We start from the raw sequence: 72,089 nt of genomic DNA on the forward strand, positions 1-72,089 counted from the left end.
GAAGTACAAGAGGCAGGGCCTGCAAGCTGGGTGTTTCTGATTGGTGGAGCACCCACTGTTTTATTTCACCTTTTTTCCACAAAGAAATCACACACCACTGTTATTGACTTGGTTAACAACTCTTAAACAATCATCTTCTAGCTCCTGGTGTTGCAGTTTAAAGAGTGACCCTGTAAACTAGCAACCTTCAGATGTACGGTTCAGTAGTTATTGAGTTTACAACACCTGTTGAAACATGTATTAAGTCCTCAGGAATGCATCCTAGTTCACCTTTGAACATATATGTAAAACTATGCTTGGCATAAAAGTGTTTAATGATGGTTGCGATTTAAGCCAGAACACCAGTTGATGCCTCTCATCTTCATGCTCCAGATCTGAAAACTGTTACACTGTTATACTCAATGCTAATAGACTAACTGGGTTTTTGTACATAGTCCCTATTAAACATGCCAGTTTATCTTTGCCTTTTATAGTGTCATCTTTACCAAATGGCCTTTGTCATTGTTTTGCTGCCCTTTACTGGTATAGAGGTGTGATGCAACTACTTTTATTTTTTTCCCTGTAAGTCACTGGTATGAGTTGCAGTCCCCTTGCAGGATTTCAGGCCTTAGTTTTGAATACAGACACTAGGCCGCACAGTTCCTGGAACTTCTTAGAAGCACCTTGTGACTCCTCACCACACATGGTGACAGCCCAAACTTTAACTCCAGGCTCTGTGGACTTCTCCTTTATCATCTGTCCCTTCTAGACGTCTGCTGATCATCCTTCTACCTCCTGTACCTTCATCAGATCAGGTAACATCACAGTTCTTTAAGCTGAGGTAGATCTCTGAGTTGCTGAAAGCTGATTGGTCCCCTCTGTCTCTGTCAGCTGTCCTTCCTGTCTCAGAGCTCTGGGCTGAACATCATGTGATAGAGATCTGACAGCGGTTATCACAGCCAGTCCTCACTTATCATAATTAACTATCTCTCATGGGCACTCTGCAGCCTCACAGGCCCACGGACACACCTGAGATACCTGAGGATCCAGCACAGATTAAAGGACAATCACCTCTAGAAATTAATCACTGGTGTATGAATGCATCAGGGACAATATCTGGATACTCAAGGACAAATCCTTATGTTTGTAGTTTCATGTTATTTTTACAGGTCATGAGCTACGAATGCAGTTGTATTAAGTATTTTATATGTTAACACATCAGTTGTCGTGAATTTTTAGTCCAAACACATAAGCAGATAAATAAAGTAATACAAACATACATTAGAAAGCCACTAATAAGCATACTTGGGGTCTGGATCATCCATTTATATACCTCTACAGACTTATCTACTGCCAAAAACATCCAGCCTGTTCAAAAAGTGAACTTGAAATTGAGTGTGTGTTTCCATGTGAATGTATCAGTGCTGTCTGGCTTATTGAAAGTCCAGAATGCCTCCAGAGCTGTGTGTCCAGCAGCAGATCGTGGTCAGAGCAGAGGAGGAGGTGTGTGTGTGTGTGTGTGTGTGTGTGTCTGTGTGTGTGTGCGTGTGTGTGTGTGTGTGTGTGTGTGTGTGTGTGTCTGTGTTTGTGTGTGTGTCTGTGTGTGTGTCTGTGGCATGAAAAGCAGCCCAGTGTGATCCCAGTACAGTCCAATCAATACATCGTTATAGATCGTAATCACGTGAAGCGTATAATCGCCTAAAACCTATCAATTATAGAGAGCCAGATAGCCGGGGCCTCCAAATCCTGGCCCGCAGCCCTCTTCCTCCTTGGATTAGGATCTGAGATTGGGTCAGGATCATAGGGGCTGCGCCCGGCCGGCCAGATATCAGATTAATGACCACTCCAGGGGCTCAGAGCTCAGCCAGCAGTTAGAGTTACTGCACAATAAATAATACATCATTTGGTCTGGGAGCTGACATAATTATCACCTAAGACACAGGCGGCTCTTTGGACACAGCTTCAAATCTCTCAGACTCACAGAGATATCAGAACGTCTGCAGAACTCACAGAAAAGAGACAGAAAAACATTCGTTCTTACACAGATACAACACTGGACTGTCAGGAGTCCGAATACAGCCATAACAATACATAGCACTGACCCATACAATATATATAACACTTCTCAGTTCAGGCTGTTTTTAATGAGACTCTTATTGACCGTTGCTTTTATTATTTTGTCCTTTTTTGGCTTCAGATATTTTGAAATTTCTGATATCATCTGTGCGTCTATCTCAGGGACTGCCATCAAACTATTAGAGGAGAATCCACAAAGACTGGATCCTTTAATGGGACCAAAACCTGCGCATTATTTGCCACCTTTATCTGCTCTGTTCAAGGTCTGATTCATAAGTCAGATATCTGCACCTCTGTCTGGCTTGGTTAAGTTTTGCTCCTGATTTGGACTGAGATTAGTTGCTGCATCTCCCATTTGTGCAGCCCAGAGCTGCACTGTGTCCTCTCATCCTGATGGTGCTTAATTCTATCCATTGATTCGGTTAGCTGGACAGAGAATGGTAGTCCTTCTCAAGGTGGTTCATGACGTGCAAAATTTAGATCATCCAGGGGTGGAATTATAGTTTTGATCACTGAAAGGTATAACGCTTAAAACACAGCTGTGCAGTTACCACCAGCTCTCAGCAAATTATGATTATTCCTCATTAACTGCGCAGGTCTGTTCACATCAGTGTTAAATAATATGGAGATTTCTTTTTTTCAATGAGGATAATTTAAATTAAAAAGGGCATGTTTTCTCCAAATACATTCATGATGGTTTCATCCAGAATTGTGCAAACAACACTGGTGCATTGTGATGCTGGTTGCAGCGTAGTGTGTGGAGCATTTATCAGTTTATTTGTGTTTTATGAATGAAACAATGTCCCTTGCCCCTTTTCATCTTTAGGGCCTGGATACACGTCCAGTCATTAGTTTGTGTTTTAGGCCAGCTATAACACAGTTTCCCTGTAAACGTGAGGCTGAAATGCAACAATACTTTTGTGTTTCATCCCAAAACTGCTGTCGTATAAAAGGCCCCTAAATGTGTAAGGTATAAATTTATACAAACAAAGATTCTGAATAGATCCTACATTACTTCACATAAACTCAAGAAAATGAACTGTAATGTTTCCAATAAGTGTTGGCATGGGTGTGGGATGACAGGTACTCTTATGCTTTTACTGTGGGACTTCCCAGAGATACAGGCATTTTTGTTAAGTGTGAAAGATTTTCTGTGCACATTATTTAAACTAGAGTAAGACTTCATCTGAGCAGCGCCTCAGTATGAGTGCAGATAAGTTGTGGAAACATATAGAAATATAAAGATTTGTTAATGATGCTATGAGGATAATCTGTTTTAATTGCACTCCTGGAGTGGCCTGGAGTCTCTGCGCTCTGTCGTAAATGACTTTTAGTGAGGCATGTGTTTGATTTGGAATTTAATGGAGATCAAATCAAAACAAATTTTCTTTGTTCAAGGCAACTTTTTACTGGATACAATGCGTCGAGGTAAAGGATTTTACAGCACAGTTATGTAGCGCTACGGTTTGAAACATGACATCAAGTAATCATTGTAGCAGCCTGATATATGTTGGTGACATCTGGAGCCCGGTGCTCTGACCTATCTGAAGGCTAATGTGACACCAAGTAAACACTGTCAGTTTGTACAGTAGTTTAGTATCTGTTTATATTTAGCGCAGCTGGCAGCCCAGTGCTCTATGACATGTCTCTAATGTGTCACGTTAGTAAATCCTGGTTAGCTATGTCCTGCCAGTCATCTACCAAGCAGAGCTAACGTAATTTCACTCTTCATTTTATTGATAGATTCTCAAGTTTGAACAAACCACTGCAGAATAACTGCTGACTGTGGGTTGGAATGAACATTATCACAAACAGATTAGCCCCTGTGTTATGTAGTGATAAAGCCCGAGCTAAAGGCTAATTAGCCTTTAGCTCGGGCTATTTCCCCTTAAGCTTTCTTCTGCTCTTCTGTCCTTTTTCTGTTTGAAAGTTAGGCTCCTGTGTCCTCCATCACTACAAAATTAGTCATAGTTTGTAGCAGTGTAAAATAAAACCAGAACTGTCCAAATTAAGAAACACCAGACACACAGAAAGCAGGATAAACTAAACTACAAAAAAATACCAGGACCACAAGAAATGGACTCATTGATCTCACAACCCAAGAGAAGAAACAGAGAACAAATACACACCAGTTATCAAGCAACAGGTGTGGGACACAGGTGACACTAACAAGGGTAATGAAAGTCAAGGGAAACCGAAACAAAGCCTCTTGGTTTGAAGGTTTGTTCCTATTTTTAAACATGTTGGGAATAAATAGTTTCAGTTCAATTCATTTCTTTTGCCTCGTTTGTAAGGTCACATAACAGATGTTGGAGTGAGAGCTCACACTGCTTGAAATGAGGAATCTCTTAAAGCAGGAAGTGAAGACACATGTGAAAAGGGTTTTAGCAAAGAAGACCCAGTGTCAGAGAAACCGTGTGTCCCAGTCAGTGAGCCCAGTTAGAGTAGCCTGTGCTGGTTAGCATCCTCAAAAACAAAACACTCACACACACACACACACACACACACACACACACACACACACACACACACACACACACACACACACACACACACACACACACACACACACACACACACACACTTCCATGGCTAAGCTGGTAGGAAGTTGGCACTCCCCACAGGAACACCTTGTTGCCAACAGTAAGGCAATTAAAGTCACAGGAAGTCATTTTGCGTGTGTGTGTGTGTGTGTGTGTGTGTGTGTGTGTGTGTGTGTGCCTCCCGTTTCCTCTAAAAATATGAAAAACAGTCTGATGGCTCTGGGAAATCCGACTACAAAAACAAATATGTATATTTTCAATTTATCTCACCTTCCATACCTGTGTGCTCGCTCAGCCTGCCATCTCTCCAGCTGCCCTCACACTCGCTATTTAAATTCTGAATTCCTAAGCGGATTTTCTCAATTTAGCCATACTTTTAATCTTTGGCGAAATGAGTGATGACTTCTTTCAATAAAAAAAAAAAAAAACCTGACAGGCTTACAGCGCACACCGGAGGATTAGTTTCCCGTGGAGATGAGGTTTTCCTTTGTGCCGCTGTGTGTCTGTTTGATGGGGTTTAACAGGAAGCGTCGGGGCTGAAATTGGATGCAGCGGGGATCGTGGGTAGATGGCCCGGGTTCGATACAGACCCCCACGCTGCAGCTCTGCCCCGTGCCTTCCCTTCATTTTCCTTCCCTCGGGTCCAATAACCGAGCCTTTAAACACTCGTGGACCGACTGACACACAGATACACAAATACAAACAGAAAAACCTGCCTGTGAACACGCAAACACAGGCAGCACACACACCTGCATGTGTGCTGTCAGGAATATGCACACACTGCTCTAAAACATTCACTTTGAACAAGCCAGGTGAGGCTAACCTGCTGTCTCACCTGTGGCAGAGTCCAAACTGTGTGGACCTGAGGCCCCTTAGTCATGTTGTTCAAAGTGTGAGCTTTATAAACTGCAAACATTCACTGAAAGATGAAGCTCATTACTTTTAGGTCCGACTTATGGACTGGCTACATTAGCATCCTGGGCTCTGTATCCTCCTGCATATCAGGCTGTATGGACCACTAATAAAATTTAGGGACCGTTTACATGACAAAGGTTTTAGGGTGAAACACATAAGTATTGTAAAGTTTGTGCCTCACGGGATCTCCTAGTGGTCAAAGTGCAGAAATACAGGCATCTGTACGACTCGTCACACAGAGATCACCGTGATAACCGAGTGGTAAATAATTTGTGGCGTCAAATTGCAGCCACTCTTGGCAGAATCAGTTAAAGGACTTGGGAAAGTCATGTACACAAAGCTAAACTTTCTCGACTCGCATTTAGTACTCTGGTTTCGGAATGGACACCAATGGACGCTGCAGGGGATGTCAAAAAGCATAAAAATCTCATGTGTGTTCATGACACAGATCTTGTGCGTCTATTTTCTGCGTGTCACATTCACGCGGAAAGCACAACACAGCCTTAAACAGTAAGCCAGCGTTTTCAGTGGAAACGCTGATGTCACGCTCCGCTTTGAACAAGCACATACAGCAGTTCAACCAGGGGCAGACTGGCCATCTGGACGTTCTGGAGAAGTCCAGAACGGCCGGTGCTGCCGGTCTGTCGACGGCCAGTTTTGCCCGACGACAGCCGGTGCTGCGAGGGGGTCCAGGACTATTTTTAAGTCCCAGTCCGCTTCTGAGTTCAACAGTACCATTGTTACGATCGTCACGGACTGCCATGTTGAGCTTGTGCTGCTAAATCTACTGACTGTCTTTCAACAAAATGTGCATCTTTTGCACCATTTCTGCACTTAGAATTTGCCAATACAATACACCAGATGACTTAAGACTTGGTTCATTTCTCTCATAAAGCTGGAAACAAAGGAAACAAGTCAGTGATGCTCGATTCAGTAACAACAGCTTTCTGCGTCTCAATATAACATCAAGGGTCCCAGTTCTTTGAGTTTTTTTAAACATGAATATAAAATTTTAGGATGTTTGTACTAAACATGCCGTTTCAAATGTTCATGTGTTGTACAAATCCCTGAAAACTGCTCAAAACAGACAAGTCTTAAAATGGCGCAAAACTTGCTGAAATGATGAGGTCATCCCATGAGGCTCTCGTAACTGTTTCATGACACGTTGGAGGGTCAGGCCCTTTGACTGTATATAGAGTGGACAGCATGGCTCCGCCATTTATCATTGTACAGTTTTGAAGCCAGAATCCCCTCGTCATAGGCGCAGCCATTGCTAGCAGTCATGCAGCCTGAGTCTGGGGAGTAGAGACTGTGAGGGATTCTGGGAGAATCTGAGTGGAGCCGGGTATTTCTTTCCAAAATGTAATCTCTTCTTGTCACTCCTTTCAGACATATTTTACAATCCCCCCCAAAAATACACAAGAACGGCAGCTGTCAATCATTGTTAAACGTAAGATAAAACCTTGTTTTTAACCTCTTATAACTAATGAAAACAAACTTTTCAGAAAAAAGAGGACTTGAATATAAGGTAGCCAAATGATATCTTCAAATCACCACTACAATGGGACGTGAGAAACATTTCTATGAGGTGTATTAATTTTTTGTTTTTATTTTTACCATAGCCTATCTGAAGTGACTGGAGAGACTGCTTTTTTGACCTATACTACAGCCAACCACCAGGGGGAGTATTATTTGTGGTGACCTCACTTTGAGCCAAGCAAGATGACGTCCCTTTTTTTTTACAGTCTATAGTCAGGCCATAAACACAGGTTTGCCCACAGCTGTACTCCTACAGGCCTCCAGAGAGCTAGCCAATCAGAGGGAGAGGGTTTGTGAAGCAGACAACATTAAAGAGACAGCAACTAAAACAACATGTTCCTGACAGAGTGCATGATAATGGGTTTTCTAAAACACCATTGTGAGAAATAATGGGATTTATTTTTCTCTCCTCTTTCAGCTAACCATGAAAACAAGCTGCCTCATGAATATTAACCTTACATATTAATAATTCTTACACAGACTGGTACATACAGTATTAATTTAACGTTTAGTGCTAACGAAGGCTTGCACAGATTGGCTCAATATTTCATGTTTCATGTCTGTATATTGACAGCAGTGTCATGTGTGTGCATACATAGCTGGCTAGTTATACCAACTCTAAGACTAAGGTTTTTACTACAAATTAATTTAAAAAAGCACACACGTCAACCATGCAGGGGAATGTCTGTCTCAGTGCAGCGCTCCCTTCATAGAGTAAATTGGTCAGCAGAGGTTCATTATGGGTAGTTGAGTCTTCCTGTCTGATGTGATGGTCAGAGGAAGGTCCAGGACCAGGGTCATGACAGATGGGACCAGCTAGTCTGGGCTCAGACAGTCTGAGACACTTGGCTTGGTGTGACTGGGGGGCCTGGAGGGAGAGGGTGGGGGTACTGAGGGGGGTATCTATGGCCTTCCAGTATTCCTATACCTCCTTAATCCAGTATGGAGGATTTAAGCTGCTTTGTTTGCTCATTTGACTGTGTGGGTGCCATATCCCAAAGCTGGGCGCATGGATTAGTCAGCCATTGTGTCAGTGGCTTGTGATGGTGCTGGGGGGGGGTCGGGGGTCGGGTTGGTTGATTAAACGGAAGCAGCATGAACAACAAAACTGGTTGGTACTGGAGGAAAGAGAGGCGCTTCTATGCGACAGGGCTCTACCTTGGCTCCAGAACTGTTTCTCTGCAGCATGAGACATGTTTAGCTAATCGAACAACGCGAAGCGCGCTTATGAAATAGCTGCTTCCATCACTTCCTTTGATGTTACATACATTGACGTGAGCCAGAGCCGGCTGAGGAGCGTGACGGATGGCTGGAGAGAGTTCCCTCTCTGCTTGGTTCTCCACGGGTCGGGCGGGAGGTTTTTGGCATTCCTTCTGGAGCTCTGCACTTGACCTACTTTCCCTAAACGGGTGGAAAAGAGAGCTGTTTAGCCGCGATGAAAAGCATAATGACATCTGGTTAAAGGAAGTGGACGGAGACCATGCAGGCCGGTCCACTGCCCCCCCACCTCTGTGTCCTGCCTTTTGTGATCGTCGGAAGCTGAACGGAGAGCGTGATGAGCTTGCGACACAAACACCTTTTGAAAAATGTTTGGTGAAAGCTCTGCTGGGAGGCTTTCTATGCTCACACTCATGAATCCACAAAAAGGCAATTTCCTCCACACTCAGAACTTAAAGTCTGAAGGGGATTCAGTGTATGAAGAGCGTTCACATCCATCACAGTGAGAGGAGATGAGCCGGCTGCAGGTGGGAGATCTGTGCAGTCTAACTCAGGGACAGCAGGTGAGGGAGAGACAGGTGAAGACAGTCCACAGAGGAGAGAATCCAGTGTAATTACAGTCCTTCTCCAGAGCTGGGCCTGATATCAAAGAGAATAATTCAGGTCCACCTTCAGTCCTTTATTTTATTACATACCAGAGTCTGGTTGAATACTTGCTTTTGATTGGCTGTACAGGGACACTTTAGAAGTTCTGGTGAACTGTCACTTTTCTGAATGTATGAGCTTGCTGTGAATAAGCTGAGTCTCTTTGCAGCAGGTTAACAAAACATGGCCAACAACACACAATAATCATCCCAAAAGTTAACATGATGGGAACAAAATACAGAATTCCCTTCACTAAAGTAAAAAATATTGAAAAGCCAGCAGGTTAGTGTTTTGTTTTGTTATTTAAACAAAATTGAATCCTAAATGTTCAACTAGACCCTTACATCTTTATGTCTTTCAACATCTCATGCTAGTTTATCTGTCAGTTTCCACCTCTCTTTTTCTTTCCTCTGCTATTGACTGCTTGTACAGATAAATGAGGGCATTTGTTTTGTTTAGCGCACGAATAAAATGCCTGTAAAAACATGTTTTGTTGTTTCGATCCAGAGTGCTTTTGCCGCAGTGTCAACAGGCAGAGGTGTAATGTGCTGGATGCATTTTAAGGATTGAGGTGCTGGATAGAGCAGTCTGTGGTGTTACTGTTGCTATCAAGAGTTAGAACAGTTATTATGGGCTTTGGACCAATCAGAATCAAGTATTTATCAATGCTGCTTAATTACATTACACAGCCAGATTTTAACTGTTCATTGTTTTGTTTTGTTTTTTACTTCCTGATTTATTTGAAGGTGTAAAACAACAGTTTGTGAGCCGGTACACCTTATCATGACTCAGCGGGTAACATCTGGAGGAGAAATACAGTCAGTGTATTAAAGGAGAATTTTAATTCTTATCCATATTTTGATCATGGATACGTGGTAATAATGATGGATATTTATTGCAAATGTGCAGATTTTCAAACCACTACACATTCATTTGTTGTAGAAATCCCTGAATCTGACTGTGTACTGCTTAAGATGGTCTGTTCTAAAAAAAAAAAAAAAAAAAAAAAAAAACGTCTCGAGATCTTCACAAGATTTTCTAAAATGATGAGATCATCACAAAAGTTTATTTAAACAGTTCATGCCAAATTGGAGGGGTGGGCCTCAAACATTAAAGTCTGCCCCAAACAGGCCTTCAGGGGACTAACCAATCAGAGAAAAGGGGGTTTACATGACATCAGCTCAAACAAAGCAATTAGACAGAGGCCAAAATAATGCTGTTGTTTTTTTTTAAACACCAGTGTGTGTGTGTGTGGGGGGGGGTGTTTACCAGTTTAAATCTTGTACAGCTACTATGGGGTACCAGATGTAAAGTATTAAATCTAAACAAAAAAGTAGTATACCCCTCTTTAAGGGAGACCATATTTCTAAAATATCAGAAACCCACATGGTTCTTGTTTTACTGATCATGGATGTTTCATCATGTCTTGAACAATCAGCTCTTAATGTGGATGCTGCTGATGAAAAACAGCACACCTGTCGTCATGTCTGAATCTGTGGATAACTCTCTGCAGTATATTAATATAAGATGACATATTGAATATCTCACCCCCTGAGGTCACTTATATGGAATGTTCAGTTGAAATAAAAATGTTTCACAATAATATTTTTGACCGACTTAAAGCGCCCTCTCTTCTTCCTCTGCCTCCTTCTTCCTTCCTCTCTTATTCTCTCTTAAGCTCGCACTCCCGCGCTCTCGTTTGCTATTTGAAGCAACTATTAGTGTTTTAACACCACAGGAAAGCGGCTTCATTGAAATGCAATGAAAACTGCACAGAGAAGGCAAAGTTAACTAATGGGCTCAAATTTTCAAACGAATGCAAGATTAAAGTCAATTGAATCTCCCATTGGGTTTTGAGTGAAACCCTTTGAAAAGAAGCCCCACAGTGGGTTTCAGAAATGAAAAATAGGGCTTGTTCTAAAATATTAATAACATTTTATACCCTCATTACAGCAAGCAATAACATTTGCTCAGAAACTTACTTCTCTCTTTACCTTGAGGTGCTGCAGAAAGAAGAGGAGATGTGTGTTTACCTGCAGGAGCGTGGATCTGCAGATGTCTCTCACTGAAACATCAGAGTGCATTATAACTCTGCAAATGGACTGTATTCATATTTGATCTGCAGCTCTGTCTTTCCTCATGCTATTTCACTGTGAGCACTTATTGAGCCCTGATCCACTTAAAATGAATGAGCAGGAAGACATTCCCTGACAGTATGGTGCCAAAAAATAAAATAAATAAATGAAAAGAAGAAGAAGAAGAGGGGAAGAGATTTTCAGGGAGCGGGACTACAGAATAACCAAAGAGAAGAAAGAAAGCAGGAGAAGAAAGAGAAAAGAAAAAGGTGTTGTCTGACTCAAAACCTTAGAGAGAGAACTACACGCATTCCTTGGAGGGCGTTTTTTTTCCTTCCTTGGCACTATTATTTAAGGAGCACACACAGCAGATCCTGCATCAACTCGCTGGCCTACTTTTTCAACTTCATATACCATGAATTAAATATATTTTACAATACAGCCCATAAATGAAGCGTGCATGCTAAACGAACAACACACAGCACATTAGGGAAAGTCGCTCTCATTCTTCGACATATCCAACAACTCTTTGTGTTTAAGCGTGCCTGCTCACACACACAGACACACACACATGTGCTCACTCTGCTGTCTTTGGAGGATTTAAATGTGTCAAACTCACATGGAGTCTGAGACAAAGAGCAGCAGGCCCACAGGAGTGACAGGAGGAAGATCTGAAAACTCTTCATCGCCTGTAATGGGCTAGAAGTCATTAAAAACATCACTGCCGGCCTAATTAAGACGGGACATCTGGTCTTTCCTCACAGAATGGATCGCAGCAGAGTACAGATAACTCCTCCATGACAAGTTGAGAGGTGTCATACATCTCAGTGATCGTCAATCAACATGGGACTTATGGAGCGCTTTCATCATTAACGAGCAAATGCTTTGTTTCTGCTCCATGAAAGAAAATAGTTAGACAAATAAAGAGGGTCTGAAGTTTTCTGCTCTGTGTTGCTGCCAATTAGCTGGAATAAACTTGACTCTTTAGTCTTTGATGAAGGCAGTGTTTGCACGGAGCCAGAGCTGGCTGCTCAGCATTCGGTCATTTTACATTAAATGGGTCAATCACTCATGGAGCTGCTGCTGCTGATTTAATGTGGCCTCAGATATACAGAAGAGGAGCGGGTCAAGATAAATACAGCCTAAGAGGGCAGCGTTTAATAGTTAGCATATGACAAAAGGAAAAATCAGTATTAATTAATGTGTTTTACGATGAAGTGTTTATGCTTATGTTTAGATCGAGTCAATAGTTAATTTGAGACAGATCGCTGATTCTGTTCTTTTATTGAAGACTGCATAAAACCGAGTTGTAGATATGGTGGCCATTTTCAAGTGACATCACACTTGGTCTACAGCTAAATAGATGAGAATACTGCTTTCCTCTCCAACAAATAGGCCAATGAAATCATCAGGATCCTTAGAAGGATTTAAAATGAGGAAACAGCATCAAAACTGAGGGTGATAAGCACAATATTGAAGACGTTACCTGCAAAAACGGTAAACATTTGTGGTTTGGAGATTATTTTTGTGTTGTGACAATAGTTCTTAAACTGTTGAAAAGCCTTTTAAATGGTGCCATGTTTGTAAGAAACATGCAGAGCAGCAGAGATGAAAATGTGGGTTCCACATACAAAAGAAAAAAAAATTGCCAGATCTTCTCTGCCAATGCCAAACAGCCTATTTTGATGTTGCTGGTACCCCAACACTAACCTTGCAGAGCAGATGCTGATGCTGTAAAGATGCACAGGAGTTTGCATGACTGTGTTAACTGGGGGACTGTTATTTTATTTGACTCATTTACTTGTACAATAAAACAGCAGCTAGTTCAGCAGCTGTAAGCACATTAACCTTGGCTACAGAGGTGAAGTAATGACATCCCCGCTGTGTGAGACCCTTTACACACAGATATAAAAACACTAGATCCAGACCAGCTGGTTCTGGGTCAGTTCTGAACCCACAGACTAACCCAGCTTATTAGCTCCCCGCCTAGCTTCATGCGTTTGGTTGTGTTGGGATGTGTTGGGTTGTGCTGGAGTCAGGTACAGTAAGTATATCAGGTCCATATCTCCATGACCCAGCCTCATTATGCATGGAGCAGCAGCTCGATTTTACACACAGGGTGGAAGAACAACACTTTTTTTAGCATTAAAAAAAGACTCCAGTCAGACGCTGAAGGAGCCAATGCATGAAAATAATTGGAGCCCAAGGGGTAATATTTGTTCTCCTGAAATAATAATTATTCTTCTGGTCTTTGTGTGAGCCACAGAGGGAGAGCACAATCCACCATTATGTTTTCATCAATAACCGTTTGTTAGGGTCTACGGAGGCAGCTGTATTTCATGCATGTCGCCAGACTCACTGTTTACACGGATAACAGAACTGCTGCCACACAATATCCCTCTTATTCACCTCACGGGCCTGTAATGGACCACATTGTAATACTGAAATTTATTCTGAAGGAACACCTTATTATCCCAGGGGCTTATTTATATTTTACACTGACATTATAGCTTGCTTATAACCATATTTTCTAAATGACATGAGAAGAAAATAAAGAATATGTGCTTATGAAGCAGTGAGCCACAGTTTGTCATTCATCAAAAGCCTGCTTATTATTTTTTGTCTGCCAAAAAATCTCCATGTTTTCGCATTATGAAGCCTTTTGTGTTCTACGCTTCACCATCTTTGTGAATTTCAGCATTAGGAAAAGTGTATAGAAATCAAATAATGTAGTTAAAATAATGAGAGGTTCTCTCACGAACAAGCAATAACACTTTTAAACAAGCAAAAAGTACAAGAGAAGCACACCAGCCTTCAAAGCTTAGGTGCTTGTTTGGTTGTTTTTTTAACCTGGGAAATTAAAAAAAGAAAACAAGGAAAACATCAGGCATTCTAATTCTGGGGGAAAAAAAGAAAAAAAACACAGTAAAATAAAGAGGAACCTGTGTCCATGCCATGGTTAGCAGGCTTTGGGGTGTGCGGAGAGCAAAAGCAGGCAGAACACAATCCACTGTGATGACATCTGGTATATATGGTCAGAAATCTGCAAGAAGAGAAGCTAACAGTCTGTTCTTCATCAAACATTTACACTGAGTCATAAATCTGCTTGATGCTGCAACAATCAGCATTTAGATTTTCTGACTTCCTGGAATGCATCAGAGAAAAGTTGTTTCCTTCTCCTCTTGAGAGCCTTTAATCACAGGAAAAACAGTTTCTTTTTAGGCTTAATAACACCAAGGGTTAAAGGCTGAGTTGTGCTTTCCACGCTGACATGACACGCGGACATCAGACGCATGAGATCCACGTGAGAGAACATGTGGGGTTTTTATGCTTTTTAACACCCCGTGGCATCTCTTGGGGTCCATTCCCAAACTGCAGGGGGCGGTGTATCACAAACATTCGTCTAGCTGAGTACCAAACGAGAGTCGAAGAAGTTTGTTTTTGTTTGACATGACTTATCTCACGCCTTGAATTATGTACCACGGTGATCACGGTGATCTCTCTTTGAAGGGTCATACAGATGCCTGTATTTCTGCACTTCGACTACTGGGAGATACCGCTCTTGTGCCAGCTTGTCTGCGTGTTCCCATGCAACAGGTTAGAAATTTTCGAGTATGCGGCTCAGAAATTTTCCACGTGAAAGGGACAGTGCAAGGGGGCGTAGGTGCAAAAATGACTTAACCCATCTGCATGAAGCCACGTGGACCCTGCAAACAGGTCAAGCTGAAATCAGTTTTAAGACTGAAGCATCTGTATAACTTCCTATTTACAGTGAAACTGAGACTCACCACACACAGATGAATGGGTGCTCCTCTGGGGGGTGTTATGACCTGAGAGATGATGTCTACAGTATATTTCAGATATATCTGGACATCTTTGATCTAAATACACAGCTGCTGCTTAGATTAGTGACTGTACTGTAAACAATGCAGCGCAATGTAAGGAATGACTTGGCTGAAAATCGTTTATTGCTTGTCCTTTACTGAGAAATGAGGTGGGTTTAATAGAATAAGTACTCAAGAGCACCACCAGATGATTTGTAAACAGCCAAGATCACAGCTTCTACACATTTTCTGCTGCTATGCCCAACATCACACGCTGTATGGCCCTGAAGGGTTAAACGCTGCCCAGTCACCTCCAGAAACAGCTCCTATGAAGTCATTGCTACTTCTCTTTGGACAAAGAAAAGACATCCAACAGACCCCTACCTGTGCATCAAGGTAAACTGGTCTGCTATGACTATAGCTGCATGAACCATCTATGTGACAACCTGAGCTCCAGCTGCCCAACACACATCTGAGAAAACTCAGCGACTTTAAGCTTCAGTAAAACATTTCATATTTTGCTGTCTCAGAAACATCATGCAAAAAATAATTATGCAGTATGTTTGGGATTTTAAAACAGATAGATTCTGCATCAAACTGAGTCCAGTGCTGTTGTACATGTACTCATTTCACCTCCCCCCTGTCATGAGCACCAACAGGATGTGAAGGCCATTCTAAGTGTATAAAATTGCTCCATCAGTGCTGAAGCATTGAGACACTCTCAATCAGCAGCATATCCAGTCCTAGACCTTGGATAAAGAGCTATAATAAGTGAATGAAAGAAGTCCTTATTTAGTCTAAAATAAGGCAATTTCTATGTAAATCGGCAATAAAGCAGAACTTTTACAAATGCATAAGCTCTCCTCTTATTGACACGTGGTAGTCGAAAATCGTTTAGCTGCTTGATAGCAGTCATCTTATCTGCAGGAGAGTTTGCTTATCGTGCTCTTATATTAATGTTTCCTGTGATATTAAGTCCTCCCTCAGATAAATATCTGCTCACTCTGCAGACACTCATTATTTAGGCAGGTAATTCCTGCAGCTCACAGCCACAGCATATTAACTGCTGCCAGAATATCAATTTCACATTGAACCTTGGATGCATTATTGATTGACCGCTGATATTGTTCTGTGAAAATAAGTGCCATTGGGTTATATTGTTTAATATGGATGATAATGCTGAGTCTCTACCTGGAAATAAGGTCTCCATGTCCTCCTCCCCTTCAATGAGCTCTGATTGACTCCACTGATACGGCAGGAGAGTGTGCAATAATGAAAACGTTAGCTTCGCTCACACACATGCACAGAGCACAGGCTTCTCTATGGCTGTGTATCAGGAGTTTTAACATCGTCCACTCTGATGTAACTGACTGAAGTTTGTTGCTAAAAGTAAAAAAAAATACATATTTCAATTCTATCCTTTTTTTGTATCTCATTTGTCCTGCACCGCCTGTCAAGGCGTTGTCATTTCTTTGAAAACCGAGACGTGTAGATGACTCATGCTGCACTCTGGGTTGTGTGGTAACTTTTGAGGCAATAAAACACATCATTAGTTTTATGTTTCTCCAATCTGGCAATAATATCTACTTGTTGATGTCTGGAGCACAAAACTTTGAAGTTAGCTCGCTGGTTAGCATCTGAAGTTTTCAAATGATGTTGATTTTTCCGGCTCCTCTTCTTGCCGCTGATTTGGTGGTTGACCCAACATATTTACTCTCCTCACTTGGTGACATAAAACTTGCATCCACATTTATGGACAACAAGTCATAGGGGACCTTATGGGTTGTTAGAATATCTAGCTTATGTATATGTGCTTTGCTAAAATATAATCAAATGTGCTCATATGCGGTCATAAATTATCAGGTTTCTTTACAGATGGTTTTAAGCTCCTGAGAGGCTACAGATCACTCAGAACAGTGTAAAAATAAAAGTCATAATATGATGAATTTAGCTTTGAGCTGTGACAAAGACGTATTCTTGTATGATTGTGTGTTTTTCAAAAAAATGATGTGTTTTCAGTTTTAACATGAGGAAGACTGAGATGTGGAACAGTGTTTTTATAATTGCAGGTGTAAGCGATAAAAACAGGAAGCTCAACTGCATAAGTGAGACTGTGTTTTGGGGGAAAACAGACATGGAAGGGAAGAAGTTAAGGGTCTGTCTTTACAAAGGCCATGAGTGTAGGTGTCTGTATGTGTAACACTTTTCTAGGAAGTCTATGGTTGTCCTGCGCCCCAAGAGAACAACGTGAACGAGCACAGAGGCGGTGATGTGGCACACACCAGAAGACAACGTCTCAGACTAGGAAATGACATGTCTAAACTAGGTGGAGCAAGAATACAAAGGGGTTCAAGGGACAATAGGGGTTCTTTTACCCAGCAAATGTCTGTGGAAAGGGAAAGGTAAACTGAACCTAGATCTGTTTCATGGTTTTTTGGCTCATTGTAATCAATAAATCTCAGTATCAATTGAGAACTGAGTCTTTCTTTGTCATCTCTTATCATCATCAATGAACGCCAGGAAACGTGGTGAAATTAAGGTAAATAACTGGGTCAGATGTTTTTATTTTAAGAGTACCCTGTATAGGACTTACTGTGTTTATCTAAGGTACCCTAATGATTATGTGTGATGATTACTATACATAATGACAGGTGTGGGAAGTTGATGAAATATTAAGTTTTACAAAGTGAGGAAAAACACCACGTTTTCCAACAGGGCTCACAAATTTTAAATATGGATAGAAAGAAACATTGCTGGATGTCCAAATAAACGTGATCTGATTTTTAAAGCACAACATTTCCTATGAATTTGTCTGCAAGGGGACTCATCCCGACTTACACCACCAGTGATTTCACTAAAGCAGGTCGTACATGGTAGGAATCATGAAACAAAAGGCCCAGACTGTGGAAATTTTATGATAACAATGCAGACTTATGCTAGTTTTATGCCTCTGCTGGACTAGCATCAATCTTTATAAAAGGCCTGTCCTAATGTTTTAAAATCTAATACAATAGCTGACACAGAAATACAAATGCATATAAAATGTGTGATTTATGTGTCTCTGTTTTCTTCAGAATACTCAGTATCTGAATCTGAGTCATGTTTGATGTATCTGAGGCGCAGTGTGTTCGGGTTTGATCCACTCGCCTGTCACTTGTCTGGCTGCTGATAAGTACATCCATTTGTAGGGCGTTGGTTTATTTATGCCACTTCCTTTAAATATTCACATTGTGGTGATCCATGGAGACGGAGCAACAGATGAGGCAACAAGCTGCCAGAGGAAACAGACGGAAAATAAGTTCAGAGAATAACCCTGCAAATTTCTCTGAGGAGCTCTAAATGAGTTGTTTCAAAGGTCACTGATAGGATGAGTGTGTGTGAGCACTTTGACCGCTTTGACCGCAGAGTGAGGGGTCAGAGTTCACACAGGATGATTGTAACACATGCTCTATGAAGTCATCCTGTCTTATCTTAACTCAAAACACTTTTTCTCTCTTAGTGTCTGATTTCTCTCTCATTATCTTCTTTCTCACCCAGAATCTTGTTTCTCTCTCAATATCTTGTTCCCTTTACTTTATCATATGTTCCACTTTCAGTATCATGTTTCTCCCAGAGCATCTTATTTTTCTCTCTCTGGATTATGTTTCATCCTAATATCTAATATCTTGTTTATTTTTAAGTAACTTGCATCATTTTCTCTAACTTGTTACTGAATGTCTTTTTTTTTTTTTTTTTTTTTTTTTGGCTACCAATATTTTTTATTTCTCCCAGTGTCCTATTTCTGTCCTGATATGTTGTGTCCAACTTTGTATCTTGTTTCTCTCTCCACACCTTTTCCCCTCAGTAACTGGCTGTCTGTATCTTTTTTCTTTTTAAAATTTTCTTTCTATAACTTTTTCTTTTTTGTTTTTCTGTCTTGTTTCTCGATAAATATCTTGTAGCCCTCTCAGGGACTTAACTTTATGTATGGCAGGTTCATTCTTATCTGTGTTTGGATTCTTGTTTCATACAGTGTCTTGAATATTTATGTGTATATGTCTTTCTTCGTATCTTGTTTTTTTTTTTTTTTTTTTTTTTTTGTCTTGTATTTCTCTCTGTATCTTGTTTCTTTTTTCTTTCTCTGTCTCCTCACTCTTGGTATCTTTTTTCTATCTCTGAGACCTGTCTATCTCCTCATATCTTATTTCTTTTACAGTCTCCTCAGTATCTTGATGTGTTTTACAGCCTTGTCTCTCTTAGTATCTTGTTTCTTTATCTTGTTTATCTCTTATTTCTATCTCTGTGTCTGTCTATCCCTGTTTCTCTTCTGGGATCTTGTTTCTCTATCTTTTTTTGTCTCAGCATTAACCTTTCTCTGTAAGTATATTCACAGTCATTTTTTTTGGTATCTTGTTTCTCATGGTATACCTTGTTCAATTCAGTGTTAGTCCCTAAATGTGTCTTGATCCTATGGATAGTATCTTTTTTCTTTCACAGAGTTTTACTTTCTTGTTGAGTATCTTGTTTTTTTTTCAATGACTTATTTTACATTTTTTGACATTTGATGTTTTTTTTTTTTAATCTTGCTTTCAACATTTAATATGAGGCTCTATGAAGACAGACTGACTGCTGAAGACAGACTCTTGTGGACAGTCGGGGAACTGCATTATCAGGGACTTCAGTGTGAACTATATTTGTCATCCCTGAATCCTCCCCTCCTCCAGTTTCATGCATTTCTTACAATCCGTTTCAGTTTTCCCTCTCAACCTCAAAGTCTCTTTGGTTTGGGGAATATATCAGCGTCTCGTCAGCGGTGACAGTTGGAGCTACAATGAGAGCTAAATGTCTGTTAGAAGTGTCATCCACAGTGTGGCTAAAATAAAACCTCTTTCAGAAACACACCTGCAGCGTGTTGACAACCAGCACCTGACATGTGAGGAAATTAAAAAATCAGATTTTCTATTTTGGGTTTCCTCCCCGTCAGTGATCAGCGCAGAGCTGCGTTCAGATGGGGGGGGATCATAGATGGCTCCAGATGATGACAGGCTGAGTGTGCAGAGCGGAGTTATCTTTGTGGCTCTTTATTCCAGCGTATCCATCCCCCTGATGGAGGAGAGTGAGAGGAGACAGCTCCTCCTGTTTCTGTCTCTGTGAGTTCCCTCTGGATCTTCTCATGTGAACAAACTGCAGATACCAGCTCACAACAACTTTGAATGTTTTAGCATCATGTTACTCTTCCTGTTCTTTGATTTGAAGTTTGGATGGTTTCAGAGGTTAGCTTTTGTTAGCTTAGCACACAAACAGCTGCTGGAAATGTCCTTCAGGGGGACTCTTTTTTACTCTGAGAGGGTGAGGACGCTAAGTATTTGTACTTGTACTGCAGTATTTCAGTAAACGGGTTCAGAGTGCTTACCTGAGCTGAATCAGCAGGGAAATCATCTGCAGCAGTTTGTTTCATCAGCTCCAGTCTGCTCTCACCTCAGCAGCACAAATCACCTCACAGAGCGGACGGAGGAGAGACAAATGATGCAGAGACAGGGAGTCCCCTGCTCCTGGTGGTCTCCTGCATAAACACAGAGCTCATCCTCTCAGTCAGAGTCAGTCTCACACACGCACACACACAGCAGATAATAGCTCACACAGATTGATTATGAACAGCTCTGATTCTTCGTACTGTACAACACCTCCAGACTGTGTCCCTGCAGAGACGTACACATATATAACAGAGGATCAGGGAGAGGGGGGGGTGATCACAGGGGGATTACAAGCTGGCGCTCAGAGAGTCGGTCTATTAAAACATGAAGCAGGAGAACTGTACGCGCTGCAGAAGGACAGAAACAAGAAGAGAGGAAGAAGATGTGAAGACTGTGAGTTCTCTCGTTCTTCTTCCTGGGGGGCTTTGAACCCCCAAGCATCACAACTACAGGCCTCATTTACAGTCTGACACACAATGGATCCCTTCAAACACTTTCAGCTGCGTGTGCAGGATTACATGTGTTTGTATGTCTCTGTGTTCTCTGATAAAAACAGAGTTTTCAGCACTCTGCCAGCACCTGTGAGTTCACACTCTGCAGATCTGTTAGGTCCTATGGATCATGGTTGAAACAGGAATGTTGTTTCAGTCTAAACCCAGGTACAACGATGCAACATGGCATCAAGGAGCTGATGGAGTATTGACGTTTCTGACAACCTTTCCTGTCATGGAGGAGGCTGGCAGTGAACTCACAGATGGTGTCAAAAAGGAACCTAAGAAGAAAACCAAAAGGTGGTTTGAGTACAGAAGAAGGGAAGATTCAGAGAGCCAAGTCTAAACCAGGTGAGGGATAGAGTTTGCCTGTGGTTATGCAGAACAGAATCCCAATAGAGTGATAAAAGACCCACTTAAAGGTGTTGACCCTCATCCCAGCTTCTGCCAAAAGATCCAAACTGCCCCAATGCATGCTCCAAGAATTGACAAATCCACATCATCTAAAAAAAAAAAAAAGGAGAAGAAGAAGAAGTAGGGGGGATATTCTGACATTCCCAGCCACCAAACATTCCTTCTACTGATGATGCATCAGGACCTTGATCATGAAGATCCCAAACAGAATAAGAGTGAAGGGTTAACCCTCACAGAAGCTGGGTTTCCATTACACTTTTTGGCAAAATTAAAGAGATATTTCTGAAGTTTCGATAAAGAACAATTTCGCCTTGCCGGTGTTTCCATTAGGACCAGAATTGCGCACAACTTGAGTTAAGTAAAACATAATGTCCGTCCGGACGCTGCACTCATGCCAATGCTCGATGCCATGAACATTAGGGTTTTTGTTCACAACTCGGCCGTGATCACACTAACTCAAAAAAGTCAGGAACAAAACACTGAATGAAGCTCATCATCTCCAGCTCACATACGCTCATGCACACACACACCTCCGCCCCTCCCTCCCACTGCCCTCTGACTCAGACCGGCTCACAGCCTTCACAAGTGTCAGTCAAAAACACAAACAACCCTAACCCTGCATTGAACATCTAAATAAGAGCAGAGCTGATAAAATATGAACGCTGGAGTCTCTTTATGTGGCAGTGGACACGTACGTAGAAATGAGGGAGGAACGTTGTTATGACAAGTATCGAAATGTCTGAAAAACCACCTCATGAGAGCGTAAAAACGTTGAATCGAAATTTGAGAGGTTTTTCAAAAATGTGGTGTTTCCATTACCGTTTCTTTATTGCGATATTTCAGTTTTGTGCAATTCTAGGTGTAATGGAAACCCAGCTAGAGGCTCTACGTGGTGCCCTTTGTCCATCCAGGGACCAGGTAGCTCATATGGCCCTGACACCACATAGTCCTTGAGTACCTCTCACAAGAAACCTTGATCATACAACCATAGATTGTTCAAGTCAACAAAACACATGGACTAGATAGTAGTTGTCAAAAAGCTAGGACAAAATCTGCACTGTTCCTCCTAACAAGCCTCCTTCCCAGAAGCCTGAAATCAACTTTTCCAAGCAGAATGAGAGCTGTGACACCCTGCCCAGGCCAAGCACAACAGGCACTGTCACGAACCTTCTCAAGACATTGTAGATGAGTGTCAGCCAACCTCAACAATGTCCAGGGCCTTCAGCATCCTCAAGTGAATCTCATCCATACCTGGGGCCTTGCCACAAAGGACGTTTTTGCCAGCTCAGAGACCTTGACCAGAGATAAACAGTCCACCCCTGGTTCCTCAAACTCTGTCTCCTTATAAGAGAACATAGCGATCTGGTTTAGGAGTTTGTTGAAGTGTTCCTGGCATCCACCCCTGCTGAGAACAGCCTGAGCCAAGCCTTGCTTCCCCCACAGGAGACCTCCGATGGTTTTCCAGAACATCCTTGCGGCCAACCAAAAGTAATCCTCCATCATCTCCTGAACTCCTCCCACACCAAAGTTTTTGAGTCTTTGAGAAACCACAAGCAGGCTCCAAAGGTTTCTGTCCCAATGGGCCCTGATGGGCTTTCAATCACAACTATTAGTATTATCTTCCAAAATGAAGGCTATGAACATGGACCACTCAGACCTCTGCCCTCAGACATCTTGACTCAGAGAGAAAAGTACAGAATGATCGACAGTTTGTTGTTCATAGCCAAAGGAGACAGAGTTATTGACTCATTAGAAATCACTACAAGAGGATCATCTACTGCTGCACAGCTCGCACAATCAGCTCGAGGCAGTGAAATCAACCTTACATCATCATATATGTTATTGGACTTACTTCAGCTGTCTGCTGCAGTTGTTTAAACTTGTATTTTCACAGAGTGATGTGGGAGAAAAACACAGTTTTACTGATTTTTAAGTCTACTCAGTTTGTCTAGTTTGTACTGCCATGTGTTTTTCTCTTATCTGCAGTTTTAGGTCATCTCTTGGACTGATTTTTATGAAATATGGCTGAGGTGACACAGGAGGCAACATAACGATAGAACAACATCAGGGAGGAAACACAGAGACTAAAAACTGACCAGTTAACGAGCAACAGGTGTGGACAGGTGACTCTAACGAGGGTCACTGAAATGGAGGGAAACACACAACAAGGCAGGAAGTAAAAATAAACCAGACACACAGAGATCAAAAAGTTGAATTGTACACAAAGAGTACAACACAAGACATGAAACACAAAGGACAGAAAATCAAAGACACAACAACAAAGGAAACACAAACTAATCCACTAACACTTGACACAACAGCCAAGTATCATGGAACATTGTTGAAATACCCCTAAAATATTATCTAAAAAGCCATAACTGACCAAAACATGTCTTTTTAAAATCATAATGGTTATGTCAGAGAGTCTTACCTTCCTGTGGTTGTGAAGAGGATACTTCAGGAAAACCTCAAGACGTTATTTTTGGACTAAAACTTACAATTGGACTTAAAGATGAACTAACTGGAGTATGGCTGTTGTGGGTCTTATTACCTCTTACAAAAAGTTTCAGGTCAAACTTTTTTTCAGACACTTCAACTGCTTTTGTTTCAGAGGCAAAAAAATAATGGAATTGTGACTGACTCTGTGAGGAACCAATTTATCAGGAAAGGACCTAATTTGGTTAATACAAAATGAGTGACATAAATTGTGTCAAAAGAACTCAGTCTACCATCCAAAATAACATTAGCAATCAGACCTTTTCAACTGAGACATGTGAGGTTATATAGACTAAGGAATAGACCATCATAAACATGGGGGAAGGTGTTGGAAGAAAAGTGATGACAAATTGAACCTCTAGCGCAATGAAAGAAAAAAAAACAAATGACCTGACAGAATAATCCATCTACAAAAAAATAAACTGTCTGTGGTCACTGAAAAATAAAGGAAACAAAAAGTTAACTCAGCAGTCACAGATCCCCCCTCTCCCATTCTTCTCATAGTCTGTCCCACTTCCTGTGGGCGGGGCTTAAAAAGCCGTTCTTGAGGTGCAGTAGGCCTTTTGCCAGTGGGGCCAGGTGAAACTGGAGGTGAGTATTACTTTACAAATAAAACCAAATGAATTCAGAGTGAACCATGATGTACAAATGAAGGCAGAAACACTTTGATGTGGTTTTGAAGATTAAATGAAAGGTCTCATCTGATGGTGTCAAATATTTAATCTCTGTAGTTTGAGGTGTTACAGCTAGAATAAAACCAAACTGATAAACTATATGTTGATTTGAGTTCACAATTTCTAAAGCCAATGTATTTAGTGACATTCCTTAAAATGCATGAGTGTGTTTGCAGGTGGTCAGATGGACAGGGAAACATTTCTATGGCTTCTGTCTGTTTTAAAATTTGTAATCCAGTGAGTTTGCTTGTAAAAGACAGCCCACCTTTGCATTCTCTACCTTTATACATTTTCAAGTCACTCATTTATATGCCCTTGTGTTTCTTTATCACTCTTTTGTGTTACAGAACTGGAGCAGATGTATGTCAGCAAAGATGTCTGCAGAAAGCCCATCATCACTGAAGGAATAACTGCTCTCCCAGGTATTAAATGGACCGTTTATTCATATGTGTTAAAATGGCAAACCACAAATCCAATCTAAACATCCCATTCTAAGCGGCACATTTTGACTGTCAACTGCTGCTCGGCACAGCAATCAGGGATTGTCGGGGAGAGATTAAAAGATATTTTCCTCTTCAGGCGGAGTAAATTGGTTTTGGATTAAGGCTGATTGATTGGTGCTGAGGTACCCAGCAGTCTGTTAGAAGGCTTCGTTCTGAACACACGAGTCATTTCAGCCACGGCTACTGGAGGAAACCACAGCCAGGGGATCGATGGAAATAATGCAGACCTTACCTGAACCACATTGTTCAAGGTTAATGTTGAAAACCTGCAGAATAACACTCACAGGAACATCATACATGGAAAGGGTGTGTGTTACTGTGAGAACAGAGTGTGTGTTAACATGTCAGAGCAGATTTTTGTTTGTGTGTGTTTGTGTTAGCATGTGTTAAAGCATCAATCATGGGAGGTAGGGAAGTCGTGGGTGTGTAAACCCCAGTGTTTGTGGATCTATGGGTAAAACATACACCTCTGTCAATTTCATGGCGCATGTATTACAAACAGGTCCATACTGTGTGAATTTTCCCTTCTTTAAACCCCTTCAAAGTTCACCATTTGGTGTCTGTTTCAGGATATCCTTAGAAGTTGGTCTTTTAGTGGCTTCTTTGAGGTGAATCAAACACCTGTTTTCAGTGGCCTTTGTTTAAACCTTAAAGTGTGCCTTAGGTGCATGTTTTAAAGCAGCACTATTTTTTTATGGTACACCAGTCTATATGTCTGTGTTCCTGTTTTAAGGTACCATTTGGTGTCTGTATTAGGATACCCCTCAGTGTCTACTAACCTCTTACACCTGTGTTAATGTGAGTAATGGCCTTATTTTCATTTAAAGTTTCCAATCCTTTAGTCTCCATAGAGTCTGCTGTGAAGTCACCCATTAGACTTTCTTTGTAATACCCTTTAGCAGCTGCATACAATAGGACATTATGACACTAAAGCCTTAGTTTTGATAACCCCTTATTTGTCTGTTAACTGACTCTGTGTTGTCTGTTTAAAGAAACTTTGTAGTGTCTATTTCATGGAACTTTCTAGTGTTTTTTCTCAGGATGCCCCAAACAAATGTCCAAGATAATACTTCACAGGTTTTCACATTGTCAACTTGTTTTAGGGTACTTTTTACTGGCATCCTAATCAGTGGCGATTGCTCTCAGACTACGAGGGAAGCTCAGCTTCCCCTAGAATGTCCCCCCAAAAAAGTGGTCCTATGTACAGCTGTGTGTACATTTCATTGACTAAACATGGGCTAGAATTCCTTCATCTTTTGTTCAGAATCAGCTACCTATCACAGGTAACTGGCTCCACTTCCTCATTCATCCCCGCAGCGTCTCAGCGCTTTAACACAGTCGGACGCTGAGCGTCTTCTGACTTCAGCTGGGGGAGTTGTTCCACTGTGGAAACTGGACGATCACTGGATAAACGCTGGGCTTTGTCCCGCCCTCGGACACTGAGCGTCTCTGGGGGTCTATGAGGCAGTGGGTTGGCCTGGATGCTCAGCTTCTGCGTGATGATTGGATGATCTGTCTGAGGCCGAATCCCTTTTTGATTGACAGGGAAATGAGCCAGTCAGCGATCTTGAAGTATAGCCCTCCACCGGACCATCTTCTGTACAGAGAAGCGTCTCCTGTTTAAGGCGGCTCAAGTCTTACACCCGCAACACAATGGGCCAAGGCCGTTTAAGGAGTCTAGCTCTGCTGGCCATTGAGAGAACACTGGTAAAATCCCTTGGAAAAAAACACCTGGCTGGTACGACAGGGTGACAGGTCATTTTCTTGAAAAGGAACGGAGGGTAGAATTTACATTTAAATAAATTAATGTTTTCTGTTTCAGGGTACCCTTTAGTGCTTGAAGTAGCACCTGTTTTGTTATGTGCCAGTTTGTCTGGTTTAAGTTTCCCATTGGTGAGTGTAATTGGGAACCCTTCAGCATCTGCACCGACTTAAGTCACACTTTGACCTCTGTTTCAAGGATCCTTTCAGAGTCCCTCTTCAGGTGCACTTTTGTCTTATTAAACCCTTGAGCTAAATAAGTCCTTTATATTTGACAGACACTAAACAGATTCTGTAAACTGCTTTATTTAAGCTTTCTTTAGAGGGTGCACTTCAACGTTTTTGAGGTACTCTAGCTGTTAAACGATATACCTTATTGACCTTTAGATACAGTATAGCATCTTTTGTTGAGCTCTTTTGGACCTGTTTGATTTGTTTGTGCAACCCTACAGCTAAACAGTTGAGAAAATGTCAACGTTTTTTGTTTTGTTTTGTTTTAAAAAAGGACAAAAAAGCAACTGTTACAGGGTACCCACCATCATCAGTTTCTAGTCATCATCAGGTTTACTGAAGTGTCTATCTTGGGGAACCATGTGCTGCTCTTTAAAGTGTCTGTTTTATTGTGCCCTTTAGAGTTTTTCTCAGGATGCCCCAGTCATGTTTCAAAAATAAGCCTGTAGTGTCTTGCATATTTTTTATGTACTTTTTAGCATATTTTATAGACACACTATAGATTAAGATTTAAGAAGCTGCAGTTTTAACTATTTTGATGTAGCTTCACTTTAAAAAGGCCTCATCACAATTGGAGACAAAACAAAAGTGTAGAGATGAAAGTCTCCTCGTGTCAGTCAGAAAATCTGCACTGAAAACATTTTGTCCCAGTGAAACGTCCGTAGTGTCCATCTGCTGGCTGCTCCCATCAGCCTTTGTCTTCTCTTTGCAGTTCAGAGTCACAGAATGAGACAGTCTATTACCTCAGTCCCTGCTCTCTGACTGCTGCTGCTCTCGTTTTATATTCCCTCTAAATGAAAAGGCGCTTGAATTAAGTAATCTCCATTAAGTCTCAGTGGAGTAATAAGAAGGGTCAATACTCTTTGGCCCAGCTATTCTTTAGATTGGGAGGACTCCCTTCTGACCTATTACTGAAGGTGATTCTCAGACTTTTTGTGGAACTTCTCTCTCCCTCCCTCTGTCCAAAGACAGAGTCAGCCTGCGGGGGAGAAAAGTTGTCATTAAAATTACCGATCCCTTGACCCCACTTGAAGGTCTTATAGTGGCAGCAATTACTGAGTGTGTCTTTAAGGAGAAGCTGCGCTGGTCGTTAGTGTGGACTGTCCCCTGGCTTATACCCCAGGGAGGCAGAGAGTGTGTGCGCATGTGTGTGTGCGTGTGTGTTGGAGGGGCTGAGAGCAGGATCTTTAAGCCTCTGGATGGCCTGAGAGGACTCAACTGAAGAGGAGGAGGATAAAGTGTCCTCAAGTTAAATGTCAAATCCTCAGTGAGGAGACTCCCTGAAGGACGGAGATCTGGAGCTCTGCTGATGGGACAAAATACACACATGTGATGACAGACAAATATCTATATCCTGTTCCTTATTCCTTCCCTATGTGGAAACCTTTATGTCTGCCAATTCTGAGTGAGAGCAGTCCACTGTGAAATCCTGTACCAACAGTCTTTCTGTTCACAGCATGGTGACTCTTCCAGGGTCTCATTGGAAACATAGTCTTCAGTCCTTCATCACACACAGGATACAGATTAAACATGGATATAGATAATAGACACTCGTTTTCACTTTATATAATAGTTGTCTGTGATTGCAACTGATTTTAACAGTATTTTACCTTATTTTATGCAATAACTTATGAGGGAAGGTCTTTCTGGTATATTACTGTAAATAGCAAACAATGTAACGGTACTGTTAATTTTATTAATAGTATTTTTTTCTGGTACCTTGCTTCCAAGTGTGCCGTAAAGTCAAAGCAACCTTGTATTTGACAAAACTTGACCCCATAAACTACAGTTCCCAAAGTGTCCACCAGAGGTTGTCTCCAGCAGTGAGTCCATCTCCATAGAGCCCCATGCTAAAATGTTTAACTTTCCAGCAGTTATGTTTTACAAAAACATTATCAGTCTTTATAGCTTCTTTTCTCTATGTGTTATCATAGCACAGGCTGAAATGTACAAAACTCATCCATTTTGAGATGTTAAAGTTGCAGATTCTGCACAATTAGGCACAATAAGAGGCGGGGCTTACTTGACCGACGGATGGGCTTGCAGTAGATGTTGGCCTAGAGGCCAAAGGTCATCTCTGCTTCACCTCTTTCCCTTTTTCTATGTGTATCCAAAGCTAGGCTGAGTCAGCATTTCCACTGTGGCGACCTCCGCACCAACGTCGGAAAGGTTGACATAAGCCTCTACATATTTTTTCACAGCATTTTAAGAGTGTAAAGCAGTGTGTACACTTAGGGATATATTTCAGATTCAAACCAATATAATTAAAAACGTTAAGAATGACACTGAGATGTTCTGTTTAAGGTGGAAAATTAAAAACAGTGGCGATTTCTGTGGAAGGTCACATGGAACCAAAGGGAAGTACAACAGAGGGAACTGAATACAAAAAAGGAAGACAGAAAAACTGTGAAAAAAAATAGTTCACAGTTAGGAAGATGGTATTAGATGAAATGAATGAGGATACCTTATAAGCCCTAATGTTTTGTAAGCACCTAAAGAAATCTCCAAAGCCTGAAAGTCTGGAGAAAACAGCTGACATACCTTCACAGACAGACATCATGACCCCTCTTAGTGTTCATTTCTACACATAGAGGAATCATGTGACCAGTGTGAGACAGGCTAAAGTTTATGGATCATTTGCATGCTCTGAAAGCAGCTTACTCTCCTTCACACACAGTTTTCTCCATCAGAGCTGAAATTACCTCCTCTTTAAAGAGCAGCAGCCTGACACCACGCTCCCTCTGCTCCGAGCTGCTGTTTTAGCTCTCTGGCTAATTAGACGGGTGACAGCAGTGGCACTGATTGGCATTATAAAGCTGAACTATCACTGCTCACCGGTTCCAGACCCTCCTCATCCCCCATGCCTCCCCCCTCCCCTCTCTGTGCCTGTTCAAAGTTTACATCAGAGGAATTATTTAAGATAAAAGACAAAAAGACTCTCCCCTGACAGATATTATCATCGCAAGCCTTTATGGAAAGAAGTGCTAACTTACTTTTTTCTTCCCTCTTTTGCTCTCCTTCAGTGTCTCCCCCTTCTCCTCTTTCTGCATCCCCATCACCTCTCTCTGCCTCCCCCTCTGTGCCTCCCAGTGGAGGAGAGAAGGAGGGAGAGGAGGAGCAGAGGAGTGAGTGAGCTCTGTCACTGCTAAGTCTGGCTGCACTACAAAGGTTAGCAGATCTGACTGTCAATAGTGTCTTGTGGGTGGGAGGGGGGAGGATGAGGGAGGGGGTGAAGGGAGGTGAGGTGGAGGGTGGAGGGGGCCGGTCGCTTTGAGAGAAAGAGATACTTTGATATTTCGGAATGTTAGAAGGGTGAATGTGGAGAAGTGGAGGTTGGGGATCTAATTACCGGGCCATAATTGGGGGCTGGGGAATAGGTTGCCGTCCTCTCAACTCGCTGCAGATCAATTATGTTAAGAGAACATCTGTAAGTAGAGCTTAATGAGGTCCATTAGAGCAACATGCGCTGCCTTCCCTAACGCTGCTTGTCAGCTTCTTGGATGAGCTGGAGTGTGCTGCTGACTGGGGACCTGCTGGAGGGGCTTAAATAGGAGAGGAGGCTCCACTCCGCAGCGCTTTCCTCCGCCGGAGAACCACACAGACACACCGGAGCAGACAGAGAGGAGAGGACACGGTGAGAAGGAGGAGAAGACAGGGACACTGAAAGCACTGAGACAGAGGAGGGACACGGTGAGGAAGAAGAGACTCAATGTGAGCCTGGACCGGGACGTTTAGATCTGACATCCAAGAAAAACTTGAGCCGAACTGTTCTCCAACTCCTGCCGCCGACTTTTCTTCAGCCCGGCTGGAGTTCAGAGTTTCTTTGTGGACACGTTGCTTCCAGAGACGAGACACTCCGCTGGATTTTCTTCTGCGCACTCCTGGCTCTACTTCAAGGTACGAGTTTTAGTTATGATGTCCCTGAACCAAGAGGGCGAGAGCTGCGCGTAATGAGCGCGGCGCAGGCAGAGGCGTCCGAGTCGCTGCAGCCGGAGTGTTTGTGTTGTGTTTTTATGAGAAGGACGTGGGGTCGTGTCTTTGGATGCAGATCCCCGCTCATGTCTTCATTACTGGGCGGAGGGTCTGGGGTCGTGCAGTCGTTTATCGCAGCCTTCCCGCTGTGTGTGTGTGAGCAGTGTGTGGACTGGGAGCGCGTGTTTTCGCAGGACGGCTCGCTCCTCTCCGCGTGTCCTCCACCCTGCTGCCTCCATCCTCCACTCGCAGGGAGGAGGAGGAGGAGGAGGGGAAGTGTCGGAGCGGTGAGTGAAGGCAGGGTGAGAGAGGTGGCAGCCTCACACACTCTGCAGCAAATTGCGTGATTACCGAGATAGCGCGCGCTGAAATAATTCAATCCATGACAAAAGCTAATTACTGGCAGGTAATACGCTGTCAGCTTTAATGCAGCTCATCACTCAGAGCGGCGCGAGAACCGCTTTATGACCCATCTCATTATCGCCGCGGTTTAGGCTGGAGCCGCATGCCAACTATTGACTCGTGTCTTCTCCCCCTCCCTCCCTTCCTCACCCCTCTACAGGAATATTTAAGAGAATAACTTGTCAAGCTGAGTGTAAGGACACAGGCCGGAGGGTGAGGTGTGGGAAGGAGGGGTCACGAGGCACCAAGCCCAGACACATGGCTTCTTCCGGTCCTCACTGGGCCGAGCTGATTGATGCAAATCCTGACAGGGAGCATCCTTCAAACACAAAAATGATTCAAATACAGAGAGAAGGGGGCATAATCAGCCTGCGCGAGGCAGCAGAGGGCGCATGCGTGTGTACAGTGGAGAAAGGACGCGAGGTGAGAGAAAGCGGTGACCCCAGCATAGAATTAAAATGTTCTTCTTTTTTAACTTAAATCTTAAAACAAGCCCCACGAGACCCAAATAAGGTGATACTTGTGAATGTCACGCATTTGAAAGCCGCTAAGAAAAGGGTTCTGATGATCAAATTAATTTTGGGCGGATTTCCTGACTCTGATTTGGTACCTGAACGTTTCTTACCGGAGGAATTTAATATGGCATACAGTTGACAGTGTGTTTCAGTGTAACTTAAATGTAACTACTTGCCCTAAACAGACTCACCGGTCAGTCTGTCTTTGAAATTGAAGGTCCGAGCGCCCGCGTGCATTGTTAAAAAAATAGAGGTAGGCGTTCATGGCGCGCGCACATGCTGCCTGTCAGCCTCCTTCCGCGTGTCGGACGGCAAGTGAATGACCTTAAAGTGGATGTGTACCCTACTGTCTTTCCGATGAGAGACTTGAAGAAGGGAGGGAGCGGAGGAGGAGGAGGAGGTAATAAAGCTCAACTCTGCCTCTCTTTCCGTTTACTCGCTGGTACACACTGATGGTCCGCTTCCCGCACGCGCCACAGCGGGTGTATGAACACCTGTAGCTTGGTACCATTCTTCTCTCCCGCTCATCCACACTCAGCGCGCGCGCGCTCCAGGTGGAGCTCATTACCTCCGTCCTGAAGGTCCGCGCGGACACAGAGAAATGACGGTTTGCTGAAGTTTTCTGAGCGCGAGGATCTGCAGCAGCTGGAGGTCACTCTTCTGTTCACCTGGATCATAAAGGTGAGCGCGAGACAGACTCAGCTGTGGGATGAGTTTTTATTAATTTCAATTGTTACATCTGCTGTAAAGTATAAGATGGTGAAATGGATGATTTCAAGCTAACATTGTGAGAAGAGAACGTAGAGGAGGCAGAGTTTTGCAGGAGTGTGTGTGTGTGTGTGTGTGTGGGGGGGGGGGGGGGGGGGGGGTAATTGTTTCGGAGGGGAGCGGTCTCTCTCTATCCCTCCCTCTCTCTCTGTCACGTCAGCTGTGACTCGTGCAGCGCGTGCAGCACAGCCGCTGCGTGTTGGCCAGTAGGATTAGATGGTCGCGGCGCGCGGAGTGGAAGCATCTCTTTGTCGTTCTGTCATTCGCTGCCTGCCTCTCTCCGCGCGCGCAGCTCCTCCGGTGCTCGGTGAACGAGCCTCTCTCCGTCTCTTTCTCTCGCTCCCTCATTAAACGTCGCCTTCCCTTCGCTCTTTCCTTCGTCTCCCCTTCCTCTCTCCGTGCACCGCCGCGCTGGATCTCTCCCCCGCTAACAAAGCCTGATCTCGGCTGCCTGATCCCGGCTGCCTCCCTTGCAGACAGCGGCTCTCCGGTCCGGCGGCTCCGGGTTGCACGGTGGAGCTTTGGAGGCTTCAGCAGCTCAACAAATGCAGAAAAGGGAGAAAAGTTTCGGTAAATTGCTGTGTGTGTGAATGTGTGTGTTTGAAAGGGCCGTATCAGGTGTGTTTGTTTGTAAAATCAGCGCGTGTGTGTCGAAAGATCGGGTCCGGATCAGACTCGATCTCCCCCGATTCTGGATCGGTGTTATAACCTGTGAGTAACACGGCACAGAGGCACAGATCTGCAGTTAGTGATCACACTGCCTCAGATCTGGGTCTCCGTTCTGTCTGTAAACGCTTCACGGCAGGTTGACTGTGTGTGTATTGCTGTGTTTGTATGTGTGTGTATCTCTATCTGTGTGTGCAAGTGTGTGTGTGTTAAATCCGTTATTGGACTTTACGGCTCTCCGCTGCCATGGCAACAGTAATTAAAGCGATCGGGTGAAATGTCAGCATCTCTCCGAACAGCTGCGGCTGAAATAGCTGCTCCGCTCTTCCCTCACACTCCCTCCGCTCACACCGGGACCACACCGGGCTGCATGTGCGCTGGGACCTGTGGCGACAGCAGCCCAGAGGGGAAGAAGAGCAGAAAGAGGGAATGAGAGAACGATGAGAAAACAAAACAGATAGGATTCTGCTCCTTGAAGCTGTGATTCTCTCTGCTGCTGAAAATGAGGCTTTTGTTCAGCTCCCTCCTCCTCCTCCTCCTCCCGGCAGCAGGAGGAGCAGGCTGGTCTGGTTGCTGATAAAAATTCTGGTCCTTTTCTTAGAAAATGAGCAGACTTAGTTGTGGAAACGAGCTGAATCAAATCCCCTTCATCAGGACCAAAACACTGATCTCCTATCAGTCTGTCTTGTTTTGTCACTGAATGTGAGCCTTGGAGGAAGATTTCTGCACGCAGGTCTGCATGTTTTTGCTTGGTCTTATGGCTTAACTTCCTCTGACTGACCCTCGTTGAAACACTTATTTTACAGCTCTGACGCTGAACTTTCAGAGACCTGAGACCTGCTTGGAACAGACGGATTGTGTCTGAACAGAAGTCATAAAATCAGCTCCTCTCAGATGTAAGAGCTGCAGAGTTTCTCCATGTAGACATAAAACTCCTCAGACCTGAGTGAACTTCTGTCCAGCTGACATGTTCACGAACAAGATTTCAGGTTTCACAAAAAGACAAGGGGTGCAAGTAAAAGTTAAACACTGGGCAAGGGTGTATGTGTGTGTGTTTGTGTGTGTTGTTAGCGGGACAAAGGGGAGTGGGGGTGTGCCTCCTCTCCTCGGGGAGCAGCAGGAGAATACTAATTCAGCCCGGTGCTGGGGGGCCAACAAAGAGTCTCCTCAGTCAGCTCAGGACAAACAATACACAGACCACGCCCCCTCATGCACGCACACACACACAGGAGAGGAGCGAAAGTGTTCTTTGTGTGTGTGCGTGTGTGTGTGTGTGGGCTCAAACATTCAAACTGTTACTGCTCTGAACCCCGAGTGACCGACACACACGCTGCACACTCTTCTTCTTCTTCTTCTTTCTCCTCTTCCTCTCCTCCATCTGTCTGATGCACTCTCACCTTTGTCCCAGTCTTCTCAGAGTGTGTGTGTGTGTGTGTTTCATGTGTCAGCATGGCATGTTTCTCTGTAATGAGGGAAATAATAAATCACGGCCTGGATGAAAGGATCTTATTTTTGTTTCCCTGACTGACTGACTGACTGATCAGGGCTTTGATGCTGTTTTTAGATCAATACTGTGGCTTTATCTCTCTTTGCAGATGCAAATTAGCTTTAAGCTAACTCCGGTAGTGTTTAAAAGTAACATTTATGCATTCACTTATGAAGGTGGTCACTTAGTCCTTTTTATATAAAGAAATAAATTTGTTGCAGGGCTTAAAACATAGAGAAGAGCACGATCATGTCATCAGCGTAACAAATCATCACGCAAAATAAATCTACATTATTGAAACAAAAATTCAAGTCATTTTAATTCATTTTAAGTTTAATATATAATTCTATTATATTTGTTATCATAATAACACACGTTTTTTTGTGAGGCAGTGTTTCAAATATTAAAGTAAAGCTGAAACAGAAAGAGTGTCTCACCTGCTTCGTATCATCCAGGAGTATCTCTTTGAGTGTGAAATCTGCAGTGTGTGTGAGTGCAAGTTTTAGCAATAGCTACCTTTACTCCAAGCGATGCATCTTTGGGACAATGTTTACCTCTGACAGCTCTAAGTCCAGGCTGTGAAAGGCCACACAGTAATACGCTCAGATGTCCATTTTTAACACCACCTCTCTCCAGTCACAGTGTGTGAGCGCTGAGTGTGTGTAGCTGCGCTAGAAACAGTAATCCATGAAAGCCAGGTAAGGTGTTACCTGTGTGTTGTGATGTCATGCTGTATTTTTGATGTTCACACTGCAGACTGTGGGGAACATCCAGTCGTCTGTTTCCCACTCAGACTGAGAGAGCTGCAGACGGTGTGTGTGAGACACAGCTCACTGTGTCAGTGCCTCAGTTTGATAATTCACATTATTTTCACAGATGATTTAACATCTACCCGGAAGATTTGACTCATTTAATTATGTTTTGAAATTTAAATCTTTGTTTCTGTCAGAATATTCCTCCCGTTTGGAGACAGACTGTTAGTTCCTCACAGCAAACAGGATATTGCACAGGTCTGTTTTAGGCTATTGATGAATAATAAAGGAATGTCATATTCAGTCTTTTCCATAAATGCTCAGCATCTTTTTATGCGTGATCTAAGCTAGTTTAAATATTGCATTTTACTTTTTAATTCAAGGAAGCCCAGATGTGTTTTTTCATAATGTCCCATGTCTTGTAGTTACCTCCATGTTTTTTTTATCGTTTTTCGGTGTCACAAACCCATCTCTTTCTGTGTGTTTCTCAGGTATACAAATGCTCTCCGTCCAGCCGGACACCAAGCCTAAAGGCTGTGCCGGCTGTAACCGGAAGATCAAGGACCGCTACCTGCTGAAGGCGCTCGATAAATACTGGCACGAGGACTGTCTGAAGTGTGCCTGCTGCGACTGCAGACTGGGAGAGGTGGGCTCCACGCTCTACACCAAGGCTAACCTCATCCTGTGCCGGAGAGACTACCTACGGTAAGACACACACACACTCAGGGTTAGAGTTCAGGTGGAGCTGATCTGTGTGTGAGGAGTCAAACACACACTGTCTCTGTCATTCTTTGACCTTTCGGTGTGGCCGCTATATTTACATCCACACAGGAATCAGACTAACAGCTGTGACTGATGGTTAAAATGTAAAATCGTTAACATTTGATTTCACTGCTGCTTTTGTTCTTTCCTGTTTATTTTATTCTAGTTATTTTCTTTTAATTCATTTGACAAACTCAAAACAATATAAATTAAACCAAGAAGATTTTATATTTAATTCTTAATAAATTTTGTGTGTGTGTCAACAACACAACAAACTCGGGTGTAGTGATGGAGTATATAAAACTTCAATGTGTGCGGTCGATAGAGTTTTCAGGTTAAAGTGTCAGCAGGTGTGTGCCCTTAGAAAGAAAAGAGAAATCAGTCTGTTTCTTTCTGCAATTCCTTCATTTCTCCTTTGACTGTTGCTTTTTAGTCACCTGAAATCACGGTGGCTCCTTGAAACAGTTTTGGCGCAGGCTGAAATACGTTAGGGCCTACGCTGACGTTTTTACACATGCACCAAACTGCTGAATTTCCCTGAATTGTGCACAAATAAAGTGAGTGTGAATGCAAACAGACAGGTCAGATAAATTTACAGTTGGTGAGTGGGTGAGATCACAGCGTTTTATATCATGACCAATGTGTTTGTTGTGCGGTAAACAAAGTTGCTTCTTCCTGTTGCAAAGAAACAGACACTGCTGAGATCAACATTTGAAAATTCAAAGATGTAAGTTTGGTGGTGTACGTAAAGACCACGCGGCGACTGCTGTTGCACACACTAATTTGGAAAGGTGACTTTTACAGCAAAATTAAACATATTTACATCCTGGTTTAAAAAATGGCTTGAATTTGAAGAGGTTATTCCCACCAACACATCCAACGCATTCAGCTTTTCCAATAGACACGCGACGATGGGCTTTAAAACTCTGTATCAGAAACAAATGGGTGACATCACAGAGGCTATGTCCCCATATTATACAATGTAAGGGAAGGACATGCAAGAACTGAGAGTGTTCAGATTAAAGCTGCAGACACAGGCTGAGGGTTAGGGTTGGAGATTGGTCTGGAGCTGGTTGAATCAGAGGGGATTTTCAGAATCACAACCAGGAAGGGCTAAGTGACAGCGGTAGGTGTTCACAGGTGACTGTTTTCAGCTGCAGGTGTTCACATGAAGTTCACAACAAATCACAGCCAGAGTGATCTTTAAACAAACTGATGGAAGCAAAGGTTTGCCGTTACTTGGTAAATATTTTACCCAAGCTTTCAAAGTGAAGATTCAGGTCTTTTTTTTCCCTCCTCCTCCTCCCTGTGCTCAGCAGGGTGGTGTGTTATTAGTCCTGACATCGCGGGGTTAATAGAAACCTTCGGGGGTCTCGGCAGTGATGTGATCCCACCAACAGAGAGGGAAGAATAATCCTGCACAAAAACTTAACGCTGCAGCTGGTGGTCATGTGACCTGTGTGTGTGTGTGTAAGTGTGTGTGTGGCAGAAATGCAGCCAGAACATTTTATCAACAAATGATCCTTTGAGAGAAAAAGTGAACGTTTCTGCCACTGCTGATTTCACCACAACATTGGCAAAAACACACACACATACACACACACACACACACACACACACACACACACGGTGCAGTGTGAAGAAGCTGTTGGGCATCAGTTAATGGAAAGTGTAAATTCAGGCAGCATCCCTTTAAAGCGCAGCAGGAAGAACATTATTTATTTATTTATCTGTTCATTCATTTTTTAATCCAACTTCAATTTTCCTCTACACTGCTCCTCAGATTGTAAATGCAAACTCACAGAGGCGTCAACACGGCCCCATTTATTAGAGCCGCTATCAGGGGCAGATAACACACGTGTAATAACATTCAGCTCTCTATGGAGCGCGCGCACACACACACACACACAAAGACAGTGTGTGTGTGTAGACAGGTATGTAAATAAGGAAAATGTATCTGTGAACATCAGTGCTGCTGTAAAGCCTCGTCGGTTTGTCAGAAAGAGGAGGTGGAGTTTTATCTGAGCCCAGCGACAGGAAGAGAACAAACTCATCTGTTCTTCAGAATGAATCTCATTCTGGTTTATTCTTCAGCACACATGTCTGTCAAACACACACACACACCTTTAGATCCAGAGTTAGAAAGAGGACACCTGTCTCTATGTCCTCACTCAGTCTGTCCTAGAAAGGGGCTGAGCGTCTTGGAGAAATTTTGGTTGAATGAAAGACTCCCAAAATTCAGTCTTCCTCTGCCCATCCACTTCCCTGTCCACCTCCTTTGCTTTTCTTCTTCTTTGCTTCTCTTCATTTCTCCTCCTCTCTGCTATCTGCTCTTTCTCTTCAGCTTCTTTTCCTTTGCTCTTCCTCTTCTTTCTCAACTTTCTTCATTCCCCCTCGTCTTCTGCTCCTCTTCAGTCACCTGCCTTTCCTTTTTTAAACTCCCCCTTTCTTTATTCCTCTCCTTTTGCTCCTCCTTCTCCACTAATGATCAGTTCAGATGTGTGTGTAACACCCCTGATGAAGGGCAGTAAGATGTCCTCATCCTCGGTCAGCGCTCCTTCCTCTGCAGCACAGAGCAGCTCAGCTCAGGAGTGTTGCTCTCAGGTTTTAGGCAGACGAACACAAAGTCCTGTTCCTCTAAGTGTTGAATACTCCTCATACCTTAATACATTTTTCTGTGTCGTGGTAAAATTTGCGTCTCCTTAACTCCCGCTCCACAGGAGTGTGTTTCTGTTGAAAATCATTGTTTCACATCAAACAAACTGTTACTGCTGCACCTGTGCTGCGCTTTATTTTGGCGAGGTTGCTTGAAGGATGTTGTTCTGTGAAAGGTTAGAGCGCCTGCTGTGCCGCTGAATGCCACCATCATCACTAACTCTGTCCCTGTGCAATGAACACACACACACGCACACACACACATACACACACCTTGACAGAGTTTTGTTGTGCTCACACTCAGGTGCTCGATGGTTCATGTTAAACAGTCTGCGGCTTTACTCTTCGGCGTCTCGAGGACGTCTGCGTGTCCCCCAGGCTCTTGGGACATGGGAGGAGAAGGTTCTGGAGTGTGTGGCTTTATTCAGGCTCCTGATTGAATCTGCTGCTCCAGATTACAAAGAAACACTCAGAGCACAAAGAGTTGCTCCTGACCACACACACACACACACACACACACATTCACCTCCAGCACTTCAGAGAAGATTACCTGATTCTAATCATTCACAACGAGGAAACTTTGATGTCTTTTGTGTGTTTCTCCCCCCTCCTCTCGACTGGTAGACGTACACACAGTGCTACAAGGTGAACTATTCCCCGGCATGTGTTATTATTAATAACTGCCAGAGCGAGGGGTCACCCAGCTCCGCTCGCCATACAGCACCCCAAGGCGAGCCAAGTAGGCCACAGCTGGGTGTGTTGTAAAACAATACCCCCCTTTTCCTCCCCCTGAGGAGCCTCGCTGCTTAAAACAAGAATAATGCATGGGGGAGAGAGGGAGTGTTGAAAAATGAAGATGTCACCACCTGGCTGTGAGCGTACCTTCAGCTCAGAGGGTCTGAAGAGGCCGAGCTCTAACTTTTCCCTTCTCTGTCTGCCGTTAAACTCATGATGGCAGTGTTAAATTTAAACCGCTGCTGGGCAAAGCAGTGGGGGGAGGAGAAATGATAATCAGCGGGTAGATGATGGGAGGTTCTCGTTAGAGAAAATCATGGAGCGCCAGTTATCATAATAGCTGTGCAGTGCGAGTGCAGGGGGAGAGATTAGGGCTCAAACCTGAGCCTGCTTTTTTTTAGGCTTTATGCTAGTCTTAAACAATTTACAGCTAAAAAAACACCTGCATATCTCTCTTAGGTGTTTCAGAAATCCTTTATTTCAGTCACTGCCTGAAAACGGTTCAATTTAGCTTCTGTCTCTTTAAGACTCCCCGTGCCACAAACCCCCTTCTTTCTGATTGGTCAGCCCTCTGCAAGTCTGTCAGGGGCAAAGCCATGTGCAGACCTTGGTGTTTGATGAGGCAGCTCATCCAACGTGACATGAACCAGTTAGGACATCCCTGTGTGATGACCCTATCATTTAAAATGATTTTCCGGGATGGAACAAGTTGGGTCCTATCACAAGGTTTAGGGCAGAAATTACCCCTACAGCAGTGTTTTTGTGCAGCAGAAGCTCAGAGCGCTCACACCAAACACCCCATCCCTGCTCGTCTGCTGGTTTCCTCTGCACTCAGACGGGACCGATTTTTACTTGACCAAAAACACAAATAAACGGACTCCCACCGAAAAAATCTGATATCAGTCTGCATTCACGCGTAATTTAGAGAATTTTTAGCGCGTTACTTTCACACAAAAACACCGCTAAATAAGGCTCTAGTTCTCATCGTGTCTCTTCGTCCTGGCAGACTACCTGCGTTTGTTTATATCTGGCACGCCACGCGCGCGGACTGATACACTAAGCGGTGAGCGCCTCGTAGCCAGCTGTGGCTCTGCAGCGGAGGTAGCGCCGTTTTGCGACAGTTTTAAACCTAGAGTTTAGCAGTTTGGTCATTGCCTCTTTGTTTCTTGGAACCAGATGTACTTATTTGGTGGAGAATGAGGAGTGAGGGGTTAGCATTACCTTATCTGTGTGTGTCTGAAGCTAATTCACCATTCACCACCATGACATTGACCAGCATGTTACCAACATGGTGGGACTCTGTATCGGTCTGAGAAACACAGGTGTGTTGGAGTGACTGTCAAGATGAAACTGAACCATGTGCAGTTAAGCGCTGTATCCTGTTGTTGTTTGATTTTTGGGGGGGTTTGAAGAAAGATATGTTGTTTCCTCCCACTCTGTCACAGAGCAGAATCCAACGCTTCAGCCTGTTACTGTGAGTGGGACGATCTCTAAGATGTTTGGAGGAGGAAAGCTCAGAAATAATTTCTGCTGCTGCTCACAGTGAGACCCCACAGAGCTCCAGCTGATCCTCTGTGGAAACTGTCAGGCCTCCACTGCTCAGCATTTACTGCAATGATCACAACAACTACTGCAGTAAATGAGTTAACTGTTGAACTGTGCAGTGAGTGAAGGATGCTTCCTGATCTTACATAAATAACACATTTGAAAAGTGCAGGAGATGACTGAACAGATGGAGGTGTTGTCTTAGCTACATCTGGACTACAGTCATTTTAATGAGTGTTACACTGTTGTGTAACAATGATGGATTGAGAGTAGGTCTGTCAAGGTTCTGATTTACATAAACACCTGCTCAGTGCATTGTCACGCTTATCACAGCTACCAGCTACAGACATAAACAAGTTGACACAAAAATACTGATTTCAAGATAATTCATTCAAACAGTTTATAAGAAAGTGTCTCTGATTTAGAAATACAGCCTCTTTGCAGGATGAACCAACACTAAAGTGAACATTTCAACCAGTAAAACTCTCCTCAAAAGAAACAATAGTTTGAATGCAGTAAGTAAGATTTTGGGATGTCGCTTTCTTCTGAAAGCTTCTTGAGCTCTACTTGCGTATGTGGGATGCCAAAGCTTAAGGTGGGGAGAGCACACCTCACTTCGCTTTCATATGGCCTGCATATGAAAAGCAGGGCCAGGGAGAGCAGCAGCAAAGACCTTTAGCAGTACAAAACCGAGGTGACATCAGTGACGATACGTATGACACCGATAAAAGCAGGCACAGCGTGAAAAGAATGCATAGATACTCTGTGAAAAGTGAAATCGAATTAAGTGTTTATGTCCTCTTTCTTGTAAATATTTATTTTTCTATTCAACATGAGCCACATTCACCTGATAAATCCAGAAAAATGTTTATTGCAAGGTATTGAAAGATAAAAATGGTGCTGGAGCAGCTTGATGTGAGAAAAAAATTACCAGTGAAATATCTTGAATTCAGACTTTATTTTTACTTGACAAGCAAAATTATTCTCACCCAACTTGCAGATTGTTTTTCTTTCCTTTAAGCAGTTAAGGCCTCTTGTGTGAAAGTTTCGTTGTAGAAATCAGCAGTAGAGATGCTTTGGTTTGTAGTTGTTGTTTCTGATCTGGCTCCTTATTATGTGACTTAATGTAATCAGTTCAGACTCTTTGTTTGTTGTTTCCACTTCCTGCTTCAGTTTTAGCCTGTGTGCTCATATTTTGTTATTGTTTTGCGACTGTTAAAGAGTGTGTCATTTCTGTTGGGCGTGTTGGTTGCTGTTGTCCCTGAGCGCGGCTTGACAGGCAGCCTGAGTTTGATCAGCAGGCTGATCTAATTCAGTGTCCCAAACAGATCAACCAGGTAATGAAAAATTCATCCACTCAGTTACTTTCTGCAATTGAACACATCCATCATCTTCTGCTGCTTTAGAGTATTGGACATCATGTGACCGCCCGCCGTAGACAGAGGGGGGTCAGGGGCGCTTTGTGACGGGTGGTCACATGATTTACTAGAGGGGCTCAGTAATGAATATTGACTTGTTCTGTGTTAAATTCATCCGAGCAAATCAAGCATTTAAACGTCTCAAACTCAACGCCATATTTTCTCCTCCTCCTCCCTCTCCGTCAGATCTCCTCTCTCCTTCAGATTAACCTCCCTGGCCTTAATAAACGCTCTGTATCGACATCAAGGGGTGTAGAGGGGGTGAGGGGGGTGGCGCTATGCCTCATGGGAAGTGGACGTGAACCTGTTTAAAGACCCAGAGCTGGTCCCCCCTCCTCCTCTCAGCAGTAATGGCTCCTTTCCTCTCCTGATTCCTGCTCCTCTTTGTCTTTTTAATTAAATCTGGGTGCAGTTTGGAGCTGTTTGACCCCTCCTGCCCCCTCTTTGTGGGGGGGCTGCAGGTCATTTCCATGCATATATTAACCCCCCCTTCCCTCTTCTTCCTCTCAGGCAGTGATCCTGTAGGCTTTACAGATTAACCGCAGGTTTGAGTCCTGAGTGTGGCCTGTTTTTAATCTGCGATGAGGGAGAGGTTTAAATGGAGGAGAAGCAAAATGTTAAAGAGAGTGAAAATGCAGACAGGAGTGATGGAGTTTGTTACTGCACCTTTAAAAAGGCTTGTTTCCGCAAGAATAAAACCAGCCTACTCAAAGAACCATTTCAATTATTCATTTCAACAGTTAGTGATGGTCTTGATTAGAGTTGATATATTTCACACATGCATAAAAACTGACAGCAAAACAACAGACATTAAGACAGCTCCCCAAAAGTGAAGCCAAAACAATTAAAGCCCCCCCTTACTGACCGTCTGCAAAGGCTGGGTTATGGCTTCTGCACAAACTTGATGCACAGAAATGAAACATGGGCAATGAGCATTAGAAAATGCGTTTTATTCTTTTTAACACTGTACACAGCATCCAGTCCCACGGGGCTAAACAAGATTAAAAGAAGTTTGCACTGGTTTTCACTATTAAAAACATACTTTTTGGCAAATTCCTCTTCTCTGCTGAATTTGGCTGCAATTTCATGCCAGAAATCACACGGGTATCACGGTGACCTCTGAGTGATGAATCATAAATGCCAGTGTTTTTGTACTTCAGACACTAGGAGCTACTATTCGTACGGTATTCTTTCAGCATGTCTTCATCTGGCAGTTAGAAATTTTCGGATGTGCACGTTGCAGAAAATTTCCAATAAAAAACACTTGCTTGAGTCACACAACCTGCCACCTTCGTGAGACCAAATGAGACAAACTAAATGTAAAATAAATAAAAAAACAAATGTTAGTTTCTGTCATTACCCTACTGGTTTATGTCCAAGTGTTCCTTTTCTTTTAAAGAGTTTAGTTTAAATGGTTAACTGATGCTATAAAACACCATGTGAGGAGCAGGAACATAACTGACACAACTCTTTAAGCATTTTATAACTGTAAGTGTCTGCTTCAAACCCACACGAGAATCCTTCCTGCTGTGGACTGGACACATCTGAGGGAGCTTTGACGCTCAAGCAGGAAGGTGAACGTGGGTTTGTTAGAAGAGAGGGCGGGATTAAAAGTTTTTCCATTAACCAATCAAACTTGATTATGAGGCGACAGTAACGGTGGCATTCTAGCTTCATGTTTTTACATCAGGAAGAGATGGAGGTGCTGTGTGTTTGTGTTTGTGTTTGTGTGTGTGTGTCTGGTCCTGGTTCTCTGCTCTGGCTGCAGCTCTGTCACATATTTGGCTGCGTGCTCTGCTCTGCAGCATGTGAGAGAGTGATAAGAGCTACTGTTTGACACACACACACACACACACACTCACGCAGACACACATAGTGTCCTCAGGCTCACATTGGCACACATTGTTTTTTCTTTGTTTCAGAGCTGTGTTTGGGAATCATCCTCCAAACCTCTGGAAGCTCCAGTGTGTGCTGCTAGCCGCGCCTTTAAGAGGAAAAACGCTGTTGATATTCAAGAGTAGAAATTTAAAATCAGGAAATCTATGGATGAACTGATTGTTTAGAGAATGACAAGTCCTCTGTCCCTCTCTGAGATTGGTTGACAGTGTGGGACAGGGGCAAAGAGGGGTGGCTACAGGCTGCAGATGTTAGAACCATGAGATTGGGGGGTTGTGTAGAGCAGGATCCGAGCGTGTTGATTGGTCGGTGTCAGCTCCTCTCTCGGGCGTTATTTGGACAGAGCAGCGCTGAACCCCTTGCTGACTTCTCAATTAGTGGGCGGCCTAGCGGAACTGCCAGAAACTACAGAGCACCCCACACACACATACACACACACACACACACCCCACCCTACCCTGAAAACACTGATACAAGCCGCGTGTCACTGAGCGATCATCTGCTGCTCTGAGATACACTCCCTCTGTCAGATCAAACTGTTTCTGATTCCTCCTCTGTGCCTGTGTACGTGTGTGTGTGTCTGCACATGTGTGTCAGTAATGTGGCACACTGGTGTTAAAAGCTGTGAACGCAGCCTGTGATTGTGATGCTGCATGTGTGTAGAAGTGATGTTGTGTGTAGCTGAGATGTGTGAGGGAAACGTGGCGTCCATTAACCTCTCAGCCCCACATTTCTCTTCACACGTCCTGTAATTACCTCTTTAATAACAACACTCTGCGAGCGTGAGTGTGTGTGTACGTGTGTGTTCTGTAATTAAATTGTGTTTTTCACATGTGAGGTCAGAGTGTGTGTGCCGTAATCACACTGAGGAGGGTCTGTCTCTATGAGAGGGGTCTCACTGCTTTAAGAGGGGTTAAGAGTGAGTGTGTAGGTATGTTTGTGTGGATCCATATGTGTGTGTGTGTGTGTGTGTGTGGCCGATGAAGCCATGTTTCCTCTCTAAGGCCCCATTTACACGACGACCTTTCATCTAAAAACGCTAAAAAATCTGCGTTTGCACAAAAACGCAGAGGGACGAAAAATGCTGTAGTTAGCATGCCAAGCCTGTAGGTGGTGCTATAACTGTCTTGTCCAGAAGCTGCTTTTGGGAGATCTTCACAGAAGTAGAGTTGAGCCGATCATCTGGTGTATTTACGAATGCTAAGTGCAGAAGTGGAGCAACAGATGCTCATTTTGTTGAAAGTCAGCAGATTTAGCAGATTGAGCAGCAGAAGCACAACACGGTAGTTCGCGACGAGCATAACAACATTGCTGTTGAACTGCTGTATGCGCTCACGCGAAGCACAGTGTGACGTTAGCGTTTCAACTGAAAACACCAGCTTACTGGTTACACGGCAACAGTGTTGAGACATTTCAGAAAAATCCCACTCTGGAGGCCGTTTTCAAAAGTTGTTTTTTTAGATTGGTTAAAACGTCGTGTCCGTGTAAACGCAAAGCTGAAATGCAACAAATCTTTTGCATTTCACCCTAAAACACCCTTAGCCTTTTGCAGACATCATGTTTCTCGTCTTCCTTGTTCCTTTAAATTCTAACACAGACACAGCTCAGGAAACAGAATCTCCACACCGTCTCTGATGTTGCTTGTTTTGTTCACTCAAAGCTGGTATGTGGTTTTGGTTAAAGTGCTTAAAGTTCAGTTTTTTGGACGGGTTATTTTTTGGATCGTCCCCTGCAGTTGAGATTAGCTCAATTAGCTGTGAAGAGCCGACTGGCGGGGCGTTGGTGTTTGGTGCAGATAATTGCAGAGCTGCTGAGCCTTGGTCTGGCACGCAGAGCCGGGCTGCAGGTGGGCAGGAGAGGAGAAGAGCCTATCGACCCACACATCTGGATCCAACAGGCTCCAAATCTTTCATTACACCCTGCAAAAAAAAAACCAGACCCAAACACGGAGCTGCCAAACACCTGGACACTGATTCTCTCTGTGATTTCTGTGTGGAGTTAGAGAGCGTTAGAGATGTGGATGTAGAGCTGACGGGGCTGAATGACAGGTTTGTAGAAGAGGTCAAAGGTTGTAGCTGAAGTGTGATATCTTAATGCAGCAGGGTGTGCTGTGACACAGAACTTTAAAGATGTTTTCAGTCTCAGCAGCACTGTATCTCCTCCCCTCCTCTTTTCCTAAACCTCTGTGTTTTCCAGCCTCTCCTCTCAGAGCATTTTTTTTCCACAGCAGTAATTAGTTGTCTCTGTGCGTCTCCTCGGGCTGACAGTCAGGCTAACTCGGCTCTGAACGCTCTGCAGTCTCTCACACGGCCGCCCATAATTCATCATTAGGATATCAGAGTCCAGGTGCAGATGAGAACTGATGTAGCCGGCAGCCGGCCACGTCGGGGCACTCAAGGAGGAAAATCTTATCCCAGGGACAATTCCCAGGTCACGGCCGCAGTAATTGAAATAATTTAGCCCCCAGAGTGGTTTAATCAGCGACGATCACAGAGCAGGAGGAGCGCAGCCGTCTGTGTTCACCCATCTATCTGTCTGCTAACTCCCAATCTCTGCACGCATCAGACTGTGAGGAAAATAGAGCCTGATCTGAACAGGCTCCTTTTTGACTGTTCACACCCTCACAGCAGCTCAGTTTGAGGCCTGAAGAGTCAAAACGGGCTCGTTACATCAGTTTGTGGGAGCGTCCTGTATGGGCTGATGAGGTCAGGTGACGCAGGTGAGGAGTGTGACAGTCTGCCAATGGATCAGTCCAACAAACACAAGACTCACAGCTCATCTTGTGAGTCAAATATTGAACATTGAAGTGGTGTATGTCCCTCACTAACAGTCTGTGGGCTACATGCTGATCAGGTCATTCTGACTATAAAAAACCAACAGAGTCAAAAGTTTAAAGAGGGGGTATTATTATACATTTTTATAATTTAAACATGAATATAAAGGCACAATACTGGATGTTCATAGTGAAAGTGGAGATTTCCTAACAGCTACATATGTAAACTGAGATCTCCACAAGATCTTTACGAGGTCTTCACAAGAGTTGCTGGAATAATGTCATCACCGCATAAGGCTCTCCTAACTAGTTCATAACATGCTGTGTTGCTGGCCTCAAACACCAAGGTTCTGCTTATAGCTCTGCCCCCCAACAGGCCTCAAAAGAGCCGGCCAATTCAGGGGAAGGGGGTTTATGGAGCAGGGAGCCTTAAAGAGACAGCAGCCAAAACAGAGTGTTACAGAGGCTCACAACTTTAAAAACAGCAGTGTGAGAAAAAGGAGATTTTCTTTAAGCTAATATAATGGTACCAAAGGGACAATATAAAGCTTTTGAAGTAATTAAGGATGATACTCTCGTTAAGCTTTTACATAACTGTTTTTATTTTGAAAGTCCATCATGATGTTGCTGTCATTTTTGATAATTTGATCTTCGCTCGTGTCTTACTCATTTCTCGTTGAGTCTTACTTAAGTTATATTAAATAGTGTCTGTGTATTATAGGGGTGGGAGAAAAAAACAGAAATCCATATATCTGAATTTTTTGTTAGACAATATCAAAATTAGGAGTCTTTGTCAAAAAACTGACTTTTTTTCTAACTCAAATTCTTCATTTCAGTCTTTGTTTATAAACTGGATTGGACAAAAGTTCCCACTTTTCTCCAGCAGAGGGTGAAATGTTCCTCTCTGACTTGCGTGATGTGTATTTTATTGGAAAGTATGGCTCCTGATGTAGTCTGCAGATGTTATTATCATTATTTAACTTTTTCACAAGGTCTAGTGTTAAAAAGTAAACTAAAAATCGCAAAAATCGTAAATATCAAAGAATTGCAATGCAAATCAATTGGCACCCAAAAAATTGTAATAGAATCAAATCTTGAGACTAGCATATCGTCCCGGCCCTTGTATATTACACATAAGTATCTTTTAAACCCCAAACCCAACACGTTTACTATAGTGTTTATTAATAACAATTTTAGTTTAGTCTGCTTTGAATATTTAATACAAACTTCTTTAAAACTGTTAATGTTTAGATAAAAGTATGCCTCTGTTTGTGCGTGTGTGTGTGTGTGTATCATATGTGGCTGCATCATATAATGTGTGAAAGGTGCTTGTGATTTAAATTGAGGTGATGTGCTGTATATTGCTGATATTACAGAGTGACCTGCAGTGTGCATGTATGAGTGTGTGTGTAACAGGGGTTAAAATGGGACGTCAGCATGTCTTCATTCAGTATGGGGGGGGGGGGGTCATGATGTATACAGAGCTCGAAAGAAGCTGCCGTCCTCAGTGTGTTATTAACCCCAAGCTCTAATTATGCAGATTATCATAGATTTTGTGAGTTTGTGTGAGTGTGTGTGCGTGTGTGAGTGTGTGTAGGAGGGTGGGGGGCTGTGAGATGCACACTGTCTGCGTGGCAGGCGGACGAGCGGATGGCCGTGCTTTACTGAACTCGAACACATTCATCATGTTGACTGATGGCGGGGGGGCGGCTCTCAGGGTCCCGCTGGTTAATGTAGTGGGTAATTAACTGTCATTTGGCTGGTAATAGGCCCATGATCAATGGTTTGTGAGGAAACACATTCTAATCCTGCAGCTGATGAATGCACGCCGCCGCTCGCTCCCTCGCTCGCCTGCAATTCAGGAGGAGGGGGAGAGAGGGGGAGAGAGGGGGAGGAAAAGTGCAGAGCTGCCACTGGAATATAAAATGAACCCTCCCCTCCTGCTTTTTAAAATGGATTAACCAAAAAGGATTCATTTGTTGCCCCGCTCAGCCAGGTGGACCAGGCAGGAGGGAGAGATTTATCCCTCAGAGTCTTTAAGTTTCAGTTTCAAAGTTTGCTCCTCACAAATCACAGAGGGAGACGTTCATCATGGCTAAAAAATTAAAACATATAGTTGTTATTCTGTGTTTCATCATAATACAGCAGAGAGGCTTGTCCTGCACACTCAGGGTCAGTTTAATCAGTAGAGCCGTGTCGGAACGCTAGTCTCGCGATTCGATTCTGTTACAATTTTTGGGGTGCCGATTCAATGCAATTGCGATTCTTCGATATTTACGATTTTTACAATTTCTAGTTTCCTTCTTTAACACCAGACCATGGGAAAAGTTGACAATGATAATGTCTACAGACAACATTAGGAGCCATATTTTCCCATAAAATGCACATCATATGAGTCAGAGAGAAACATTTCACCCTCTGCTGGAGAAAAGGGGTGACTCTTTCCAATCCAGTTTATAAACAAAGACTGAAATGTAGAATTTGAATTCGAACTTTTTTTTTTTTCTTTTTTTTAGTACTCGAAAAAAAATCATGATTTTGATATTGTCAAACAAAAAATCCTGACATATCGTATTTTGATTTTTTTCTCCCACTCTTTTTAATCAGGTTTTGAAAGAAGAAGCAGGTGTCACTCTTTACTGAAAAAGACCCAGGTATATGTTTCCAAAGCTGCTCCAAAAAAAAGTATCTGACCAAAAACCATACAAAGAATGAACCAAAAGTCACAGTCAAATACTATCAAAAAGAAGAAAAAAGAAACAAAACAAAATCACAGAAATACTGGGAAAAAATTAGGCAGTGGAAGAAACAACATAAACTCTTTATATACTGGCTTTAAAAAAGAAGCTTTTATTTAATAACATTGAAGACTATTTTGATGGGACACAGCTGGAAACAATGAGGGTGGGGACATTAATCACAAAGGCAGGAAACACATCAGGGCAGGAAGTGATGTTTTTTGAATAGCTGATGGAAAATCATTAATGTAAATAAGAAATAATAAAGGCCCTAATACAGATCCTTGTGGCACTCCACGTGATGTACCAAGAGTGCTAGAAACACAACCTCTGAATACAACAAACTGTTCTCTTTCACCCATAAAAGTGGTTAACACTCCGATGCGTCACCGTGAAAACCGTAGCATTATTATTGAAAAAAAATTATTAACCATGTCAAACACTTTAAACAGATTTTAAAAAAAGCATTTAGAGCTCTAAACTTATCATTTAGAGCTGATTGTATTTTGTCTACTAGCCATTAAAGTGCCATGTAGGTCGAATGGTCCTTTTTAAATCAATATTCATGTTCAAATAAAACAATCTATCATAATGTCCGTGCATACATGTGTGTTCTGCGCAGCACCGGGATGTCTGAAACATCAAATATGAGTATTTTCTGGTTAAAATTTTGCAGAAATCCTGGGAGATGAGGCTCTGTAATAACTTACTTGCCCCTGTGCAGTGTGTGTAGCTTGTGTGTGTTTATAACAGGAGAGGTCTTGATATTTTTTGTGGATGGAAACCCAAGAAAGAGGTGTTGACATCCTGTAATCAGAAGGCCTCCTCCTCTTACTCAATTCATCTGAATTTGTATCAGTGTGTGTGTGTGTTGTTTTGAAGCTTGTATCAGTGAACACATTAACACACATACAGCAACACGCTCTCAGTTAGAGGCTGTGTTTAGCTGCTCTGTCAGTCTGAGGGAGAAGTGTTTAAAATAGATTTAATTTCAAATTAATCCAGAGCGTTTGGCCCCGGGAATCAAACCCACGGCCTCTGAATCGTCCCCCTCGACTGTTCAAACCAAATCTCACTTAATTTGCCTCCTCCCCAGAGAGCCATTAACATCTATGGCGTCAAACTAGTGGAGCGACGACAGACAAGTGGCAGGTACACTCCATCCACACACACACACACACACACACACACACACACTCACACACACACTCACACACACACACAGCCTGAGTCCTGTTTGCCTCACACAGAGTCTGGAAGCAAAGCGGCTGCACGCTGCTGCTACAGAGAGTTATGAAGCACAAAGTTTAGAAGAATGATTTATTTTATGTATGTTCTGCTCCCCGTGGCACGCTGGATGCTGGGAGTCGGTGCTGATGCTGGGAGGTGGTGTTAGTGTCTAGAGGTGGTGTAAATGATTTAAAGCTGGAGTCGGAGCCGCGCAGGAAGAAGGTTGAGGATGAATTATGCAGCTAACAGGAGTTTGGAGCTTGTGTTGGAGAGTCCTGGAGGTGTCTGGATTTTTAAAAAATGTAAGTTCATCTCTTTGCTTCGTCTTTAACATTGATCCTATTTCCTCAGTCTGAAGGATCGATGCGTGTATTGACTGAAAAACAGAGGAACTCTTTTTAAAGTCAGAAACCTGGCCTAAATGCAGAGATTCAGAGGGATTGATGTGCTCAGTGTTGATCTTTCAGACTCCTCTCAGTGTGTGTTACAGGTGAGCCTGCTCAGGTGAAGGTTTAACACTTTGATGACTTCAGACAGTCACCTTTTCCCAATCAAAGGACCAACCAGCTGCTGACACAGCTGAAAGTGTCCGTTCAACATCATTCAGGAGGAGGCTGAGTGACCAGCAGGCCTCAGAGCGTCTCCTTCAGAGACAGGGGACAGAATAACCAGAGAGTTTTCTCAGCTATAAGCTTAAGAGTGTTGTTTTGTTGTTATTTGTTTCACAGATGTACTTCTGTCGTTGTCTGTTTTTATAGTTCTTTGGTTGTTGTTTGTTATATAGTTAAATATTGTTTATTTTAAAGTTCTTGCCCTGTTTGTTTTTTGTTAAGGCTTTTCTTCTGGTGTTGTTAACTTTAAATCTGTTCTTTTATTAGTGGCTTGAGCTGTTGTTTGGTTAAGAGTTGTTGATGTTGTTTGTTCAAGAGCTGTGTTTCAGGGGGGTTATTTAGAGCTATTCTTGCTTGTTTTAGATCTGTACTTCTGTTTTTTGTGTGAGGTTTTTCTGTTGTTTGTTTCAAAACTGTTTATTTGCTTTAGAGCTGTTTTGTTGTTTGTTTAGGGCTGTTTACTTTGTTGTTTTGGCCTTGTTGTTCTGTTTTCTGTTCTGCTGTTGTTTTGTTGTTATTTACCTTTTTGTTGTTGTTGTTTTGGTTGTACCTGTCATTTGGAGCCCCCTTGTGTCATATTCTTTTGCGCGCCCTCATTAACCTGAGCTGACCTGTTCACAGCTGTTTACACTTCATGCTGTGACACACTCCAAACCTGTTGAACACACATGTAGCACCTCTCTGTCAGCTCATTCAGGGTCCAATTCATTCATGGAGCATGTGTCCTGACTTAAGGTGGACAAATTTCTGTGACTGTCCTCTTCATCGCTGATTCAGAACATCTTAAATTTCCAGGAGATGAGAGCAGAAAGACAGCATGCAGAGCAAACACAGAAACAGAGTTTGGATTGGCCCTAACAGGCAGAGAGCTTAGAACATTTCGTTTTACACAAATATGCTCCATCATTGCTTTTTTTACATCTGAGCTGCAGGCAGAGACAGAAGAGAGGAGAGACACACAGGTAGGAGGCTGCTGCATCATCCAAAACTTTCACCTCAAAAAAAAAACAAACAACATACTTTGGTAATAAAGAAAAGCAGTTATAATCAATCATTGCAGAAATGAGAACTGAACAGTGTCCGCCCACAGTATTCACTCCCTCTGAAATGACTCCTCAGACTGACTCTGCTTCATCCTCATCAAACAGCTCACAGCGCCTCCTGCAGACAGACCGTATAAAGACTGACCCTCTTACAGTCTCTCTGAAAATGTTTTTTTTTCCTGCTTTTGTCTTCTTTTTTTAAAATCATCCCTTCTTTACCGTCTGTCTTTTCTGCTGCACTTTTTGCTCTGTAAAATGAACGCTGATTGAATCACTCTTGACCAAAAACACAAGCCTGAAGTGTCAGCTCATGTTTTGATCATTGGAGATCTTTATCGAAAGGATTCCTGCAGCAGTTACTCATTTTCATTGTTTGATTTTTTTTGTTTTTACTTTACATGAGTTTTTGTTTCCATATAAAAAGGGGGTACTGTGATTTTTTTTTTTGAAGGCTTCTTATTTTCCCAGGGTACCCCCGTGGTTGCTTGACAAAAGTTACAGCTCGTAAAAATCTCCATTTGTCTCACGCTGGTGTTTTAGAAAACCTTTATTTCAGCCTTTGTATGAAACACTTTATTTTAGCTGCTGTCTCTTTAAAGCTCTCTCCTCCACAAACCCCCTTCCCTCTGATTGGCCAGTTTTCAAGGGCAGAGCTTGGTGTATGAGGCCCACTCCTCAAATGCTAGGAGATCCCTATGTGTTGACTTCATCATTTCAGCAAGTTTACTGAAGTTCTTGTGCTATTTTTAGAACAGACTGTTTTGAGTAGTCAGATTCAGGGATTTCTACATGTAAATATGACGTTACGTGCAAACATCCAGCATTGTAACTTTATATCCATGTTAGATAAAGACTCATAGGACATTGTGTGAAAGCCACCAAACCCTTGTTGACCTAAAGCTGACGCTGTGATTAGTGTGAATCCACTGTTGCATTTCAAACCAGCCCTGAGTATGACATTTCCTTTAATCATCTGTTTCTGATTTTACAAAAAAATAAAAATCATTTTATTTTTAATCATGTTTTTGATATTTCACCCTGCAGACAGGTGTTTTATTTTAGCCTGTAAAGCTGTGAGTCATCACGTCTTCTTGAGAGTGGGTTTATGAGCCTCTGCAGAGATTAACCTTTGAATCATTATTATCATGATTATTTGGAGCTGTAAATTCATCCACGAAATGCTGCAATAAAAATAAGAAGTTCTGTTTTTCAGAGCATCAGTTTATTTTTTATTTTCCTGGGAATGTGTTTATTAAAACTAATTCTGTGTTTGTTTGGAAGATAAATTGCTCACCATCACTTTTCAGAAACCTTACTCCTCTTTGTTGTTTAAGTTGTATTTTTTCACATTGAAGAAACAAAAACACTTTTTATTAAATGAAAAATGTACAAAATTAACCAGATGTGAGTTCTAAAACCTGCAGGTCACACTTGAAGCATCTTCACTCTGTTTCAAACCCTTATGCAAAGCTAACGATGAGCTAAACCCATCAACTGCATCTTCAAGAATGACTAACATAGTGTTTTTTCTGTGTGTCTCAGGTTGTTTGGCGTAACAGGAAACTGTGCGGCGTGCAGTAAACTAATCCCCGCCTTTGAGATGGTGATGAGGGCCAAAGAGAACGTGTATCACCTGGACTGCTTCGCATGCCAGCTCTGCAATCAGAGGTGAGTCATGTGACCCCAGTGTGTCTCTTCACCTGTGCCTGCTTGACCATTATCTGCAGCTCAGTGTGTCCCAAAGCACACACACGCACACACACACACACACACACACACACACACACACACACACACACACACACACACACACACACACACACAAACAGAGCAGCAGAGACACCTGTAGGAGCAGAGCAGGGATTACATCCTGAGCTACAGCTGCACAGAGTCCGTGCAGAGACTCAGGTGAGGTTACCTGTCCACATGAACCATCAGACCATCAGTCTTCATAACTGAGCCTCTGTCTGCAGCTGCAGCAGGAGGAGACTCTGAGGTTTAGGTGGACAACTTGACAGCCCTAACTTTACATCATGTTCACAGCGAAAGGTCTGAGTGAAAACACATGCTGTGAAAAAATGTTCCACCAAGAGTGAAGCTTTGGATTAAAAAAGCTTGTTCTCCAGTTCAAGAGTTTCACCTTAAAATCCAAAAGTTCTGCTAGAAAAAAAATGGTTTGTGAGTTCCAATTTTTTTTTCACTTATTTTTAAGTTTAGTTTGTTAAAACATTCAAAGATTCATGGAGGTTACTGTGGATCCTTAGATCACTGTTTTCTGTTAGGTCTGTATAATATTAGCTCATGAATATTTACAGTATACGTCATAAACCCCACCTCCTCCATCTGAACTAGTAAAACATGGATCAAACTTTAAAAAAAACAGACACTGGTCATATAAGTGTTTCTCAAACATGTTTTTTTCATCATAGTTAGTTTGTATTAAACTGATTTAAGTCCAAGTGTTACCTATTTGGACAAGTTAAGTTAAGTCTGTTAACCAATGAGGCTCCTGCAGCGCTTTGTGCACAGTCTAGATTCAGGATCTGTCAGGTCTGTCTTACAGAAAACAAGAAAACATTTTTAAAATGCCCTTTTTCTGAATGGAGTTTGGTTTGAGGCATCTCTGATGCAACACATGGAGAGTCTTAACACTCAGTTTTGTAACACAGCCTTTGGCGTATTTCTCACTCCAGTTGTGAAGCTGAAAAAAAAGAGTCCTGTACGACTTTTCCTGACATCCTTGCGTTCAGTAAAAACTGTACAGCTCTGAAACACCTTCAGATTAAATCTATGAAACATCATGTGTTTGTTTGCACTATTTGAAGCCCCTGTGAGGAGATTTATGAGGTAAACTGATGTTCATGATTTATGTGAATGCTCCTTTGAGAGCTACAAAAGTGAATCAGACCATCAGTTACGGATAATTTATTCATGTTTTGATTTTAAGCACAGCGCCACTTTCTCCACTGAGGGCGCCAAACTCAACACTCACGAACATGAAACCCCCAAGAACCTTCTCTGAGGACAGAGAGACGTCCTCTCCATCAGAGGACACATGCCCACCTGTGTCTGCTCCACACTGACTGACCAGGGGGGTGGGGTGGAGTTGTTGGGAATAAGGACGTTGATATGAGCCGGAGTAGTTAACCACAGATCAGCCCAGAGGGACAGATAATCGATGGGGCTGTCGTCCAGCCTCATCATCCAGCCACCGCTGCCCCAATTCCCCCTGATGAGCTGGAGGCCGCAGACCGATGGAGGGAGGGAGGAGGAGGGGGTGACAGTGCAGGGGGAGGTCAGGCTGATAAGGAGGAGGGAGGAGGCTCCTCTCTGGCACAGATTGGGTTCAGTCAGCCTCTGGTTCCTCTGAGTGTCAGAATCTAGCTTGTTGGATGCAAACAGCCAATCAGAGGCTCAGATCCATGAGCACTGCAACTTTTTGTTGTTAACCTCTCAACATCTTTAGATCTTTAAATGCTTATGAGAAGCGATTTAAATAGCATGCCCTTCATTTTATGTGAGCAAAGCAAGTCAGGAAGAAGTTGGCAGAAGTTAGGAGCTGTTTGTTTATAACCTGTAAAAAACAAGAGCTCCAGTGTTTCCCTAAAGAGCTCAGTGAGATGAAGGAAAGAAGTTTGTTTTTGTTTTTTAGCAAGTGATAAATGCTGGATTAGATTTGCTGTTGTATGATTAAACAGTTAAAACAAATCTATAAATCATTTCAGCTCTAATGAGCCGTTACCATCAGCCTCCTGCTGTCTGTACGTCCAGGAGACTGATGATTGGACTCATTTCTCCTCTCTCAGAGCGTTATTTTGTTTCTCTCAGTTTTTCGGTGCCGACACCTCGCTGAGTTTCAGTCCTGATAATTGGTCCCTGATGGACGAGACAAATAACGCTCTCTTTCTGCCCCGCAGGGCTGAATAAACGCTCAGCAGATACCTGAGCTCCTGCAGCAGCACAAATGTTAGCATGCAGGGGAGTCAAAGGAACACCCCCAAACCACACACACACATGCACACACACACACACACTCCCCTCCTGTAAACACTGGCTCGACTGTTTGCCGACCTTGTCCAACCTGCGAGCTGAGCGAGATAAGCGGCCCTCAGGATAACACGGCGAGAGAAACTGCCCCGACGCTAAAACATAATCTGCACTCAGCGCTGCGCTCAAAGGTCAACTGCAACCGCACCTCCCCTCAGCACCCACCCCAGCACCCACCTCACCCTGACTGTTGGGGGGTTCTCCACCTGCAGCTGTTTAACCCCAACCTGTGCTGCTCCAGTGATCATTCAACCCCCCCTCCCCTCAAAGCCTGCATAGTTTTCCTGAACTTACGATGCTACGTCTGCTAGCCTACAGCTGCATGCTAATGATCAGATCCTGCTTTGATGCTAACCCCCCCTCTCCACTGTCTCTTTTTGTGTGTGCTGCAGGTTCTGTGTGGGAGACAAGTTTTTCCTGAAGAACAACATGATCCTGTGTCAAACAGACTACGAGGAGGGGCTGATGAAGGAGGGATACGCCCCCCAGGTCCGCTGACCTCCACAGACCCTTACAGACCCCCACCGAGGCAGAGGAGGAGGAGGAGAGACACTGCAGGAGAGCTCCCAATCAAACTCAAAGCACTACAGCCTCCTCTCCTGCATGCCCCACCTCATCATGTACATATCCTCCTGGGGAGGGACTCTGCTGTACAGAATAGCCATAGAGACCCTGAGTGGAGGGGAGGGGGGTACACTGAGAGCTAGAGGATAAAGTTTGTACAGTTCTCTGTATGAGGTATGAAAGCTCCCGCCTCAAAATCAACCCCCTCTGTTAAAAAAAACAAACTCTCTTTTGATTGGACAAGGATGGATGATGACTACGCCCCCTAAAAAGGACAAATCCACAGTGTTTTCTTAAATCTGAGGACACAAGAGGAATCATCTAGTTTTTATTGTGTCAGGTTATTAAAAACACAGAATGTAAGCAGAGAATGAAGATGATGTGTGTGTGTGTGTGTGTGTGTGTGTGTGTGTGTTTGCGTGTGTGTGTGTGCGTCCATGTGATTCGAGGTGCTTAAAGTTTGTCCTGCTCTCCCTCCACACGTCACATCCAGCAGCGTGATGAGCCGACCCCAGCTTCAGAAACAGACTCTTGAAGTTCCTCAGTACCGTGGTGAAGTGATTGGAGCAGGCTGCTGCAGGGTGTGGAAACGTAATCTGTTAATGTGACGGTGACAGTCCTGAATGCATGTCACAGCAGCATCCTGGAGTATTTAAACAGTCTATCATCCAGCTGAATTCTGGGTAAAAGCTGGAGACCTGTTGTTGTGCTGACTGTGGGGGGTTGTAAACTTTTGTACACTATTTATTTGATAAGTATTCGGTACAGCACATGTTGTCCTGCTCTGTTTGACTCACTGACACTTGAATCCAGCAAATGACTTCTCAGTAATCACTGTTTGTGTTTAAGGAGGCTGCTGTGGTTTTTAACACAGCTCCAGGTTCAGTTTACAGAAAATCTGCAGCAGGTCACACCTGAGGACCTCTGAGGTGTCTGTCACTTGTAGTTCTACAAACAATGACAGAAAACTACAAGTACCTTCAGCTTGAAGACCTTTGAGTTTCCTCAGATGCAAAAGCTGCAAGTTTTTCACCAATCAGAAATGTTCAGCACTGCAAGATCCACCCCAAAAATCCTGGAGGATAAACAGTTAAAGAGTGAAGTCACATCTTTAAGTGTTGAAATCATTGGTCGCTGGCTAAGATAAACACACTGTAGTAGTCTGGAAAATGGGCATCACAGATATCAGCAGCACATCCTGAAACATCCAGAAATTAAAACATACTGGGAATTAATACAACGCCGCAGAAAAACAAAATAAAAAAGATAGCGTGAATAAGAAAAGTTGCTCCAGGCCTGTTGGGAGCATTGTGTAATCTGTTCCTTTATTTAGAGAATCAAAAAACATCAGGACTGTGCGGTGTGTTTGCTCCTGTCAGCTGCTGTATACTGTTAATGTTACAGTAAACGACTAGCAGCTTGGTGCTGAGCTGTAATACAGTAATTAACTGTGAAAGTATTTACAGTATTATTACTGTTACTTAATTTATTATTGAATTCATCATCAATTCATCCTTTGCTGTTTACAGTCATTTACCGAAAAGTACTTTCCCAGTAAGTTACTGCAGATATTACAGTAAAATGCTGTAGAGAAAAAAAAGAGAATCATTTTACGCTGGAAAAAAAAAAGAAACTCTTACTCACATGTAAATTTTGGGTGTACATAAAAGAAATATTCCTTTCTGCTTGCTACTGCTCAATGATTTGGTTTTCAGTTTCATTCAGCATGAGATGTTTATTTTTAGGACAACACCTGTAAATACTGTACTGTAATAATTTTAAGCACAAATGTAATACAGTTTTATTGTGTTACCCCTGAGTGTGTGCGCTTTGTTCTGTTTGTCTGCAGTTTTATTCAAACACATCCATTTATTGGCATCAGGGTGTGTGCTGAACAGTGAAGGGTAAGTGTTGGATGTCTTCTGTCCATTAGCCTCAGCAGCAGCAGCTGAAGCGGATGTATGATTGATTTAATGTGTGATGCTTTTCTTACTTTGTTGTCTCTGCTGCTGTAAAATGCACTCTTCAGATTGTATTTGCATAAAAAGAGTCTGAATATTCCATCATTTGTTCAGCTCAAGGGACTCCAAAGGTTTCTATCATCTCATCAGAGGAAAAGTGGATTTCCCGTTTCACTTCTGTCATGTGTCAAACATATAGGAAAACCAGTGCTGCATTTAGACTTTGCCATCAGCAGAAACAGAGAAACAGAGCGCTGCTTTCTGCTCGCTGGCTGTTTCAGATAATTACCTGGATTTCAATTTAGGCTGCAGGAACGTGGAGGTAAAACATTTGGATTAAAGTTATTGCTCTAATTAGCGGGGTGCTTCTAAAGTGCCCTGTGAAGTTTGTCGACAGCCGTGCTTACATCACATTACAGCCTCTAATATCCAGGCCAATTAAGCTAATTGAATTTCCTTATCCAGAGACACAAAGAGAGCGCGAGGGGAACTCTTTGATGAGGCTGGTGCTGCTGAAGGTTCTTAGGCTGATAAAAACACAGAGAGACGATGGAGATTAGACCTCAGTCAAATTAAAAGAAAGTGTTTCTACCACAGGGAGAGATCTCATTAATGCAGCCATGTGTCATGTGCTATCATAGCTTAGCTGCTCTGGAGTCACATTTTACCCCGAACCCTGCTGCTGGGAGTCAACGCAATGTTGTCTGCTGCTACAAAGAGGAAGATGCATGGTATATAGCAGCACTGTATACATGTGAGCATGATTTAAGTGATGTATGAGCAAGAGAAACCTCTGACAAACAGAGACATGCAACAGAATCTGAAGGTACCAGATGTGATTTTTATGACTTCACAGCAGCAGATTCACATTAAAGTGGTTATTAATGCAAAAATAACATAAAGCCAAAGCAAAGGTATTTTTACAACAGCTACAAAAAATAAATGTAAACGAGAAATTTTAGCCAAATGAAATACATCACAATGAAGACAATCACGCTTCTGGGAGGGATGAAATCTTCAATGGGCAAGCCCACCCGCTCTAAAGAAACACCCAAGATGCAGCTATGAGCACGACATACTTTGGCGTTGGTGTGTCCACATCATTTTGCAGTACTCCTCTGAAAAGCATGGGGGCAGTGTGGTTTGTGCGATGGTTTAAATTGACTGTGTCTGGTTAGGCTACGGAGAAGTGAACAATGTAAAGCAGATGTTTGGTGATTTCCGACGTGTTTTACATACAGGAAGCACAATCCCGCTCAGCTAACCAATCACAGGGCTGCGTTGTTTCGATAAGTAGTTACATTGTGAAGTAGATCGGAGGCTTCAGACCTACAGCGTTTTAAACCTTACCTTAAAAGTAAAGATAAAGTCAGCTCCTTGAACCCTGACGCCTGAAAAACACCAGATATGTCTGCAGTACGACTCCGCTGAGCTGCATCTTGACACACAACGTGGATGTAGCATCCCTGACGTCACCTGTCTGTTCCTGAAACCTGCGGACGCAGCTACATTTGGTTGTTAGTTTCCTTTCGAACAGCTACAAGGAGCCTGCCAGTCATGTGACCTAAGCAGTATCTCTGATTTGATAATCAAACGTTTCTAATAACTTCTAAACTGCCGAGTTAGAAAAAAATTTACTCACCATACAGTGTGTGCCAATAGTGAAATCAGCATTTAAGACCCAAGCCTTTTTTGAACCAGGCTGTAAATAAAATTACTTCCATGAAAGTCCATTTTTATGGCTGGGTGTGTCTTTCTGCAGCCAGCCTCAAGCAGATTCTTGATGAACAGCAACTTTTAGCATTTTCACATAGGTTTCATTTTTACCAACCGTATGCTGCCCCTTGGTTCAGTCCGACAAGCAGCATGACTGACAGACAGCTGGAGTCACGAGACTAAGGATTTCCCGCGCTCAAGAGGTCATGTTGGGCTGTAAAACATCAAACCTGTTGACTCCTGGTCTGACTCCGCTCATTATGTCCGTTTATCATCGTAGTCAAGCTAAATACGAACTGATTTTGTCACGGTCTGTTTTATTTTTAAAGTCCCTGGGTGTTTTTTGGTAGTTTCTGGTCATGACTTCTTGTCCTGGCTGCGTATTACCTGCAACACGACAGGCCAGTCACACAGAACAAATCCAGTGCAAGTTGACACATTGTTTTGAATAAAACCTATTGGATCAGTTTGCCTAAACGGAATTGAGACGCACTGCAGACGCATGCGGTGTATTTTAGCCGAAAAAGGCTCAACCTCTCATCTTACTTTGGAGACTTTAGGTGCAACAAACAGGCCTGCATGTTGGGAGTGTTGTGAGCTGTTTCAGATATGATGGCTTCTCACCTGAGTATTTTAGGTCAGAAAAAAAGGGATTTTAAATTCTATCCTAGATTTTATGGGGATCCAGTGTAGAGATGCTAACGCTTCATATTTGCACTCGTCGCCCAAATTATGGCCAGTGTACTTGTTTTTGGCAAGATATAGCCTCTCGTCATCCCTCAGGTCCCAGCTTCAGCAGAATAACTGCAGTGCTACAGGACTGTTTTATGAGAGTCTTTATGATAATATCATCCACCCAGAGCTCACAGCCAGAGTGCAAACACAGGCTAAAACAAACACATTAAAGAGTAGAGACCCTGATAAAGTAAAGACAGAGAAATCTACTGAGCTGATGGAGCTCAAAGACAAACAAACATCCAGAGCTCTCTGCAGTCATTAGGAGCATTCAGAGGAAGCATTAGCTGCCAGGCTGCGTATCGTTAGCGTCTTCATCCCTGTGCTAGCTGACCCTGGAGTTAGCGCTGGCTGAGCAGTTAGCCTCGCTGTGCTCTGCCAAACGGCTCCAGGGCCAAAAATAATGATCTGTACAGACATGCCAATGCTATCTGCACCAGATAACGTCGCTCTAATGACTCCTCATCCTTCGGCTCTTTCAAGGAGACGGAGCCCAGCAAATATATCCCTCTGTCGGGTCATTAGCTCTTTATAGCAGGGATAATGGACTTTAGTATTTTTGGTCTGATTTGAATGTACAGCACTCTGAAAGATCAGTCAGAAACACTGAACAGGTCACCATGATTCACCAATCACAGGCTGGTATCAAACTAATCCTGGCATTTTCTCTGCATGAAGGAAATGATAGACAGAAAGCCAGGATAAAACCAGTTTACAATGGCTGCTTGCACCACCGTGAGTTCTGAGACATGGGTTTTGACCGCTCCTTAACCTTAGAGAAGAAATTAAAGAGAGAGGGAACATGGAGCCAGAAGCAGTGAGCTGGTTTAATATAATGCTCCTTCACTTCATAAACACTCAGGAGATAACGTGTATTATTAGAGAAACAGCTGCTGACAGACCTCAGTGCTGTCTGTCAAAGTGATGCGTACTAAGAGTCCAGTTCACCACAAATCCTTCAAACCCAGCAGTTTGTTTGGTGACCCACCTCTAGGTCTGACTCTGTGGGTCCCCCTTTCAGTGGTATCACTCACACTGTCCTGCGCATTGTTTTTTGAGTGTACTACTGATGTAGGGTAATGTAACCCTGAGGTAGAGGTTATCACTGGGTAACTGTACACCACAGATCCAAACTTAAAGAGAGGGCATGTTGAATTCCTATATCATAAACATAGATATAAAGGAACAACACTCAATGTTCGTACTAAATGTGTGCATATTTTCAAACTGCTAACTTTTTTATATGTTGTTGAAATCTCTGCATCTGACCGTAGAATGCTAAAAAAAAAAAAAAAAAAAGGTCTGTTCTTAAAATAGCACAAGATCTTCAGGAGACATGCAGAAATGATGAAGTCACCACAACTGGTTCATGACACACTCGAGAGGTGGGCCTCAAACACCCAGGTCTGCCTAAAGTTCTGCCCCCAACAGGACTCTAGATGACTGGCCAGTCAAAGGGGAGGGGGTTTGTTGAGTGAGGAGTCTTAAAGAGACAGAAAGCTACAACAAAGCATTTCCATCTCAGGGTCAAATAAGATTTTTTAAAACGCCAGAGTGAGAAAAGAATGGGGTTGTTTTGGCTATAAATCTCACAAAGTTACTATGGAGTTAACAGAGGGACACTAGAAACACAAACAGAAAAAATAGAAATAAATTTAAAAAAAAAAAAAAAAAACCCAATACCCCCTCTTTAAACTTGAAAAAAGGAGCCTTCCATGTGCATTTCTCTTGTGTTCCTTTTTAGCCTCCCCTTTGTTTTGGTGATATGGAAGATGATCAAAGCAGAGTAAAGCAGCTCAATAAATGAAGAATAGTGTATATGTCAGAGTATTTTTTTTTCAGATTTACACTAAATGGAACATATTATTAAAGGTAATCTCGAGAAGATTAGAAAGGCTTCTGCAAGATTATTTATCTCGGCTGTTTTTTGTCCTCTTTCAGCTCTTTTTCTTCTCAGAGCTTTACGATTGTTTCAACATTGCTGCAATTATCATTAAATCTTATGGACACGTACTTTGTAGAGCTCAGCTGTTTAGAGCCATTCTCACCAGCTCTGCTGCTGTTGCCTGGATTGCAGGACAGGATCTGAGTTTAGGATATCCTTCCTGTTGTTTAGCGTAATGATTTAGCATGCTAACAGAAACTAAACTTTTCACCAGTGTGAAATAAGCTGGGCTGATTTAGTATGACATGTGTGAAAAGGTTGTCCCTGGCTTTTGCTCAGAGTTCATAACTGTTGGTATATTTTGTTTGGACCAATCAGAAACAAGCTTTTGACACAGCCACATGATTAGAAAGAAAGCTAGGCTGAGACGCCCAATTACCATTCTGCTGGCTGTGTTTTTGTATCTCAAACACATGTTCAGGCTTTCATCAGACTCAGTCCACTTTCACTTCGGGAACACATCAGACATGTTATCATACCTGAGGAATCTGTGCATTGTTAGCTTCAGATTAGCTTCAGATTAGCTTCAGAGCAGTCAGGGGCTAATGGTCTCAGAGATCAGGGTCCTGCAGGCGTTCCCAGCTCTGGATCTCACAAATCCAGCTTTTGATGTTGTGGGGTAACATTTACCACATGTTCCCTGAGACCTCAGTCTGCAGGTCAACCATGCAGGCTAAATTGCTCACACACTCACATGATGCATGTGTATGTGGTGCATATTTAATGTTGTAATGATGGCAGATGACCAGTGGTGGTGCCAGTGGGCTCATTAATGTTGGTGTGTTTCGAACGGACACCTCGTGTGTTTGTTTGGATCAGCTGTGATTCCAGCTTAGCGACTTTGTTGCTATTTTTCAATAACTTTTTAGACCTCACCATGTTTCCTCAGCGTCAGGTTCAGATCAGACTCTCAGTCCTCCAATCAAATGTGCTGTACGGTCAGAGGCTGTTCCTCCATTGTTACCACCTCCTGCACATCTCTGAGCTCTCTGCTGTCATTAACAGCACACCCAGCTGCACACACAGCAGCTCTGCTCTAATTGTCCACAGGAAGTGCACCGGGTTGTCCTCATCAGGACACCAGGCCCCGTCCTAATGGGTCCTCTAGAGACTGCGGGGCCGCTGCTCCTCCTGCCAATCCTGCAACCTCCTCCTGAAACCTGATATTGCCAAGTCCTCCCTGTAATTACTGCTCAGGTCCCGTCAAAGAGCCTGACACCCATAATACTCTGACAAACCCTGGCCTAAGAGGACGAAGAGGTCCACAGAGGTTGATGGAGACTGTGGGAGAATCTTGCCTGATCCAACAGAGTCCAGGGAGAGTCAAAGTCTGAAAAACTGCAGCGTTAGCTCTTGTTGGCATGGGATTCAACTGTCAGCTGGGAGTTTACCAGAGATCCCTGATATTATGTCTCAGTCCCACCTGGACTCTAGTTTCACCTGGATGGATGAAAAGTGCGAAATAAATTCATCTTCATTCCTCTGACGTCACCCTCAGACAATGATCAAGAGATTATTCTTCTTCAGGAAACTTGACCAGCTGATGTTTCTTGACTTGACAGGTGAATGTGGCTCATATGAAGTCTAACAAGACAATTTTCTCTGAGAATAAGACAAATCTTTTCTAGCAGCCACGGTCTGTCCCACATCCTGTCCCTGCTGTCTCACTCTTACTGCTGAGATCTTTTTACATCACTGAAGTCAAGAAGACATCTTTTGGCCGCCTCCACCACTGACCCCTCGACCCCCCTCTCAGGATTTGGCAGATCCCGCCCACGTGCAGCAGCAGTTTGGAGTGAATCACTTTGGGTTGAATATATGTGGGCAGAAAACACAGAGCACGTTGGAAACAGAGATGACAGATGGACTGAGTGTTGGTGTTTGTCTCTGCAGAGGATCACTGAGCAGAACTGTTTTTTGGAGGACCAGAATATCCAAAACCACAGATCTAGAAATCAGAACAGCTCCAATGTTCATGTCATATTAAGAGTCTTCGATCTTCCACATCATCACCCAGAACTTTATCACTGTTTCCAACGCAACAAGCCTATAAGAAACTACCCAGCTGCTTTAAGCAGAATTTCTTTTTAATCTTGTGCTTTTTGTCTCTTTTGATACACCGTAGTTGAGCTGCCGCAGCATCTTCCTGCTTCCTGCTCCAATCATTAGATTATAACTTCAGAGTCAGTAAGCGTCTGCACTAACCTCTTTTGGAGCATCTCTGTTTTTATTTACCTGCTCCTCTTATCGCTCCTGCTCACCTGACCTTTCTACTTCCTGTTCACTCAGGTAAAACACAGTCAGCTGTCTCTAAATTAACCAGATTTATACGAATCAAACTGAGATAAGTACACTCAGCGGTGAAACAAACATTTGAGGCTTTGTTGTAAATTTAGAAAAGGAATCATCCCCTCTGACCAGATCCTCTCTACGGAAATCCATCACACACATTCTCCCAGAGATTATGGGAGCTGGTTTTTAAAAGGAACCCCCCTCCTCTTCCTCCACCTCCTCCTCCTCCTCCTGAACTTCATCATGCTGCAGAGGAAACAAGGGGAGGAGGATAAAAGTGTGTGAATGGTAATGATGCCAAGTAATGATTTCCCTGGAGGTGATCTGATCTATCGCCACAGGGGAAGATGGAGAAGAAAGACCTGTGTGTGTGTGTGTGTGTGTGTGTGTGTGTGTGTGTGTGTGTGTGTGTGTGTGTGTGTGTGTGTGTGTGTGTGTGTGTGTTTGTGTGTGTGTGTGTGTGTGTGTGTGTGTGTGTGTGTGTGTGTGTGTGTGTGTGTGTGTGTGTGTGTGTGTAGGGGGGTACATCAGCATTTCATGCAGCAGCTCTTCAGATACAGAGAGGAGGGTGGAGGGGGTCTCCTCCCTTCAGGTTCACAGAGTGAGGAGCTGAAGGTGAAATTAAACAGCTGAGAGATGATTTTACCATCTTCAGAACTCAGTCAGAGCAGGTAAACAGCACATTTCACCTTTGCATGTCTAGGGAGTTCTCTGTGCTGATCCTGACTATTCTTTCTGTTGTCTTACCTTTTTTTTATTCTTTAATTCACAGCTTCATTCAGACATACAGCGATGCTTTTACACCGACTACCATGGAACCAAGAAAATGAGACATATAACCCAGATTCCTGGGTTAAAAGTCACAGTTCAGCCTCTAGAGGCCACAGTGTGTCATCACACTCTGAACAGGTCAAAGCAGATGTCTGGGATAACACTTGACAGGCTTCATCATCAAAAACACCCTAATCAGTAGGAGTGGGACAAAAAAACCAAACTCAATATATCAGGGTTTTTTGTTTGACAATATCAAAATTGGGATTTTTTTGTCGCAAAATCTTTTTTCCAAATTCAAATTCAAATTCTTCATTTCAGTCTTTGTTCTTAAACTGGATTGGAAAAAAGTTTCCATTTTTCTCCGACAGAGGGTGAAATGTTTCTCTCTGACTCACGTGATGTGCATTTTATGGGAAAATATGGCTCCTGTTATAGTCTGTAGAAATTATTATCTTTTAACTTTTTCCCATGGTCTGGTGTTAAAAAAGCAAACTTAAAATCATAAATATTGAAGAATCACAATTTAAATTGGATCTGTGCATAATAGAATCGAATCACGAGAACAGCATATCGTCCCAGCCCAGACAAAACAGTAGCGCATACGGTAATGCTGTGTGGTTTAAAGGTTGTATTATGCTCTGGTGGCTGGCCAATCAGAAAAGAAAAAGAAAAATGCAGAAATGAGAGAGACACCAGTGTTGTACAAATTATTACTATTTATTCCTTCATTTATTTTATTTTGTGCAAAAAATTTAATTTAATTTGATTTATCTTTAGTTTTAAATAATGAAAAGCTACCACAGGGCTACCATAGGGACAGTACAAAGCCTTCAAACAAAGTCCCCAGTAATGCAATAAGCAGTATTTTTACAAGAATCAAAGAAATATGCTGGTATGTGTGAGATGAACATCTGCAGCTTTCCTGAATCCTTCAGCCAGAACTTGGACCTGCAGGATGAGCAGTCAGGTGTCAGGTCAAAGAGTTATAATGCTCAGGACTGAGAGAGCAAACTGATGAGTGTCCTCTCTTAGAGTCTGATGTTTACAGAGACACGTCCTCTGTCCATTGGTCACACGGCTGAAAGAAGATTGACAGTCTGTGTGTGTGTGTGTGTGTGTGTGTGTGTGTGTGTGTGTGTGTGTGTGTGTGTGTGTGTGTGTGTGTGTGTGTGTGTGTGTGTGTGTGTGTGTGTGTGTGTCCCCTTGACTCCATGTCTACCCTCTTTCTTTTTTTGCTCCTTCTCTTCAGCCTCCTTCTCCATCGCCATATTCAACCCACTGCTATCCCTCCTTTTTCTCCCTCTCCTCCTCATCTTCCTCACTGTCTTCCTCCTCTTTATCCTCAACATCTTCAGTCTCCTCCCAAACCCTCTGCTCTCTTTTTACTCTTTATTTTCTTTCTCCTTCCCAGATCACTTTTCCATCTCCTTAGGTGTGATCACTTTTAACGCCTGTTGTTTCAGATCCACTGTCATCACTTCTTTAAGGACTTTTGCCTTTGACGTTTCCTTTATAATTTGGGGTCTCTCATGCAAGTTTTTGACATTATAACTTTTTATTAATTATTTATGGTATTTGGTCTCACTCTCAACACATAGATTGAGATTGAGCCTTCTGCTTTGGCCAGTGTAACACCTCTTTGTGAAAATTTCACGATTTTACTTTTTTTTTTAATTAACTTTGCTATTCACACCAGAAATTTGTGTGCAAGTATTTCAGTCATTCATTTTATAACCTAGAGCAGGGCTACTCAATTAAAAACTTGGTTGGGCCAGATTTTTGTACAGAGGACATGAGCTGGGCCGCACACTTTTAGCAGCAAAGTTAAGCTGCTGTGGTGGTACAGCTCTGGCTGTAAGACGCAGTCAAACTCTGAATTTCAGCGGCCTCCTCATAAGTTCTCTCAGGAAAGTTTGTCTGAAACATGGCATGTTTTCTTTGGACATTATAATCTTTCAGCACAGCCACACTTGTTGCAGAGCAAACACTTTGGTTTTGTTTTTGAACTTTGGACTAAAATAAACACTTTCCAGTCCACACAGGATTAAACAGAAGATTTTCCTTGTTGATTTTTTGTTTTAGGGTAGAAAGAGACATGCTGTTTTCACCTATGTGAGACTGCTAATGCTAACTTTTTTAACACACCCGCTTCATGACACAATGCATGGGGTAAGTTGCTAGGTTACGATAGATGTTGCAGTCAATATTTGTAATAGTGTTGAAATTTTTATAAGAACTTGTCCATGTTGGTAAAAGATGTTTTTCGGGCCACTCAGGAGTTGCTTTCGGGCCGCATGTGGCCTGCGGGCCACTGACTGAATAGCCCTGACTTAGAGGTTTCATACAAAAATAGCTGTTTGTGCTTCAACAACAAACAGGTTAGTAGCTCAAAGACAGCTTGCTGATTTGATACTAAACTTGGTTTGTGGCTGGTGTTATTGGAGCACAAATATGAACATAGATTCACATTTCTTGGCCAGTTGTTGAAATCATGAAGAATAAGTCCGGTTGCTCTGCTGATAACCAGAGACATGGATGTCTGAGCAGGAGGTGTTTGAAAGATGGAGGTCTAAATAAAGAGCTGAGTATTAATCAGATCTTTCTCTGCTGGACTATGAGAGACTGATCACCTGAGCAGTTTGTCTGAGCCTTACCTGTGCGTGTGCATGTGTGTGTGTGTGTGTGTGTGTGTGTGTGTGTGTGTGTGTGTGTGTGTGTGTGTGTGTGTGTGTGTGTGTGTGTGTGTGTGTGTGTGTGTGTGTGTGTGTGTGTGTGAGACAGGTATAACTGATGTTAATAGGCTTTAATAAAGAACACTTTATTCAGAAGGTTCAGGTACTTGGAGCTGTCGGGGTGATGGAGGGTTCTACCTGCAGCTGAAGTTAGAACACTAAAATATTAAAGCAGAACGTGCGATCACTCGCAGGACCGCGATGAGGGATGGAGGGGGAGTGAGTGTGTGTCTCATGTGAGTGTGTGTCCGCAGGTGGACTTTCTGTGTGAACTGATCTGAGCGCTGAATCTGCTTCTTCATTATGAAGCTGCTTAATGGAGAAGATCAAAGACCGATTCTGGGACATTCTGTCCGTAATTTACGATCAGTGTGTGTGTGTGTGTGTGTGTGTGTGTGTGTGTGTGTGTGTGTGTGTGTGTGTGTGTGTGTGTGTGTGTGTGTGTTATCTACAAACAGCAGAATGTCATTAAAACAGAAATTAGGTCTTTGTGTTTAAACTCTGTGATTAGTAATGACGTCTATTCAAGAGAGGAGTTATCACTGAACACACACACACACACACATGCACACTCACACACACACACACACACACACACACAATTAAAGATGCTGAGGCCGTAAATTATCCACTCTGGCTTTTAATTGAACATTTTCATTGTTACTGTGACACACTGAGTATTGACTGGCCTTTTCTGCTCACACACACATGTTCACACACGTTTACACTCTCCTGTTGTCCGGACTTTAATGTGAGGCACTGGAGGAAAGGCTGAGATAAAGAGTGGAGGTAGAAAGGAGTCTAAACAGAGTTAACAGAGCATGGTCCATGGAGATACTTACAGAGGGAAGAACTAGAACACAGGGTCTGACCAGGAAGAACAAAACCTGACAGTCTGAGCAGGGATGGGGGATGCGGGTCAGGATCTGGAGCTAGACTCAGGATTTGGAGGGTTAAGTGTTTGTGTTTGTGCTTTGCCTCCTTATTCAGGCGGTTAATCAATGAGATGTGAATTTGTTTATTATAATGAGCTGCAGTCTGAGATTAGCATCACATCACACTGATCTGAAGCTCTCTGCAAAGAGTACAGCAGCCTGTGAGGGTCAAACTTGATTTTATGTGCGTGACTACATTTCTAAATGAGTGGAATATCACTAAGTGTTAACTAGATTACAGCCGTGTGTGTGTGTGTGTGTGTGTGTGTGTGTGTGTGTGTGTGTGTGTGTGTGTGTGTGTGTGTGTGTGTGTGTGTGTGTGTGAAACAAATCACAGGTGCATTGTGGGAAATCAGAGGAGTGTTTTTAGCAGAGGTAATGAAGTTAATTACTGGAGCTGCAGCATTTTATGAGCTGCACCTGGTTCATAAACGAGCCCTAATGAGGAGAACCAGTAAAGCTTTAAAACATCGCCCTCTAGTGGAAGAATCCTACAGAACAGCCACAAAGAGGGACTGTTTTTCCTCCTGATCCTCCCTCAGCTCTGCATGTCAGAGTGAGAGAAGTATGAGCAGTGATGAAGACATGATCAGTGAAATTAATGAACTCTGGATTTCATAACAGATTTAAACTCTTCTTCTCTCTTTGTTTGTTTTATCAGCGAGTAGAGTTTCACATTATAATTTCACATTATGATTACACATTATTCATCCTGCCATCAGCTGCTGCTGTTGGTGCACTGCGTCTCATTTATCTGTGTTTCAGCCAATAAAGGAAATTACAGTAACAATGAGCCAAAATATGTGTTAAAATGTGGAGAGATGGAATCAGAGTCAGACATCATATTTCTCTCTGCTGTAATGAAAAAGTTGAACTCAAACATGCAGGATCCCTCTGAATGAAAATATGAAGCATTATATAAAGCTGATATTTTCTCATTATGACCACCGATGACACATTATTGCTAGTGAACGTGTGCATCAATATTTCCAATCCCAGAGTTACATTGATAAAAACATCATCTTCTGGGGGAAAATGCTCAAAGAATAACATAAAAGGATGATTGAAGATGTACAAAAACAGGCTTTTAATGTGTTTTTAAATATTAACTTCTTAAGACTTGAGCTGTTGTCTGGTGTGCATTTTTTTAATTCAACTGCTGTTTGGGATAAGTAAGACCTAATAAGTTTTATAACTAAACCTGGTCTTTGTACGAGAGGTTTTAATGATTTTTGAGTTTTCTATTAGTTGTTTGTTAGTAGTGTTATTGTACATAAATATGTTGTTGTTTTTTCACTAAAATGGGTGTAATGTTGTGATTTCACTGAAAGATGACGTGGGCAGTGTGTCTGAATGTGGCTAATAAGCCAAAGTTGTAATAATAAAGTAATGTAATGTCCGCATATGTGGATGCTGGGTCGTAAGAGTTTAAATTAAAACAAATGGTGTCTATGTTTAAAGTGGACAGATTTCCAGTTTGTGAGGTAAAATTTTGCTGTTGTAATCCACGACTACTCGGAACATCTTGTTAGAAAAGTTGGACGTGAATATCAGGAGAAGGAGAGGAGATTAGTTCAAACTGTG

At 42.8% G+C, this 72,089-nt stretch overlaps 1 protein-coding gene across 4 annotated transcripts; it reads left to right on the plus strand.

Moving 5' to 3' along the window:
- Positions 1-24,241: 24,241 nt before the first annotated feature.
- Positions 24,242-59,222, plus strand: lmo3 (LIM domain only 3). Of its 4 annotated transcripts, XM_074698585.1 has the most exons (5): positions 24,242-24,259; positions 24,690-24,764; positions 35,890-36,103; positions 54,347-54,472; positions 57,244-59,222. In XM_074698585.1, the coding sequence occupies exons 2-5, from the start codon at positions 24,701-24,703 to the stop codon at positions 57,347-57,349; spliced, it is 510 nt and encodes a 169-aa protein (XP_074554686.1). In that variant the 5' UTR covers positions 24,242-24,259; positions 24,690-24,700; the 3' UTR covers positions 57,350-59,222. The 4 variants fall into 4 exon arrangements, with proteins under 4 accessions (XP_074554686.1, XP_074554688.1, XP_074554689.1 ...); XM_074698587.1 differs by lacking the exons at positions 24,242-24,259; positions 24,690-24,764 and adding an exon at positions 30,184-30,734; XM_074698588.1 differs by lacking the exons at positions 24,242-24,259; positions 24,690-24,764 and adding an exon at positions 32,158-32,407.
- The last annotated feature ends 12,867 nt before the right edge of the window (positions 59,223-72,089 follow it).

Source organism: Halichoeres trimaculatus, unplaced genomic scaffold (assembly GCF_033239565.1).
Source record: "Halichoeres trimaculatus isolate MK-OKI-2021-1 unplaced genomic scaffold, fHalTri1.1 fHalTri1_scaffold_21, whole genome shotgun sequence".
NCBI lineage: Eukaryota > Metazoa > Chordata > Actinopteri > Labriformes > Labridae > Halichoeres > Halichoeres trimaculatus.

Excerpts from the sequence above, each read along its gene's own strand:
- lmo3 (XM_074698585.1), top strand. The coding sequence starts at position 24,701 with ATGTATGTCAGCAAAGATGTCTGCAGAAAGCCCATCATCACTGAAGGA. Across the intron at positions 24,765-35,889 it reads AGGAATAACTGCTCTCCCAG|GTATACAAATGCTCTCCGTC; the intron begins GTATTAAATGGA and ends TGTGTTTCTCAG. Across the intron at positions 36,104-54,346 it reads TGCCGGAGAGACTACCTACG|GTTGTTTGGCGTAACAGGAA; the intron begins GTAAGACACACA and ends TGTGTGTCTCAG.